This window comes from Aedes aegypti, chromosome 3, assembly GCF_002204515.2.
Source record: "Aedes aegypti strain LVP_AGWG chromosome 3, AaegL5.0 Primary Assembly, whole genome shotgun sequence".
Lineage (NCBI taxonomy): Eukaryota > Metazoa > Arthropoda > Insecta > Diptera > Culicidae > Aedes > Aedes aegypti.
In genome coordinates, this window is record NC_035109.1 from 352,714,863 (window position 1) to 352,786,951 (window position 72,089).

The following is a 72,089-nucleotide window of genomic DNA, read 5'->3' on the forward strand; positions in this document are numbered from 1 at the left end:
TCAAAAATGTCATGTCACATTTAGATGAGGCTTCATATTGCGTATTATCTTAATGTGTCATTTACTTGGCAGAAAAACAAAGGAGCAAAGGCCCAGAAAAGCTTGATTTTGTGCAAATCGTACTGATCTTTGTGAAATTTCGTTTAGACATGTGGGCTCATTTATGGCAACACATCGTTGATTTATTGGAATTATAAAATATCCGAATTGTTTTCAGACGTGGAAGACAAAGTAACCCATCCAAACATTTTATTTGTGATTTTATTGAGAATATATGGATGACAGCTGCAGAACATAGCATGATTTAAATTTCCATAGGTTTTTACTTATTCTTCATTTATCATTTGCTCGTGTTCTGTTCTACAACCTTACAATAAAAAAAGGTTCAAAATTTCATTTAACTTTCTGTTTATGCAAAACTCAAACCTATCTGTTTTAATGGTATATTAAGAGATTCATTTCTAAAACATAGGGTAAATCGCCAAATTTTGAACGGTCTAATTTCTCGCCAAATTTTGAACAGACTGTACAGCAACTAGCGATGCTAGGTTGCATATATGAAATATTATAATAAAAATGTGTTATCAAAAATGCGTTAACTAAAAAAACTTCAGAAGTTGTTCTTAAACATTTAATCTCTGTAGTTTGGCTTTCCTTTGATAAAATGTTTTCATATTTTCAGAAAATTCACTCAGATGAGATTTCGATTTTCCAACTGTCAATCTTGTAGACAAAAATTTTCGTCGATTGAATTAAAATATGATTACATAGTCAATTCTCCATAATTCGATATTGAAGGGACCATCGAGTTAGGAAAGACTCGATACGAACACAAAACCAGTGCAAATGCAGTATCGAGATGAAAACCAACTTTCACTATGATTCTCTAACTCGTTATCCAGCTACGGAATATCAATTAACCTTCCAGTCGTCGCGTGGTTGACCAGCGTCAGAACCACCACGCTGATGTTGTGATCGAAAAGCGAGGTTTTTTCACCACTGTTGTACAAAATACAACAGCGCGACGACTGAAGTGTTAAGAAGAGATGACTGTACAATTTCACAAAGATGGTGCTGAGATATCACATCTGTCGAATGGTGAATATAGACCTGAAGATTATTTAAAATCTTCAAATTAGTATAACTCTCATCCCTCGATGAAACGTTTTCAAACTCACGGAGAAGATGCTAGTATATCCAACCTTTTGAATGATTGGTGCAGATTTGATGGTATTGTTTTCGTTAACAACGATACTAAAGACACCGTGTACAGTGGGAGCGTACGCGGAGTGCAAATGTGTTGTTTACTGTAAGTTTTTATTGCGTTATCAATCTGGTAGCACCAGTCAGCGAACATTGTTGTACGTGGTATGCCATGAACAATTAGGACAGTGGGATTTTAGTCCACCAGAAAATTGGCTTTTATTGCAGGATTTTGGGATACACTTTAAACTCTTTTTACGTACGTTATTTGCACGACGGCTCGTTTTACGACCATTTTTTATGACCGAAATTCAGATTAACTACTGTTTCAATGAACAATCCATACTATGACAAAAATTATGTCAAAATTAGTTACAAATAACTAATTTTGTTTTATTTTTGTTAGAAGCCCTCTGAGTTGGTTGAGGGAGTTTTTACACAATTGAAACAAAATCAGTTATAATAACAAAGGCTCTTCGAAATTTGTTTTAATTATAATCATAACTATAACACAAGTCGAAACAAAGTATCTGAGAGAGGTTGCTTGTACATGGTCAGTTTTATTGCATGATAGGAAAATAATAAATTTTGTTATAAATCAGTTCTGAATGATAACACAATGAGTTAAATCTTTGTTTATCTTATAACATAATGAGTTATATTTTTGTTTAAATTATAACATATTTTGTTTAATTTAGAGGAAATTTTGTTATAATTTTTGTTTTTTTAACTTCCCATCAGCCAAAATTACAGTACATACAGCACATTACAAAAAACATCCTGTCTAAGTAACAAACTCTGTAATAATTTAGTTGTAATCCACTGACCGGGCAGGAAGGTCGTACGAAGTGAAACAACGTATTTCATAGCTGGTAACACTATTCGCAAAATCATGAATTAATCGCAATAAAATGAGATGCCATGTCTGTAGGTTGAATGTCATGGTAAATTAAGCAAAATGCAGCAACACTTACCAAAAGAGGGAAGGGGATTATGACTAAACCTATAAAACGTGTGAATATGATGGATTTTTCAAGTCGAGTCTAGTACACGACACAGTTGTGGTCAAAATACGCATATCAGTCATAGGTACAAACTTCAAAATTGTGCCGCGATTCTAAACAGAGGATCCACGGACCCCCCACCCACTGAAAATCACGCTGAAACGACTACCTTACATCGAGTCGTTTTTCTGTGTGTACCAAGGTTGATAAAAACTGGAGCACTGTTTCTCAATCTTGCTACACACAGAAAAACCACTCGCTGTAAGGTAGTAGTTTCAGCAGGCTTTTCAGATGATCGGGGTCCCGCAGAACCCTGTTGAGAATCGCGGGTTTTAGGTATTCCACTAAACAGCTCAAATATTTATTATCACTAAGCTGAAAAGTTTTAATTTTCTAGGGGGTGTTGGTTTTCTGCAACTTTTTGTTGTTGACATTTTAAAGCAAGGATTCCCCGAGAAATTTCTGCAAGGAATAGTCCAGATACCTGTATGCCAGGAAACTAAAACGTTTTCAAGAATTTCTTCGAAAACTTCTTTAAAATGTCAACAACAAAAAGTTGTACCCACAACCTGCCACCCCTCATCAAAAAAATAAAATTGAGCTAAGCATTCATCAAGGTTAGGGAATTTAGCGATCGAATAGATCAAGTTACGCTTATTATGACTATGCCCATGATATCAATGTTATCCAAGAGTTAAATCAAGTTTTCAAAAGAAAGCTATTTTTCAGTGCAATATGAATTCTTTCTAATTACAGTCCAACGTAACTTACAAATATCATTCAAAACTTCTTTGTGCCTTTAGTAATAACAAATACTCATCATCTCATTATTCAAACCTCATTCGCTTCCATTGTTCCACTGTGTCAATTCAACAAGGAACAATCCTCGGTCTCCCACCACAGAACCATGTTGGTAAAGAAAATCGCTTGGGCATCGTAAATAGCCTCCAAAGTCCAAACCACCGTACATCCACCAGCGAATTCTCTTGGCTTCCGCATCACGAAATTTCCCGCCAATTCATTGGTTCCCTGATCATTGTTGTCGTCGGTAATGTCAGCGGCAGCTGAGTTTAATATTTATTCCCAACCACCGACGAAAAACGGTCACACAAGTAACCCATTCCTTGTTGTCCGTTGGAAAAATGAAATACCCAGAAGCGCAGGGCCATCCAGCTCCCATCTATTGTGAATTTATTTAACATACCATTAAAAAGAAAGGCCTTTCAGCAACAACGGTTAGCCAAATTTGGGTCATCACTAGGCATTGCATGCGAACTTCCTTGTTGTTGAGTGTAAAGTTGCCTTTTGTTTGTCTCACGCCTTTTTCCACTACGTGCTGGGCTTCGAATCTTCTGGGAACGCTTAGGATGGGCGTCAGAGAGTCATAAATTTTCTACATGCACACGATTTACGCCTCTACCAGGATACCCCCTGAAATGAGTTGCTATCAGCACTTCCTAATTGTGAAGAAACGATATCATTAGATAGCGTAACCTGAACTTCGAGCCGTATTACACCGCTTCTCGGATATACCACCAATGGATAACGGTATTTCAATTAAAGTAGAAATCAATGGAACTCTCGAAGTGTGCCGATTAAAATAATTTTTGACATACCGTTTTGACTCATATTTTAAATACATAAAGCCAATACTGACTTCAGATGCATCTGATAGGCATAAATTAGCTGATATTTGCGAAAACTTTAATTTCTTCGCAAAATCTAACTGTAAGCTGTTAGGTGTGTCGATAAAAATGTTAATTTAAACTTGTTTAATTTAATTTTTAAGTGAGAGTATGGAACAACATATTGATTTAAATGCCAAACACTGTGTTCAATCTGTCTCATATACCTAACACCTTGAGTCAAATTCCTAACAGCGCAAAAATTAGTATTAAATTGAATAGTTTCGTAAATAAATTTATCAGAGCTAGTTTTACTGACCTCGAGCTAGAGTATCATCATGAAAGTTTAATTTAAGCAAAAGATCCATCACTCTTAATCTAGTTTGTTTGCCGTCACAATAGATAAAAATGCGTAAAACACATCGCACAACCGCTGACAAATAGAGTTGATAAACCACACAGATTTAGCAGCCAATATTTTATTTCTACGTTGTTCGTTCATAATTCATACAATCTCGCTCGGCACCCGGCTCACGTGGTAATCCTCGGACTACTGCTTCGGGAAAAATATGACCCAAAATCATCCACGGTTGACCTTTTTTGCGCGCTGCCTTTCCTTATTTTTTTAGCTCCAGCAACGCAACAGCGCCAACAGCTTTTTACCGAATTTCGCGTCCTACTGGAAACAGTAGAATGTATAGGGACTGTTGGCCGTAATCCAGTCTAAAAAATCAGTCATTCTGGTGTTAACACTGGGATTTGACGTTGCACAGGCGAACCCATAGCTCACAATGCCAACCTCGTACACTAAGCGGTTGTGGGGATCGGTGTAGAAAAGCGGTCCCCCGGAATCGGACTAAAATCAAACACAGAAAAAAAGACATGCATGAACAATGGGCACAAAAGTCAACCACCAAACCATTAAAAACGATAATGCCAATCCCACAATCGCACAGTATTTCGATTGGTCGAAAATGTGATCTTAATTCTGTAGCACATTTGGAACTCACATTTTTTTGAAATGGTGTTTTCGGACAAAAATTTTCTATAAATATAGTGCATGTATTGACGGTATTTTTTTTTTTGCTTTATGCGGCTCATGCTTTTGGAATGACGAATTCAAATACTTTATCAAAGATACCTAGAGTAAACCTACAGACAAAAAAAATCCGTCACGTATTTTTAGCTCCAATCATGTAAAGCCATTTGTGATGTGTTATCATATGATAAATCAAACAAACACAACTATTATATCCAATATTGCTAACAAAATCCTAAACATTGAATAAGAAACGTCTTCAATCAAAGAATATTGCAAGCGAAACCGCTCGCTTTTCATGATTCTACGCTGAAAAAATCAATCAAAAATAGGGTGGTCCCAATAATAGTTGTAGTGCTGTTTCTAGCGTTTTTTAGGCAATTTTTATGTGTATTTTTCTTACATAGCTTTCGTTAAAATGATATGAATGTGTATAAGAAATCTTGGAAATTAGTAAGGAAATAGTAGAAAACAATCAAAAACTTTAACTTTTTTGCTCCTTTGTATCAATAATAGTGGAGCGTTCATATAATAGTGAGTTTCAATGGGAAATCAATGCAAACAACTATTATAGGAACAGCAGTTAGCAAAAACCACTATTACTGGAACATGTTCCAGTAATGGAGATTTCCTTTTTTAAACGATTAAATGATTTTATCATTCTAAGATTATTTCTTCGTGAAATAGAATAGAAAAGCTATCGAATGACGTATTCAGATATGAAAGACGAGCAGTGCTGTAAACATTCAACATTTTGCGCGACGTTCGTTTCGTTGCCATGGTCAGCAGTCACAGCACGAGCTTTAGAATGAACGTCGACAAACACAAAAAAGTGTCAATTGAGTATCGTCTGATACGATGACATTTGCATAAATCATAAGTTTTGCATAGAATTCAGACATTGGATCATAAACCACACGAATAGTTTGATCTTGCCTGTTATGTCGAATGTAACACACCCAGTGAAAGCAGAACAGAAACAAACAAAACCGTAATGTTCCCTAGCGAAGCTATCGTAGTCAGTGGCATTCAATTGACATTTTTCTTTTCGACATTCGTTTGATCACTCGTGTTGTGCATGTTTAAGGGAAGTGCTGCCGCATATCAGCGAAAACGTGTCGACTACCGTGATTGCTTACAACACTGATGACAAGCTTCCGTTATTTTCTGGCGATGTTCTATTCCACAATCCGTTACAATTGCCTCTATCACTGGTACAGACGCCCTAATGCACATTAAATTACCGGGCCGTCGATCCATTCATCCATGTATACCGAGCATTCTTGTTTGCAATTTCACATTCAAGATGCAAAAAAGCATACAATATTGACGAATGAGGGATGCAAGAACATATTATGTTTCAGTCGTTATATACAATTAGGGTAAGTGTACCAGTTATGGACATAGTGGTTCCCTATTTCGCCATACGTAATTATTTCAATGTCTTCAAATTTTGAAAATTTTTGTGTGTTGTAGTAGTTAGATTTAAGATTTATCTTGATGTTAGAACATTCAAAAACATTTAAAATGTGAAAGCTATCAAAATTTCACATATGACCAAATAGGGAACCACTATGGCCATAACTGGTACACTTTCCCTATAACTCGTTTTACATGATTATCATAAAAAGTTCACGTGTCATGTAAATTTTAGATTGTTTTGCTGTGTAACCACATTTCCAAAATGTGAAAGCATTTTATGAACGACCTCCTGAAAGTAGTTTTTGACAAGTGTTTTTAAAACGCTGTGTTCGGTAGCAACATTGTTCAGGAAAATCGTTTATACTTCCTAGAAGACACTATATTTCTGAGAAGTAAAGGAAATCATTTATGCCAAAAACTAGTTATTCTTGGGATCAGTATACACACAGCAAATAGTACATAAATTTAAATACGTAATCTTTTATGATTGACATGTATAACGAGTTATAACTGAATATTCAATTATGGATAATGTAAACTGCCTCATTGCATTCACTGAAACATTTCAAGATCATGCATCCAACATTAGCCAATATTGAATGCTATCTTGCATCTTGAAAGTGAAACGAGAATGCTCGGTTTATACGATTATATGCTGAATATTCTGTCAAAAATAATGCACATGAATGACGCTACGGCTCGGTCATTTGAAAAGCATTATATATGATTTAATTTTTAGCGCAAAATCATGTAAACCAAGCCGGTTTGCTTGCAACATTCTTTGAGAATATTAAGGATTTTTCTAACAATGTTGCTAGCTCCTGTCAAGTAAGTAAAGAAACTGCATTCGGTTGGTCAAATTGATGGACCCCTTGGTAGTTATGATTGAAACAGTTTTTGAGGACCCCTCGATTTTTGACAATTCTTGGCTCACTCAAACTGCCAGACCTCAGTAATTTTTTCAACAACTTCTACACAATAGCATGGCTTTGGAAAGATCAAACATACACGGAGAAATATTTTTACCAAATTTTTGAGTTTACTTTACCCAAAATTAAATATATCGATTATAGTTTCAACCCAAAATCTCTCGGTTTTCTCCTTCTCCCACACGAATGTTGTCAAAAATAGAGAGAGCTACATCTACCCAATGGGGGTACTTTAGCCCAAAAGCCAAATTTGGGTAAATGCAACTTTTCTTATGTTTGGGTCGAAAGCACTCAATTTTGCGTTAAATCAACCCAAAATTGAGTATATTTTTCTAATGGAATTAAAGCCAAACTACCTAGTGGGGACCTTGGAAATTTAGCCAAAATTGAGTTATTGGGCTCAACTACGGAATTGCGTTAAAACAACCCAAAATTGAGTTGAATTCCGTCTCCGTGTAGGAGCTTTATTTGCAAAAATAAAAATATTTGGTGGCCATATTGGATTTCATCGGAAAAACTGAATTTTCATGGTGTTCGCAACCACCGAACCAAAAATCACAAAAGTTTTTGCATCATTGGAGAGCTGAGCTAGTTTTGCACAAAATATGAAAAAATCCGAGTTATTTGTATTTTTAATAAAAAGAAAAATATGTGCGACTTTGTAAAATATTTCTTATCGCGCTGGTACAATTTGTGGTCAAATTATGGTGCTTTAGCAATTTACGCTCGCTTTGATGAATTTGAATTGTAAAAAATATCTCTTTGATATTTTACATGAGACATTATAAACATTGATGCTAGGGGTCATCCAAAAATGACCTCAATTATTTGAGGTAGTGTGACAGTGCATTTATCAGGTATCGGAGAAAGCGTGAGAGAAGGGGGAGCGTATTCTAGAAATTCTGAAAAACAATGGACGTGATATTTGAATCTTCCCTTAGAAAGGTTGTGTACAAATAGAGGGAGGGTAACAATATAGGAAACCCAACCCCCCCAGAAATGAAAATATAGTTTTCTCTCGGTATCGACTACACATACTTTGTTGTTCTCAGTCTCGATACTTCATAGGGGTCACTCGCAAATTATGTCACGCTTCAAGGAGTGGTGGAGGTTGGGTAAAGCGTGACAAGCGTTAGAAATCTTAAATAAAATCTTAAATGGTATGTGGCTTTTGTCAACTCAGTTGAAGAAGAGATAAAATTCGTCCATGGCAATTAGCATTCGATAATAATTGAACGAGCGATGATCTCTGGGGCGTGAATCATAACGTGTGACCCCTATGCAGTACACATACTTTGTTGGTCTCAGTCTAGATACTGCATACAGAAAAGAGTGATCATTGTAATCATTGCGAAGATTCAAATATGGTGTCCATCATTTTTCGGAATTTCTAGACCCTCGAACCCCTCTCTCACGACTAATTCTACTACCTGATACATGCACTGTCAAACTTTCATTGAAAACAACCCCCCTCTCCCCTTAATTATGGACGTAATTTTTGGATGACAACTACAGCCAATGTTTATAATATCTCATGTAGAATATTGTAGAGATTACTTTTTACAATTCAAATACAACACAGTGAGCGTAAACCGCAAACACACCATTATTTGATCGCAAATTGCACCACCGCGATAAGAAATGTATTACAAAATCGCACGTAAATTTTGATCAAAAATACATACACCCCTGGTTTCTTCATATCTTGTGTAAAACTAGCTTAGTTTTCCAATGATGCAAAAACTTTTAAAATTGGTTGTTGCAAACACAATGAAAAATTAGTTTTTTTTTTTGATAAAATCCTATATGGTGGCCAAATTTATTATGGCCGCCAATTTTTTTTTTTTATTTTTACAATTTTAGCTCCTATGTGTTCTTTTTCCAAAACCATGATATTATGAAGGGGTTGTTGAATAAAATTCTGAGTTATAGCAGTTTGAGTAAGCCAAGAAATCAAAAATTGAAGGGTCCTCAAACACTGTTTTAAACATAACTACCAAGTGGTCCTACAATTTGATCAACCGAAATCAGTTTTTTTACTTACTCGACAGAAGCTTTCGAATGAGCATAAATTTGAACATTTTGAAAGACCAAGTGTTAATAGTGGGCCGGTCTAAGCGAAAATTACTCGTTAGCAAAATCAAACGATCCAAATTCTCCACGCTCCGACGTTTCGGGTCCAGATTGGGACCTTTTTCAGGAATTATAATCGCTTTTGTTCTAAACTGTCGTGTTGTCGGTATTGTATATAACTTATGAAATTTACTTGCAAATTGGACCTCCGTTTTTGGCATCAAAGTCAAAATTTTCAGTTGTCAATAACGCAACCGCACCATAATCAGAACCATTTCTTTCCTACAGCTTCGTTCGACAATTTAAATGTCAAAATTGCGTTTCTAAAAAAGTACTTGAACAAAAGTTGTTGCAAATAAACTTAATTAAACTTATTTATGATTGATTTCAATAGTTAGTTGATTGTTTGTCAATAGTTTGGCAAACTATATGTTCGTGTTGTACACCTTTAATTGTTTGAATGTCTTCAAAGATGATTATATAAGCTTTATGTATACCAGGGAAGCCTAACGTTCGGTCCGCGAAAGGTTTGAAGAGCTTTCTCAATTTTGGGCTGGTTATAATTCTACCAACTTGAAGTTAGAACATACCAAGGTTAACACAGTTCAGTTTTCAATTTAATTTCAAGCTAAATTCATCAAAGTTTGATTTCAATCCTTATTTCAATTTGAATTTTGGTAGCAAGATTTTAGGCACTATCGATTGGAAGTTTATAAAATCCTGTTCGGATAAACAACATTTTTTCCATTAGCGTAACTTGAACTTAAATCTAGAGGGGCATGACCCTTCTGATCGAAAAATCCCTTAAGTAAAAAGTGTATACTTAGCATGAGAGTTAAAATTTTCTAGGGGGAGGGGGGGGTCTTGAACTTTTCTAGGGGTCTGCAAAAAGGCAGTGTTGCTCTGAATGTAATTGAATGATCATCTCAGCATGATTTAGACTTTGTTATCAATAATAACAAATTTTCCTTACATAGGACGTAAAATGTGATCTTCGGCAAAGTTGTAGCAAAGTTTTCACATGAGATGAGTGTGTTCACTTTTCCATAGATTATTATGACGAGCAGATAGAGGACTGAACACAAAAGGTTTGCCTTTCCAATAGTAATTTCCATATAAACTTTAAATAGCGTGTGCACAACCAAATTTCTTCCGAATTGCTTCAAATTTTGGGAGGATCATTTTCATCATAAATGACATCGTTTAAGCATAGGGGAGCAAAAACTTCAATTTGCATCAGTCTAATGTGCAATTAGAAAATGTTCGTGCGAAGACACCATTTCAAAAACAACTTTTAAAGGTGTAACTGAATTAAGTTCACGATTTCGGCCATCCGAAATACTGTGAATCGTTCGCATAGATACCTGGCATGTGTCCTTCGACGGTGTGTAGGTGCACATCTTCTGGCGCGTGATGGTCGAGTTGAGCCGAGTAGAACACTCTTGATTGCTGATAACGGTAAGGTTCACCTTGTTGAGAACGTCCGACTTCGGTCCACCAAAGTCCAAATCACCCCAGCCGCAGGCTTCCACTGTTGCGCCAACAAAGCTTTCGCTGCGATATTTCCACGGCAAACAAACGGGACTAACGCCTTCATTGAACTGCATCGTCTGATACGTCCGGATCAGCGCAATGTCATTCGATACGGGCTTCGTTGTAAACCCGGGGTGGGACAAAAATTGAGCTATGACGTAGGCCTGGGCGTAACTCGTATCGGACCCGGTGGTTAGATTGTGATCGCCAACCAACAGTGCGGTGTCATCAACTGTCCTCAATAGCAAGCAATGGGCTGCTGATAGGGCGTGATAGTTGGAAACTGAAAGTGCATTGAGTTAATTTTGATTTTCAAGCCTAGGACGAAATTAATTGTCAATCTCACTGATGGTAGCACCACACACGACCGTTCGCGATTTAATATCTACCAGGGCTGCCATCATGGGAAATTCGTTAACCTTTGTCTGAACGCCATTCACAATGCGTGTCTGGGAAAAACAAATTCATCAATTGATAAAAGGTTGTCTTCATGTCACTCGCTTAAAAAAACTTACTTGTTTCTTCTTTCCACAGGAACAACTCTCGGGGATGATTGACATCGTGCAAAGGAAGCGACCTCCTCGACTGGTCGGTGCGGCCTGGATTCTCATGTAAAGGCTATTGCCAACGGATTTTTCCCGGATGACGCCTGCTCCGCAGTAGGTATAGGCATCTCGGAGATCTTCCCGGCCAGTTAACGAAACGTAGAATGTGTCTAGCTTGCAGGAAGTGCTCTGTGAAAAAATAAAGTAAATTCAAATAATCCGAACATCTGTAGTAGATTGCAAAACAAGTTTGAATATTTTGTCTTCATACTTGCAAAAATGGAAGATTTCTTTTAATGCTTCCAAAACTCAACTAATAATATTCCCACATAAACCAAAAGCTCTTTATTTGAAACCTTCAAGTAGAAATGTCACGTTGAGAGTGGTTCCAATGAGTTGGTCAGATGAAGTTAAGTATCTAGGGTTCATGCTAGATAAAAATTTAACTTTCAAAAATCATATTGAGAGCATTTAAGCCAAATGTAATAAATATATAAAATGTCTGTATCCACTCATTAACAGAAAATCAAAACTTTGTCCTAAGAATAAGCATTTGATCTTCAAACAAATTTTCAGGCCATTGATTCACTACCTGGTATAGCACTAATGAGTAACATCGAATATTCAATGTTAAAACATGGGAACAAAAGTCGAAAAAAATTGTTAATAATTTTCAACAAAAATCGTTACAATCTTCTAGTGCCACGATAAATGCGTTACTTATCTTATCAGGTGAAATCAACTCACCTGTAAAAATTCTAAAGTGCTACGGCAAATGAAATATGTTGTTAACAAAATACTAAGCTTCATTTAGTTTATTAAAATTAGGATGTCTTTTTTCTAATAGGGAACACCTAGATATAAGAAATGGCACACGAATTAAATTGAATAAAATGTAATGTAAAATAGAGGAATTTAAGATGAAATTTAAAAAGGAAATATCTGATACATTTATTTTTTGTTAATTGCTGGAGGTGCAATTCGGAAGACTCTTTATACGAATACATAAAATAATACATGGAATCTTACTTTGCTTCAGCTTATAAGTAATTCTCTGTATTTTTAAAAGCAATACGTTGACGAATTTCTGGTAGCAAGTATCTGAGAGGATTTTTAGACGAACCTTTACCAAGCTTCACTCCAGATGGGTTTCACCAGAGACTAATAGGTTATACTCACTTGAACAGGTTTATGCTGAAAAAGTGGTTTTGGTGGCGCATGTGGTCTTTTCTGTGGCAAACCAAAAATAGCACGTTATTTTCATTATTTACTCTATAATATTTCCTTAAAACTACACCAAACACCACACTACTTAAGAATATTATAAAGTCAAATTCTACATAAGAAAAACTAACTACCATGCATTCTAAATAAAATTAAAATCATAGATAGTGTTGTATAAAAAATGACCCGAAAAAGGTTACTAGCAACTTTACGATAATCCACCATAGACAAGAAAGGTTCTATCATACTCAATAAAGAAAATTTGTCATTAACTATAGAACTTCTTACACTAGGAATCCGGAAATCTTCACATGTAAGGTTGATTCGATAGCCATACGGTGCTTTGACTTCGTACATGCAATCCGTGCTGGGAGAGTACAACGAAGGATATGACGGAGATGTAAAGTAGTAATCCGATCCAAATTTCATATCCAACGAATAAAAACACTGTCCGTTGATCGACGTTGGCATCCAAATGCCAATTGTCAATAACACTAGAGCCGCGACGATATCCATTTCGAGCCACTAATTGCCAACGATTAGCTCCCACTAACTAAACTCTTCCACAGGCTTCGAACTTCTTTAAATAGTCAAACATTCGATGCCGAGGGGTTAATCTTCTGGATGTCAAATACTATTTTATGTTCCGATAAAACATAGCTCCACAGAACCATAAGTTCGTTCTCGATTCGAATGCACAAGTGAACGCGGCAACAGGTTATTCTTCGCCACCAATCTACCAAACGGGTTGCAATACAAAAACCCTTGTAAGGCAATAAATCTACACAACGGTACGCGATATCCAGTTGCTTTCATGGTTTTGATTAGAATTTGATTGGCAGCACAAATGGGCTTCGTATTTCGAAAGCCTCGCTTCGCTTCACAGCGAAACACCGTTAACTACACTCGCGTTTTTCGGAAAAGCTCAATTTCGAACATTTGGAAATTGCCATATTCCTACATACTGCATAGCGCTTGCACCCTGCGGCAGTGATTAGGCTTTCCCGGAACCGCCACTTTCGTTGCAGTCGCACTTCTATGCTACGATCCTATGCAGTAGATAACCATCACCTCCAATAGGAATCACGTGGCGAATTGGTTTGTTTGTTTGTTTCTGCAATCATACTTCTGAGGGGGGGATTATTTCAAAATTGCTTGCTATTACTACCGTCCGATACGATACTGTGAAGGCAACTTTGAGTATCGGTTTCGTGTTTGATTTCGAAATAAATAATTGGCCCTCAATATTGAAGCCAATCGATGAAGTTGGTCTGTCTGTATTTCGTACATTGAATAATTAAATGTTGGCTATCAATCATATTAGAAAATATTCTGCGTGTGTTCACTTCGACCAATAACATTTTTTTTTGTGTGACCCCAAATCCGTTGCAAATTTTTTGAGATCAACTGTTTTACAACAAAAACTAACGTGTGATTTTTATAAATGTCAACTGCATTATTATTCATCGTATAATTGCAACACGATAGGCTTATTCAAGAATCCTTGGAGTTCACCAAAAACATAAGGTTTCTGTCAATAATCTGATCAGAAATTACTCCAATTGTGCATAAACAGTTCAAAATGAATCTAATGACAAATCTAATGACAAAAATATTTTGTCAGAAGGTTTCTCCAAATCAAAATTAATAAGGGCTCTTCGAAAGATACTTCTTTTTAATTACCATCATATTTTCCTCAGGATCTTTTTGGTATATTTCAGGGATTCATTCCAGGAAATGCTTCGAAGTTCTGCATTGAGTTCTCAAAGATATCTCTAGATATTTCTTCCAAGCATCGTTCCAAAAGTTTTACGTTGATTATACCGAGAATTTAGAAGACCCAGAGTTGCTACTATTTTATTCTATAACATCTGTTTAATAATCCTAAACATCACATATAGCTTACGATGTTTCTATTCACAGAGTATACTCTAACCTATAGGTTTCAAAATAATCACACTCCACACGCACTACAGAACGAAACCACAAATTCGTCTTTACGTGTAAACCGTTTCACGAATTCAATTACACACGCACCCGAAATGCACAACACCTATCGTGACTGCTCTATAATTTTGCATACGTAAATATACCATCACACCGTGGACCGTGTACCGTTGTTGCCTGTTTGCTCGTGTAATTTATTTCCGCATAGTGGTGACAGCAACAGCGAGCGGCGCTATCATTAAAATTGCCAACACCCGCTGAGCAAATAAGTGCGACGCTGCTGGCTTTGGTGCGCTCATGGGATAGCATCCGTCAAACACGTTACGCGTAATTGTACTATAAATTGAATCGTGCAATTCTGTTACTTTCGAGATTTTCCCGCATCGGAAACACTGACAAGCTTCTATGAATTACCCAGGATATTTCTCAAACAATCAGCTTCATCGATGAATCTTAATACAAAAGAATTTTTGGCGATAAACTGTTGTATGACTCTTTTAACTACCTTTTAACGTATTGTATCTGGCATTCAAATCTGTGCATAAACAACTTTTTTTTCGAAAAAGTTGTTAAAGTAGTGAACAACACTAAATTTTGTGATATACCAAGTTTTTGAGGATAAATATCATGAGCGTAGCAAGATGATGGCAAAGTGTTTCCGACAATCCAAAGAATATCCTTAGATGCTTCCGAATTTTCGTTGAGCTTGTTAGGGAAAGTTAGCGGTGGTAATCGTTCTTGGACACCGTCTTGGGAAAAAACCTGCTTCTTCTTTCGTTTATTCACTGAACATGGTTGCATCCACGAACAAAAGATGAATCTTTGAGTTCACAACTTTCTTCTAAAAAAATGGGTTTTAAAACTGTCACTAAACGTGGCAAGAATGGAAGAAAAGACGTTTCTCCAGAATGCGCGCTTTCTTCCAAGGGTGAAACGGTTGATGTTGAGACTGCATCGAAATGAGCAATCAGCTCGATGCTTTGGACAAATTTTCCGAACATTAAATCGAAGCAGCCTCTAGCCCAGGCTCTTTGATTCAAGTGAGGAAACAAAGAGTGCCACCAATCGTGGTCAGTTGTTCCGAATTTGGAGGATTTAGAAAGGAGATCTTAAACTCCATTAGAGAAATCAAGATTTCCTTCCAAATCGCATAGAAAGGAGACTGTCGCGTTTTGCCGGAGACACCGGAAGATCACAAACTTTTTCTCAACCTTGTTGGATTTTGTCCAGTCCAAGTAATCATTATGAAAAAGAGAACCCAATCTGGCATTCGTCGGAAAGGGCTGTCTCAATAATATTATTTAGTTGACTTTAATAAAATAGAAATTTTCAGAACCCCACTCAGTGCCATCAGTGCCAAAAGTGGGGTCATAGTACAAAACATTGCCGCATGGCTGCTAAATGCATGATTTGCGGAGGTTCTTCTCACGCTAAGGACATCTATCCTGTGAAGGACGATACCACAAAGATTGAATTGGCAAATTGCGTACTGGACAGAATACCGATAACGTTTTCGTTGCCGGAATTCCTCAGGCAGAATCTCCAACAAAGCTCATTTTTCAGTTAACGATCGCTTGCTTAAGAACTCTTCAGGTAAATTATAATTATGCTCATTCACAAGCTAATTTTCTTCGAATGTTCTTCGAATGGAAACTCATTATCCAATACTGTAACAGATAATGCTAGTTCCTCCCCTTCAAATTGTCTTCCTACGGATCATATGGAAAAACCTCTGCCACCACAGATAATCCTAACAAAAAATCATCGAAAGATGCATCTACTTCTAGTAATATGTCTCCTTCTGATTTTGGTTTAACTGAACAATTGAATCAAATGATCGATGTAATGTTCAAAACCACCACAATGGCTGACGCAGTCCAAGTTGGTATAAAATTTACTAATTAAATTATTATCAGATTACGTGTCTCTAATGGGTCCAAGACATTTTTTAAAATATATTAAATTGGAATGCTCTAACAGGTAATAACATACACATACGTGGCAGTTATTACTGAAACTCATTTGAAACCTGGATCCATACTCGAAAGAGATTCTAACTTGCATGTGGTGGAGTTGCAATCATCATTTATAGGCGTATAAAACATCTTTTTTTTTTCGTCATTTGAAACCAAGATTTGAAACACAGCTATGAAAAAATCCTTTCTTCTTCTTGACACTAACGTCCTCACTGGGTCAGAGCCTGCTTCTCAGCTTAGTGTTCTTATCAGCACTTCCACAGTTATTAACTGACAGCTTTCTTTGCCTAAGTTGCCATTTTCGCGTTCGTATATCGTGTGGCAGGTACGATTATACTCTATGCCCAGGGAAGTCAAGGAAATTTTCATTACGAAAAGATCCTGGACCGACCGGGAATCGAACCCAGACACCTTCAGCATGGCTTTGCTTTATAGCCGTGGACTCTAACCGTTCGGCTAAGGAAGGCTCCTTTCATAGCTGCCTATTTGCCTTTTCCATGCACTGGGCAGCAAGTTAATTTGCTTCAAAATGACTGTCGGAAATTGACTTGCAATAAAAAATGTTGTCATTGCTATCTTTAACCCAAAACTTTGCTAACGGAATAATTCACAACGAAATTCCACCGGCACACATTTATTTGATGAGTGCTCCTCAGGATATTTCACAATTCGATACCCTGATATTCCTACTTGTTTTTCATCTTCTAGAAACCATTCTACGATTGAGGTGAAGCCCAAGCAGGGCGGTTCATTTTTGCGTCACCGGAGAAGTTATTATTTTTCATTTTTCACGCGTTTAGCTGGGCAGTGCTTCATGAAGCCTAAGCAGGACAGTTCATTTTTGCGTCACCGAAGAAATTTTGTTTCCGTTTTCGCGCGTCTTGCTGGGCAGTGCTTCGTGAAGCCCAAGCAGGACGGTTCGTTTTTGCGTCGTCGAAAATGTTTCGTTCTCGGTTTCGCGCGTATTCTCCTCGCCGGAGAAGCTTTTTTTACTGTTCTCGCGCGTCTTGCTGGCAGTGCTTCGTGAAGCCCAAGCAAACTTGCCCGTATACTTCCAGCTTGTTGGTGACGGAATTTAAGTGATTTTGAGCTCCCCTGTCAGCGATGGATCATGAAGATGCGGAGGTATACTCGGTCTTTAGTAACAATGGTTGTCTAACTAACATTCCTTCCCTTCTCTGATGACCGTAAGGACGTGGCCGGCGCCGTTATTGACTTTATAATATTTCAAATTCTCGATATTATACACTGAAGATGGTAAGCTATTCTCAAGCTTCATTTGTTGGTTCCTTGTGCAATTTCGAATATTCTGGACAATCACGGAGTAGCAACTACGAATTGTAGGTCATCAATGCTCATGCTCATTCTAGAAACCCTTCTACGATTGACTTGGTCTTAATCAGTGATGCATTTTGAACTGAACGCGAGCCAAAAGTGAACGGAGCCCGAGCCAAATTTGCACGAGAACGCAGTAGACAATGAACTTCCGAGCAAGAGCCAGCCGCTGCTCAAGAACGGCCCGTTCAGTTCACAATTTAGATTGGAGCTCTTACGTGAGAAATGAATGAATTGATCGTCTCAAATTTTCATGAACAGAAAAATCATACTGCTCTTGCTGTTTCAAATTTTTGAACATAGCTTTGACATAGATTTTTGTCGTGTATCAGTCAAAGTCAATTGGGTTCAGTTTTTGGCTCGCACGGGTTCATATTTTTGAACTGCTCAATGTTCAAGCCTACTTGATCGCTGCGTTCAAAAAATTGAACTGGAACGCGAACTGAATGCGTTCAAATGCATCACTGGTCTTAATCGACTCTAGTCACCTTTGCAGCCAACTTGTTACTCACGCTGATTTTGATTCTGATCATGTCCCTGTTACATTTCAAATATCTTCTGAAACGATTCTCAATCCTATCGACTCCACTTTCAATTATTTTCGAGTCGACTGGATAATTTAGTAGTAGTTTAGTAGTAGTAATTTTAATGTTAAAATTTCTTTTCAACCAAAACTTTATATTGACAATGCTTTCGAAATTTTAATTAAAATTCCATAGTTGAAGCAATAAGCATTGCAACACCAAAATGTAAAGTACAATTCGAATCCGTGATTATAGACAATGATCTTTAACTCTTGATATGTCTTAACAACGTGAAGAGAAGGCAAATTCAACACACTCACGATCTATTTATATAAATAATATGGCAGGATGTGCAAAAAGAAATTAAAAAAACGTTTTTCTCTAGAAACAAAAATTTTGGCTCAAATCCTTTTTGGAAATTATCTAAAATTTAGAAATCAAAAATCCTCAGATGCCAATTCTGGCATTGAAAGAGAAAAACAAATTAATTACTAACAAATTGGAAAAAAGCTCAAAAACTTGTTAGGGTAAGTGTTCCCTTAGTTGAGGGTGTTCCTATAGTTGCGGTAGTGTCGTTTTCACTGATTTTATTACATTAGCCACAGAACCGACACTGCCAATCGACGTATTGGCTTGCTGATACGCGGAATAGTTGAAAAGAGCGTTCAAATTGCTTCAAAACTGATGAAATAACACTCAATTGATAAAACAGTTTTTACTTTTACCAATAGTTGCGGTAAAGTGTTCCTATAGTGGAGGATCCCATAAGAAATGAACGGATACCGCAACTATAGGAACACAAATTAAAAATATACCGCAACTAAAGGAACAGTGTACCAATAGTGGAGGTATTATTTTTCACTGACATGCCGCGGATTACTGCGATGAAATCATTTTTCTCATCAAGTCAATGGTCTTTACTTCCCGTTGAAACATTAACATGTACATTAATTGCACTTCTTGAATTAAGGCAATTAAATGAAGTTCTATTGTGCTTAGTACCTCCACTATTGGTACATCTACCCTATGCAGTTTGAAAGCGCACACAATTTTAATTTAGGATCAACTAATCCAATTGCAAATCAAGTTACTCTGGATTTCGAGAGCGTTCTCGATCAAGAGAATGTTTTTGAAAATTCGTGTGGGACTGATTTGGAAGAAGGTAGAACTATCATGAAAAATATGATGGCGATGATGGAATTTTGTACATCCTTATCCAACAATTAGTAGCTTATCATTGATGGTTGATAAATTTGATAAATGTTCTCAGTTTGCATATTTTCCTAACAGATGGAATAATGCCAAGGATTTACCAATTTTAAAACCGGACAAAAATCCTGCTGAAGTTCCTTTTCGTCCAATTTGCTTGCTTTTCTCCATCAGTAAACTTCTTGAAAAGAATGATGGTGCATATCAAAATTATTAGGGAAAGTGCATCTTGTTCTACCAAAATTGTCGTAAAAACACGTTTAATACTTTTCCGTATATATCTTTGTACTATATCTATAAACATGGCTTATCAAATCAGAAATAGTCATAGGTAACCAATAATTTTAAACTGACTGTGAAGGTCGAAACGTGTATACCGAATTGAATTAAAGTTGCGTTTTGTTTCTCTACCACCACCATTGAAAGTAGAAACTATATTGAGCCTATATTTTTGAATTACCTGTAATAAAAATTAATGACTTGTAAAGCCAGCGATTGTTGTAATTAAGCTTCAAAACGTTGGAACTGAAATGTCGGTCAAACATTCACAGTGGTATAGTTTCATAATTCAATTCACTTGTATGAGCACGCCGCGTTGGTGAACCACCATAAATCATATTTATTTGCAAAATAATTGTTGTTCTATCAACCTCGTATAACCAACTGATACAGTAGCTAATAAACACTTTTTTTTAATCAGTTAGTGGTGAGAGAATCAAAATCGGAACCATTTAGTCATCCTATGTATAGTAACGCATCCTTGCCTAATCGAAGTGGACGAACAACAAACATCAAATTTTACGTCCAATCTGCTTTCACAAAACGGTTCACCAAAACAGCGATATCTCATCCTTTACGTCTATCCAAGATGTTCGCAGAGCTAATAACTTATCCTTATCTCCCAAATTGAAATAAAAGAAACAATTTTAAACCACTTCAAACCAAATTCGACCGACTAACAACCGACTGACGCTGAATGACGCTAACTGATAGTGAAGGGAAACTGAAACCCACATCAAATCCCCCACTTTCCCGGAAGATAGCTACCCAGTAATCAGCCGCAGTATAGTAGGGTGATTTCACAGAACTTGGTTTATTTGATCGGAGACTTTATGGCGATCCGAGTGCTTTCGGGTGCGGTGGGTGGCAATTAATTTTTATCTTTTTATTCTCAGACGCTTCCTTGCGGCAGTCGCGAGTCGGTGGCGACGCGACCAGTTAGAAATGGCGCGAACAACTGAGGGGTTTAGAAGCAAAGAGGTGCAAGCGACAAAAATCTGGTTTGAAAAAATAGTTTGAAGTTTTAAACCAATTTGTCATTCTATACTAATTGAATGGGATTTAGAAAAACAAGCCTATCTTCTACGAATTCTGTTATTTTTTTTCTATTGAATGGCAAAATCACATAGAAATACGCTTGGAAAGCCTGATTACAGTTTATTTTACATGCTCAACTCATAACCGACCAACATGTCACTTACACCCCTTTGCATTTGAACCCCGCAGCTGTGAACAGGGCGATGAAAGCGCTGATATTGCCCACCGGTTTTGATCGCAATTTATCGCAAAACGTGTTCGTTCAAGAATAATTGTATGAAGTACTCAACAAAATGCAAAACATGTTATGAATGTTATGATTTTATATCAATTTTATCCATATTCTTTGAAGATAGTTTTTCATCACTTTTTCTCAAGCTCAGAAAAGATGATGTACGATAACCGAATAACAAAAAATATCATCATACTAGCATGAATCTTTCTTACTTACGATTAAAGAATCAAAAACTTGATAGGGTATATGTAGAAATGATAAATAAGACCATATATAATCATAATTATCATGACTGTAAATGTGATAGAAAGTCCTAATTGCAAAATTTTGACCAACTTGTTTATAATAATGTTTATTCCTATCACCTGTCCAGGATATAAAAACTCTCGAAATCTTATCTCCAGTTGTTCTGCTTTGACAAAAGCAAATATCTCCCCTCTTCCTAGTCCACCGTACAAACACCCCCTACATTTTCCGCCACAGATTGTGCTGAACAAACTGGTCATAAAGACAGATACAATTATAGTAGCGAGAAAAATAAGCTGTGGAGATATTTAGATCCAGGCGCTGACTTCGAACCATTATACCTTCCCAACCAGTCGTCAGTGGGCCAACCACCCGAAGCGAAAATATTAAGTTTTTGAAACGAAAGTGAATTTTTGTCCGCGACCAGCTGCAAACGTGCGACAGTGCTATCCCTACATTGAAGTTCTGTGACAACGCTCCATTCCAGGGCAGGGCTTGAAGGCACGATTTGCGTCCGATTTATGGGTGCGATTTTAAAAGCGAACCGCCAAAAGGAAGACGGAAGTGAAAATGAAATTAGGATTTTGTTTCGGTAATGACGGTTATTCCACCGACGCGAGATAATTGAATCTGTTGGTTAATTGGGGAAAATTCTTGCTTGATGAAGTCTCGTTTGATGATTAATGCTGTGAAATTTGGGGATCTTTTCAAACGGTTTTCTCAGTATTAGATGGGCACTTAAATGTTTGAATTGCTTTAAAGCTTATACGTGAAGTGCAATTAGTTCATCAATTGATGGTAATATTATAGTATTCACTAGCCCGAAGGCTATGAGGCAGATATTGCTTGTGTTCGTGTATAAGTTAATATTATTCATTGAGTTATGATGTTTACTTCATTATTTGTTGTAGTTTCATATATGTGTAGCATTGTAGGCAAAGTTATTCCAGAACATCTCTGGGTTATGTAAGGTAAAATTACATAAATTTGCTTGTGGTACTATTTTATTATCTGGAAACGAAATCTTTTATCATTAGCGTGAGCATGAGCATAGATGACCAGAACTATTGAAGTTGCACAGAGATTCAATGAATGGAGCTTGGGATTTTACTTACCATTTTCAATGAGCACAAATCGGAAGCTCAAATTTTAAAAGTCAACAGCACCGGCTAATTCCTTGCGGTCATCAAAGAAGGGAAGAGACAGATCAATCTTCTGCATCTCCACAATTGTCATGGGAAGGATTATGGGTAGATGGGATAAGGTAAGATCTGGAAGTCACCTTTGGTTGATGATGTAATTCATGAAGTGGCGTAACTAGGGTTTTTGAGGCCCGGTGTGCAATCAAATTTGGGGGCCTTTTCAAATAAAGGTATGTGCCAATTGACTAGTCAATTAATCGAAACAATAATATACTTTCAATAAAAAAAATAATTTTTGGGATTGAAAATAATGGACTTTGTGATCATGTATTGTTGAAGTCGTTTTTAATTTTTATTTGGCAATAAACATGTTAATCATTAAAGAGTAATATACCGGTGCTGATTGCCCATGGAACCTTAAAATAACTCCTCCAGGAGTCCATATGCCGTTTTTTCAGTAATTCTTCTAATCTCTTTCATAGGGACTTTCACAAGAAATTAAGCACGATTTATCCCACGAATTGTTTCAAAAATTTCTCTAGGAATTAATCCTGGAAATTAAGTATTAACTCATTCAAGAACTACTCAATAAATTCAACCAGGGGTTCTTTATGAAGCTCGTGCAAACATTTCTCTATGAATGACTCCAACATTTCATACAGAGAATACTTCACCAGTTTTTTTTTTATCAAATATGAATGGTAAAAATAAAGTTTTTTCTAGCAATTCCAAGGGCCATACCCACACACTGTTTATAGTCCGATGTTTTTCAGGGAATCCTCCGATACTTCTTCAAGAATCCAGAAGTTTTTTTCAGAAAACTTTGAAGTACATCATCGGTATTTTTTCAAAAGATTTCATCAGAAATTTCATTAGGAGTTCTTTCTAGCCACTTCTAGCTCTTGCAGAATTTACTCCAACAATTTCTGATTTTTTTTTTTATAATAATCCTCCCTGATGATAAGGGTGTTCCCTCCATGGAAGAATTCCTGATTTATTCTATTGAGGACTTTTTTGAAAAATTTCTCAAAGAATTTCTGGACGATATTCTGAAGGAATGTTAGGAGGAATCTTTAGAATTATTCATGAAAATAAACCTCTGGCTCATTCTTAAAGAAATCTTAAACAACAATTTTGAAGGATTTCCTAAATCTGGGAATAAACCGTTGGAAAAATCTTTCAAATGGAAATCTTGGACGAAATCCTTGGTAAATCTATTGAAGAACTACTAAAGATGAACATCTGGAAAACTTGCTTGATAAATTAGAAAAAAAAATCATGAATTTCCTGAGAAATACTCTGAAGTTATTTCTGAGATAAAACTATAAAATTCAGGTTATTTTTTGCAGATAACGTAAAACGTAAAGTTTGATAGTTTGTATTCAAAAAAAGAACTTGAATATTTATGCATGCTGTTTCAAAGAATTATAATTTACATATAAAAAACAAGTACTGATACCCTAACTATCGATTCCAGTTGATAAATTGCCAAAAGATTGATTCTGAATGGATATATATTTTTTTTCAAATAATCGATAGTCGGTTTTCTGTTTTGGGGTAAGTTTGACAATGGAGTATAAATCGAACAAAATTGGATGCATTATGGAACATTTATAGGGCGTTGCATACCTCTAGGCCAGTGCTTCCCGAACTTTTTCAACTTTCGCCCCCTTGAGACAAATAGTTATCTGAATTCAAATTCAATATTTTAATTCAATAAAATATGTACATTTTAAAATATTTTATCGATATTTAGATAACCCCCAATTATTAGTTATAATTTACTTGACTGCAATTTATAATATAAATTTTCACAATATTTTGCGTGCATTAAAGGCTACTGAATCAGTTTTCGAAACAAGTTCGGCTCAGTTTAGACAATTTTAATGTAATATTTTCAAATGTGTGGCGTAGTTGGGGGATGATTCGTTAACTGTGATTCCATACTGATTTATCCGCTATTTCTAAAATTACTGCAATAATGTTTGATATTTCTGGGAACGCTTTTTTATGTAATCAAAAAATATTAAAAAGTATATGGAAATCCAGAATGTTTTTCAACTCATTTTTTAATGATGCAATGATAGTATTTTTTGTAACACCAAGAAAAACTCAGATTTTTTTTGACATACTGAAGATTCAAAACCGACGCATATCTGATATTTCTTCAAATTTATATTTAAATAGAGTGTTATTCGTCTTCGGCAGCAAACGCTTTTGCCGATTTTTGTCTGCTAAACTTTTCAAAATTTGACTCTAAAATAATTTGTACCATAAGAAATGATAAGGATTAGTGCAACCAAAACTTCAAAATGGGTACTGTAGATTTTTTTCCGTAAAAAGCTGGATGCCATTAAAAGAAATATAAGTTTTCTAACCTCAAAGTTCTCACACAAGAAAAAACCTTATATAAATATTGGGCATTTGCAAAAAGTTCTAAAAATGCTCAGATACGTGTTTTGCACATCTAAAATTTGCTGTGTTTTAAATGTTAGCTGTGACCTATCATCCGACCTTGTGAAAATACCGACGATTTTGAAAATTCACATGATATTAAAAAACGTGGATGCATAACACAAACATTTTGTGTTTGATAATTATCAAGTGTTGCCTATCATAATTTTAAAATGATCATTATTAGAGATATATCGATCTAAGGTCAAATATTCCTGGAATTAGTTGAGTTTGGGATTGATTAATCTTCAGATGTGTGTCCTTCAAAGGTTATGCGTAATTATTTTCAAATGATCCAATGATAGCCTTTTCGCTCCCTTTCTAGATTTTTCGCCCCCCAAAATCTGTTTAACAAATTTTTGCACCCTTAAGCTTAAAAATCGAAGACTTGAGATCAAATTCGTATTCTACTACAACTAGACTGTCAAGGATAAGTGACAATCTCATTATGACTTCATCAAATAGTGATTGTAGAACAGATTGTTTGTAAGCGTTTCAAAAATGGTAACATCATATAAATTTTTAATATTTGCATATTAATCCTCAAATGTACTTGATTCAAACGAAAAAAGCTTTGACATGAAGTATCTTACTAATACTCTTTACATTTGCATTTGTTTTGCTTAACTGATCAACAGAAACTTTTTTATTTCGCTTAGTGTGTTGTGGGTCTCGCACTATCAAAGTTACCCGCATTATCAAAGTTACCGCGTTTTACAACATGCTGTTAAAAACTTCAGCAGAAAACTAGGAAATCCCAAGGCACCTTGCAAGACTCACAGCAGAGCATCCAGATTTCAAGCTAAAATTCAAAAATAAGTTGGACATAGGCGGTGACAAAGACGAAAATCAAAAAGCAGTTGTCAGTACTCTGCCACACGTGACGTATGTAGTAAAATCTCATATGCTAAAGAACTACAGTAATGGACAATACATTTGCCATGTTTTGCATCACAAGTTCAAACAAAATAACGATCTGACTAAAATGAACCTTTTGAAATTAGGAATGATATAAACTGTCTTTGCAAATCTACAATTTGGCTGAAGATATCATAAATTTATTTCTCGCTGAACTTTACTACCTTTACCCAATGAGAGATTCTCTCCTCTCTCAATCTTTTTCGATTATAATAAAGCAATACTGAAGCTCTTGGGAAGTTTTTAACTAAAAAATGATAAACAGTGTCCTTAGTTAGCGTTTTCAAAAAAAAAAAAGCATCAGAAGAATTTGATGTATGTGATACGACGAAATTGAAAGAGATATAAAGAGATTGATTAAAGAGAAAGTGAACAAAGAGAGCATCTCAATGTAAGATAGGTTCTTTTGAAAAATTACGCGAGATTTCTATAATTATATCTTATGTGATGTAGATCGGCCCATAAATAACTCAGACCGAAACCCAAATGTATTGTCCAATACCATACTACATGTTCGAGGGATTTTTGTTCACACCAACGATGTAGTGAACTCTGTGGATCAGACTATGCTACATGCAGTAAATGCGAGCGTTTTTTATTCATACCTATAGACTGATGCTCAAATATGAGCAATTTGAAATTTGAATGTCCTGTAGCCTTATGTTTTCAAGAACCAATTTAACATGTACCGTTATGCATCAATACCTGGACGTTTAAGTGGATACAAATCTTCAAATTCGAATATGAATCTATTGTTTTTGAAAAGCCCTAATGTAATATTGTTTGAAACATTATTTCAAATAAGATCTTCACGAAAGTGATGAACTTTTTAGTAAAAACAATGATTTTAATATGAAAATCATTGAAACATTAGAACATGTCTTGTCTATAAATCCGGACACTTGATGCAAACGATGTCTTTAAATCCGGACACTGCTGAATCGAAATCCGGACATCTGTATTGTAGCATGTAAAATTTGTTTAATTCTAATGAAAACCATATCAACACACAATCAAATATAAATCATAAATAAGCTTGAAGTTCGCGTTTGCCTTACAATGTCAAAAAGAATAGCACGTCTGAAATATTAGTGGTTTGATTACCTGAGCCGAAGTGCATGTGACTGGAACTGTAGTCGACGCGGCTCGAGCTGTTATTATTAAAATTATACAATATTTATTTCACAATCAATTGGAGTTTGATTACTCACTACGCTTCCTATAGTTATTTTTCAAGTTTTCTCTTGTTTTTTCTTGCTTAAAACTCACTCACACTAGTTAAACGTGGCTCTTTTAGACGATGTCCGGATCTTGAAACACTGCACTATGGTCCAGGAATCAGTTTTACGCGGAAAGATGCATTCTGAGCTTTAGAATGAAACATTAGACAAAAACGGTCTTCTACAAAGTTGTTTGTATTAGTTAAGCCCTTTGTTTGGTTTTATTGAAAATTAGGGTGGACCATATTTTCATATAAATGATTAAACTAACTTTCTTATTTATAGAAATTATATTATACATGCTTTAGCAAAGTTGTAGACCATTCAATTTCAAGCAACTTTGCCAAAAAAGTTTTTTTGTATCTCTTAAATTGACCGATTTAGAGCTTTTTTCCTACGGTGACATAGGGTGGTCCGAACAAAACTGGTTTTCTGGCTCTAGAGTTTTCAATTCAAGTTTCTCATCAAAGTAGCCTATGAAACACTTTTAGAGCTTTAAAAAATGCGTAATTTGGTGAGTGAAGAAACTCGCTATCTCCTTCCGTTTAGGAGTTATTGTTGTTTTTCTCTCAAAAACATGCCAATTTTGATTGTAAATATCTCTGATTGGGGCAAACATAAAAAATATCTTTTGACGGCATTCAAAAGACAAAATAAAATTGTATATTATATCAAAAAATTACAGATGTGTTATTTTTGTAACTCTAATAAAACGTCTTGAAAGTCAAACATTTTTTATCACAAAAACTTCAATAACTTTTGAACTAAAATAGATATCATCAATCTTTTTGCATGAAAATTTGCATTTTGTTAAGTTCTAAAAGTCGTCCATAGACGACTCTGACGAGAAAATAATATTAAAAAAACTAGAGTTAAAGAACTTATTTTTGTTGGACCACCCTGCGATGATTAGGAAAAAATGCTCTAGATTGGTCAAATTTTGAGCTACAGAAAAACTTTTTTCGGCAAAGTTGATCAAAATTTCAAGTTCTACCGCTTTGCCTAAGAGCATATACCAGTATTTTTGCAAATAAAAAAGTTGAATATAGGATATGTGTGATATTGTGGACCACCCTAGTTTCAAATGACACAGTATGAAAGCTTACATTTTTAGAAACAATTTTGTAGAAGATCATTTTTATCTAAAATTTCATTTTCATGCTCAAAATGTAAAATAATAAAGAAATATATACCATGAAAATCTTCAAAATAGTTTTAGAGCCCTATCTTTCTTATTTCAGATTTCTCGTCAAAGCAGTCAATGAACGACTTTAATAAATTAACAAAACGCAAATTTTCATGCAAAAATATTGATGATATCTATTTTAGTTCAAAAGTTATTAAAGTTTTTCTGCTTAAAAAACCTTTGTTTTTCAAGGCATTTTATTAGAGTTACAAAAATAACACATCTGTAATTTTTTGATATAATATACAATTTTATTTTGTCTTTTGAATGCCGTCAAAAGATATTTTTTATGTTTGCCCCAATCAGAGATATTCACAATCAAAGTAGGCATGTTTTTGAGAGAAAAACAACAATAACTCCTAAACGAAAAGAGATAGCGAGTTTCTTCACTCACCAAATTACGCATATTTTAAAGCTCTAAAAGTGTTTCATAGACTACTTTGATGAGAAATTTGAATTGAAATCTCTAGAGCCAGAAAACCAGTTTTGTTCGGACCACCCTATGTCACTGCAGGAAAAAAGCTCTAAATCGGTCAATTTAAGAGATACAAAAAATTTTTTTTTGGCAAAGTTGCTTGAAATTGAATGGTCTATAACTTTGCTGAAGCATGTATAATATAATTTCTACAAATAAGAAAGTTAGTTACACAATTTCTATGAAAATGTGGTCCACCCTAATTTTCAATAAAACCAAACAAAGGGCTTAACTAATACAAACAACTTTGTAGAAGACCGTTTTTGTCTAATGTTTCATTCTAAAGCTCAAAATGCATCTTTCCGCGTAAAACTGATTCCTGGACCACTGTGCACTGGCTCGTAATCCCGGACAGTCTTTTCACACACGAATAAATGCTTATTTCCAGATTATTCAACCACAGTGCACTCTCCAAACTTTTAAAATATATTTTCTCAAACACTTATGATTAAAACATGCTCTAAAAATACACTTCACGAACTTTTTCTCCAATCAAACGATGCTCGCGCGTTCATCGATAGTCAAACTTGAGTTAGAGTTGGGCCGCGACGAAAAGACGTCCAACTCGAACACATTATTTGTTTTTATTTTTATTAATTATTTGACGATGGTTACTAGATTAAAATTATATGTAAAATGATTAATATGGTTAAATAATAAAGGGAGGGAATAAAAACCAAACATATTGTCACTTAATTCTCTTTAATTTACTAATATATCAGAGTGTCCGGATATTGGTACCGTCTGGATTTTGATTCACCACGGTATTCGGTAGCAGGCATTTGTGATCAATATGGAACGAAATCGAAATAATAGTTGGATATGAATGGGTTCTATAAGAGTATCCAAGCTACAACACTTTTCCCTGAAAATAACGGAGACGCATGGTAGCTTACCGGTTCAAAATTCACTCCAAACAGGCATAACATTCCTTGCGGCTCTCGGCCATTCCGCATTGGCACAATCGGCCGGCTGCGATTACTATAGGCAAATTGATTCTGGTCAAACTTACACCATTTACTCGCCAAACTACAGCGGCCTCTACCCGGCGAATACCGACTGCCGATGGGTGCTGACGACGACACCCGGCTCCAGGATAGCGCTGACCTGTTCGGACGTTTACATACCACAGGTAGGTAGATTCCTGCATGGGAACATCCATAAAAGACGTAGCATTTTTTCACTGGTTTTCTACATATCCCTCTCGACATTTTTTTCAATGATTCAACATTGGATATGTAACTCATTAGTACTATACCAGAGATGGAGCTTCAGAATAATTTTGAACATTCTTTTTTTAAACTTTCTTCCTGTTATTACAACATTAAATTCATATTGATAGAGTATACAATATTGCCAGCCTGAAAATTTGTTTAAAGATCAAAAGCTTGTTCTTGCGACAAAGTTTTGATTTTCGATTAATAAATGGAAACAGATATTTTATATACAGTCGAAGCTTGTTATAATGACATCGCAAGGGACCGTCTTAATAGAGAAATGACACTATAGAGAATAGTGTTAACATTAAAATATTTTTCAAGGGATCGAAAAATGTCGCTATAGAGAGCTATTGTCGCTATAACGAGCTTCGACTGTATTTATAACATTTAGTGGATTAACCTAGCACGAGCCCTAGATACTTGACTTTATCTGACCAATTTATGGGAACCACTCTCATCATGAAAACATGTCTACTTGAAGGTTTCAAAGAACGAGTTATTGGTTTATGTGGGAATATGAAATGTTGAATTTGGCTAGCATTAGGAGAATTCTTCCATTTTTACAAGTATGAAGAAAATATATTGAACTTTCTCGGGGATACGACTGTGATAATTATGTTTTAGGTTATGGCCTTCAGTCTATTATGCTCAAAAACGGATTTTAAGTTTTCATCTGACGTTCCGGACACATTTATTGTGCCTTTCTGTGTCCGAAACGTCGGATGAAAATATAAAATCAATTTTTGAGCATAATAGACTGAAGGCCATAACCTAGAACGAAGAAAATAAATCCAAACTTTTTTGCAATGCTTCTTCCGCTAGATGAGAACCTATCCCTCCCCCGAAAATTGAAATTTGTTAAGTTCCGCTTCCCCGTAAAATGCTACGTCACTTATGGACGACCCCCCATAAGGCTTCACTCGGCCAGAACCCCTCCAAGCTAGCTGACAAATATTGAACCATGCGCTTTGTGCTCGTCAAACAAACAGAGCACATCCTGCTACTACGATAAGCTGGTGATTTCGACCGGTGGGAAAATGGATCTTTCCGATGCCAAAGCATATTGCGGCACTGGGACGATTGCGGCCGAGTCTACCGGAAGCTCGATGGTGGTGGCACTGCAGGTTCCATCGACGACCTACGGAGGGCGGGTGTACTGCACCGCTACCAAGATCAACTGCCAGTGCGGATTGAGGCGTAAGGTAAGCCAGATTTCGAACAGCAGAGAATCAAGTGTGTCAGCTGCAAATTTTAATAACGTAATCAATTTCCACAGAAAAAGATAGTCGGAGGTACGGAGACGCTTGTTAACGAGTTCCCGATGATGGCTGGGGTGGTGGATGTTGCAAGTGGGGCCGGAATTTTCTGCGGAGCAACCATTAGTAAGTACACCTATCTGATATCACTTTAATTGAGATTGGGTAAAACTATCTCTGAAATCATACATAAATGACGAAAATCACTAAAACATTGTTCTGCTCATCAACATGCAATGTCCAGTGACTCAGTCGGAAAAAAATACTCACAAAACAATTTTCCGGACTAAGTTTGAAATCGACGGCACAATTCTTTACGCAAGTCGTTTAAGTGCCTTATGATACTCGTCGCGTGGCTATGAAGCTCACCAAATCAATTAAAGTCCGATTTAGAAATATGCATTCCATATTTTTAGTCCACACATGTCTGACTTCGATATGGACTGAAAATCATGGAAAAGGCAGGAAAAAGAAAGAAAAGACAAATATATCAACCAGATCCGAAGCAAACACTATCATTGCAAGGTTACTGCTCAGCATTCTTGCAACATGTTCTGCCCATTGAATCCTTCCAACTTTTGCCATCTTCTGAATACTGGGTTCGTCGTATAGTTGGGCGAGCTCGCGATTCATCCCTCGACGCCACACACCGTTGTCCTGCGAAGATCGTCCGAAGCGTCTGGCATTCGAAAACCACAAGAGCTTACATGTCCTTTTCGGGCATAGAAGATGCTTCATGCCCGTAGAATACTACCGGCCTAATAAGATTTTGTACATAGTTCAAAAACAATTTTTTTTCGACTGGAAGATCTAAGGTAGACGGACTCATCGAGCATCGGACGACCATGACGTATCCCGATTTATTGTCACACTGCTTCCTAGGTAAACCCTGTCGAGCTCAGCTCCGTCTATTAGTATGTACTTTGTCTTTGGTGCATTTACCATCACTTTCGACTTTTGCTGTCTCACGTTCCAAGCGAGTGAAAAGGTCTGCCAAATGTTCAACCGATAATGTCCACGAAGCAATTAAAGTGAATGGATCTGTTGACAATCGTTTCTCGACACCTGAGTCCATTGCTTAGACATAGACTCCGATGGGTCTAAAATTTTCACACATTTTTGCACACCAGCTTTCAGAGGGAACTGTCCTCGTCCTTTATTCTCCAGATCTCTTCGCGGACGATGCTTGAAATTGATAGAAAGGTTATACATTGATTTCCCGTACTGGAAAGATCTGGTCCGTTGTCAATCGACTGTCCACGAAGCCGGCTTGATAACTTCTCACGAATTCGTTTACTGCAGGTGACAGAAGACGGAATATGATCTGGGATAACACTTTGTAGATCGCAACTTGTCGCCTTTTTTTGTAAATGGGGCATATTACTTTTTCTTTTCAATCCTCCTGGGAACGGTGCCTACGAATGGCCAGCGCCACCGGGCCCATTTGTTTTAGTTCAGCTTACACTATCATCCTTATCAGCAACGTTATTGTTCTTGAGCTGCAGAATGGCATCCTGAGCCTTCCTCGAAGTCTTGAAACTTCACATAACTGACGCTTACATTCCCTCCGTTGTCTTGACCCTCATTGCCAGTTTTCTCAGCACCATTCAGATACCTTGTCCCTTTTAATTCCGCAATAGGGTCCTAAAGCCCTGTCCTAATTTTAGTACCAAACGATAAAGTTTAGGCCAGAAACAATGTTTATTCAGTGCCAAACGATAAAGTTTATAAGTGTAGAACTAGCCCTCGTGCGTTAAAATACACTCAAATAAAGATTTAAAAAAAAAAAAGATAAAGTTTAGGCCAGAAACAATGTTTACTCCATTTTTAAATGATTGTCGTTGGTTTACGGCCAAAAAACATTTTTTATGATTTTTGAGATTTCGTCACACCCTTTGGTTTAAACTCAAATTTTGGGTGCATTTTGTTTTCCGCGTCCCTTCCGAAATGTCAAATAGCAACAACCCCAGTGCTAAAAAGATGAGCCCATGTGGCTTTTTTGCTGACTCAGTGAATGTCAAACATGATCTAAAGTGTCAAGGTTCAAATTTGAACCTATTTTTAAAATTATATTTTAAATTTGATTTAACCGTTATTTGACCAGGAAAAAATGCTAAAGTGGTTGCAAAAACATGCTCTTTCGTCATTTTAGCGTTACATAATAAATGGATGCTGCCTTACTTACTTACTTACTTATTTGGCTTTTGGATGCTGCCTTAGAATCTTTTATTTGAGGAAATTTTTGGTTGTGTTATTTAGCACACTTTTATAAAATGTTGTTATGAACAACTTTGCTGAATGCATAACTTTTAACTTGAACTGAGTAAAATTTTATGTTTAAAGTAATTAACGATTTATTGCACATATTTGTGTGATCAGAAGAGGAAGTGACATTCATAGATATAATAAATACTGGGAACGCGACTGAATAAAGAACACTGCAATTTTTGTACGATGTTTCACAAAACTCTTCGTTTAAAGGAATAAATGTTCCCAATTCGATGCCTACACACATCAAACGTGCTGGAGCTCTATCATAGTTTAAGAGATTATGTATTTCACACGTGAAAGCTGCCTTCTGAACAGCTACATGTTAACTTTTTTGTACTTGACTAATATTGTATCTTGATGAAGTTTGACTAACGGATATTTTGCATTAACTACACTAAGGTTTTTTTTTACACTGTAGATATGTGCCGTGTGAAAAAAAAATCCGCGCAAAAACGTGCTTATTCCGGAATCAATGTAAAAGAAACCGTGTTAATTATGAAATCAGTATAAATACAGTGACTCAATTTCATTTTCGTACGGGGCACTGCTTTCATATAAAGTTGGTAAAAAACCAATAAATGGTGCATGGACTTCGATATACTTTATCAATAAAAAAGATCATAGGTGTCATCTATTGATTGGCAATGACAAACTGTATTCTGTATTTTCTTAAATCTATATAAATGTCTATAATTGACCCAATTCTATATTCGTATACCTAACAAGAAATAAATATACAACTATCAAAACTAATTTTTAATGGACTAGATGATTGCTTAAGCTCTTCGTTGTGTTGTTAAGATGCAATAGAGTACATTTGGAAAATCGATAAGCGGACATATTCGAAACTTAAGTAAATTTAAGAAAAATACCCCTTTTTCCATGTTTTTTTTGCTACAATATTCGGTAAGTCGAACAATAAATTAAATTTTTTTCAACATCACTTCCTTAAGAATGATTACTGTGAATATTGCACAAGTTTCAAAAAATTATAATCAGTTTTAGAATAGCTAGGAGTGGATATCGATAACTTATACTTTTGGATCTTAGGTAATACAACATTTATAACAAATCCGAAATCAAAAATTTTAGTCAACATCTCTCAATTTTACTCCTAAATGGATATACATAATCCATAGTTCATGTTCCTATCAAAACATTGCGTAATTATTATTTTTAATTTACATTTTACTACCAATCATGAATATAAAGATTTATAGAATAAATATTATTGCCGTAACCGCGACACAAACGTTTTTTTTTAAATGATGAAAACAACAGGATATATTCTAGTAAAAAGCATATCAATGCTCTCTGCTCATTCAAGATATTTTATATTTTTCTTATAAAATCAATAAACTGCAAAATAGGGTGCTATTTTCAATATAATTTGAATATTAATTCATAGATAGTTGAACATTGCGATGACATCAATTATGTGGAGGTATGTACAGTGTAGTTTAGGGTACTTTATTGTAAAACGAAATACGCACTTCAAATTATTTTCACAGAAAAGTTCAAAATTAACCTTTACCTGTTGTGTAGAATGAAAATTAGGTTGACATTGATCAAAAATAAAATTTTAGAAGGGTGTTGAAGCTATGGCACAATAATTTTCGGAACTCAAAAGGGATAAAAACTGATTATGATTTCTGTAAACTGTATACATTTCAACTAAATTTCTATCAGAGCTAACGAATATAATTAATAGATTGGCTCCAATGACAAAAACATCTTTCTTTTATACTTGTACTTTTTTTTGTATTAAAACAAAACTTTGAATGGATCGACACTCTAAGTGTAGACTTGCAAAAGGTTTACTTTATTTAACAAACTTTGCATGGTTCGTCACATTATTTTCTTCTACTTTAATTTTTTCCATATCAATTAAAAATATTATATTTATATCTCACAAATAATTGTTTATCATGGTCTAATCCAGGCCAGCCCAACGTACGGCATTTTATTCGGCCCGCTATGAGCCTTCAAAAATACTTTGCATCCGGCCCGCGAGCTGATTCGGCCCCTCAAGGTTGATAAAATATATGCCCATTTCTTGAATGGATAAAATGTTAAAATTGACGACAATTTAAAATTTTGTACCAATTCTCACCGTCCATCTAACTGTGTCTTACTTTTAAATAATTTTGGCATCACTATTTCTAAGTTGGTTATGCTCAATGTTATGAATTTTATTCAAGTGGCACAGATGATGCGTGCCACTAGTTCTCCCTTTTATTCTCCCGCTTTTCATATGCAGTGCAAATTGTGACGTACTTTTTTGCGCTGCATAAGAACAGCGGGAAAGTAAAAGAGAGAACTAGTGGCACTTACCAATGGTCTGCGCCACCTTAGTAAATTCAGAACCTTGGGCTATGCTTAGGCAAAAATCTAATTGGAATGAATTTGTAAACATCATCAAAACGTGTCAAACAGAAGTTTTATTTACACTTTGACGGTTTTGCTCGTTTGCGAGTATCGGTTTAAGTGAGATTTGAATTGGTTTGAAAGAAACCCATGTTTTACGCATCGAGATACTCTGAAATGGCAGCTATAAGTAATCCTAAAACACGAAAATTTAAAGTGAACACCGTGTGTGAGGAATGGCAAGAGAAGTATTTTTTCATTTTGACGAAAGGGAAGCCGGTTTGCCTGGTTTGTTCGGAAAGTGTTTCTGTTCTTAAAGAATATAAACTCAAAAGGCACTATGAAACCAAGCATGCTACAAGTTATGATGCTTTTACTGGACCAAAAAGAAAGCAAAAGTTAAATGAGCTTCAAAGGTAAGATGTTCTATTTATTTTTATTTCCTGACATTAATCGATGTATATTTTTTTCAAAAGAGGATTGTCAAAACAACAAACTCTTTTTTCCCGGGAAAACACGGAATCGGAAAATGTAGCGCATTCTAGTTTTGCTATTAGCGAAATTTTGGCAAAACGTTTGAAACCGTTTCAGGACGGAGATTTGGTTAAGGAATGATTTCGGCTGTCGTTGAAATCATGTGCCCAAAGGAAAAATCTGCCTTCAGTAACATTAGTCACGAAATACAGTGACAAGAAGGGTTCAGGTTCTCGCCGATGATTTCAAAATGGCGTTACGCGAAAAAGCCTCACGCTTCAGATTTGACTCTCTAGCTATCGATGAGAGCACTGACGTAACAACACGGCTCAGCTAGCTATTTTCGTAAGAGAAGTTGACGATCATTTCCAAATCACGGAAGAATTGGCAGCTTTGGTTCCTATGAAAAGAACAACAACCGGAAAAAAAATCAGGGGGGGTTGTATACAAGACACGACCGCATGACGTTAACTACGCCAAGTGATTTTCTGCATTTGAATTTTAGTCGATTGTCATGCAACTATGGCCTTCCTTTAGTTCAAACTCTAACATAATATCGTAACGGTCGCAACATTATAGATTTTCAATCGACACCCAGTATATTGCCGTAAGACGTAGTTAACGTCAAAATATTGCATTTCTATGGCACAGCAGCAGCGTCCTCGGAAACATCCTCAAATTGCCGTATTGTCAATTATTCGTAATAAATCAATTATTGTATGATGCTATGAGATGAATTAAGAGATTATAGCAAGTATGTGGTAAACACATGAGGGAATATTACATAAATAACTCTTTAAAACACATTTGTTGGCTCTGAAAAGGGCCGATTGAATTGTTGAATTTACATAACACGGACACATTTTGGCGGCTTTGATCGATTTTCTTCAGCCATCTCGAACAAATTAAAGAATATTACACAATCAACTCTTTAAAACACATTTGTTGGCTCTGAAAAGTGCCGATTGAATTGGTGAATTTGCGTAACACGGACACATTTTGACGGCGCACTGCTTGCAATCCTCCTCGCCTCGAGATTTTCGGTGCTGATGACGATGTGCGCTTCAACAAGCGGCTTTGGTCGATTTTCTTCAGCCATCTCGTACAAACAGCTTGCCTCTGGTAGCGAGGAGCTGAGCAGGTTTGGAGGAACTCTTACCAGCTCGAAAGCGAAAACAGAATGAAACCGAATTCAACGAAGAATGGATGCTTTATACCCTTAGAATAGCAGGTGATGCTCCTCCTTTCAAATTCTTCGTTTTCTTATCTGGGAAATAGGCTATATGAAACTGATGTCTGGGAAAGGGATGTACAAGATTAGCATTATGCTGTTATTGCATCCCGACGGCACTGCAGCAGCGTCCTCGGAAACATCCTCAAATTGCCGTATTGTCAATTATTCGTAATAAATCAATTATTGTATGCTGCTATGAGATGAATTAAGAAATTATAGCAAGTATGTGGTAAACACATTAGGGAATATTACACAATTAACTCTTTAAAACACATTTGTTGGCTCTGGAAAGGGCCGATTGAATTTGCGTAACACATTTTGGCGGCTTTGGTCGATTTTCTTCAGCCATCTCGAACAAATTAAAGAATATTACACAATCAACTCTTTAAAACACATTTGTTGGCTCTGAAAAAGGCCGATTGAATTGTTGAATTTGCGTAACACGGACACATTTTGACGGCGCACTGGTTGCAATCCTACTCGCCCGATGAGATTTGCGGTGCGGATGACGATGTGCGCTTCAACAAGCGGCTTTGGTCGATTTTCTTCAGCCACTTCGTACAAACTTACCTTTGCGCCCCGATTCCTGCAGCGCCAATTCTGAAAGCGCGAGTCCATTGAGAAATCTTGAGCGATTTCACAATCCGGACGCTGGTGTTTTGCCGCCGCTTGATGATCAAGAGCTTGCCTCTGGTAGCTAGGTGCTGATGGCGCACTGTTAGAAATCCTCCTCGCCCGATGAGGTTTGCGGTGGCGATGACGATGGGCGCTTTAACAAGCGGCTTCAGTCGCGGCGGCGGGTTGTTGTTCCATTCGCGTTCCATTGAAAACTGAGCTGAGAATGCGAAAGGCACTCGAGACTTGCTCGCCGACCATGTTCACAGTCTGACGGCAAAAAGAAGAATGAGCGAAGAAGCAGGAATCGGTCTGCTTTTATAGTGCGAAGCGGAACGCAAAAGAAGCGTGGAAAACTGCTTGCACGTGATTGGTTGCGTAAGAAAGGGGTCGACATTTTCCCAATTTTCAATAGTTTATTGTCAATAATCAATAGTTTTCTCCATTCGAGGAAATTGTTGTATACATTTCCGATCGATTGGTGGGAAAATATTGAAAATCTATCGATAAATGACTGAGTTATTAACGTTCAAAATCTTAGATAATTTCGTGACGGTCGCAAAATTTTAGATTTTTAATTGACACCCAGTATATTGCCGTAAGACGTAGTTAACATCAAAAAAACTGATGGAAGCAGTTATGAGCTGTATGAAGGATCTTTGAAAACTTAAGTAGCATCACAACTGATGGGGCACCAGCGATGATAGGAAAAATCTCCGGCGTGGTGTCACTTATGAGGAAGGAGAAGCACCTGCAAGGGTAGGGTGTTAGAATTCCAGCCCATTGCATAATCCACCAAGAAAATCTGTGTGCTAAAACACTCAACATTTCTGAAGTCATGTCTTTCGTCGTGAAGACAATAATTTTCATAAAGGCCAGGGGACTTAATTATTGCCAATTCCAAATGATGTTAACGGAGATGGAAGCAGAGTACGGCGATTTGCTGTATTATAGTTAAGTTCGCTGGCTGAGTCGTGGTATTAGATTTTATTCTCTTCGAAAGGAAATTGCACTATTTTTGCAAAAGAAAGATAAGCCTTTTTCTGAACTCAATGATCCTGAGTGAGTGAGTGATTTAGCGTTCATAGTTGATATTGCCAAACATCTCAACGATTTTTGTTTTCCAACATTAAAGCTTTCGAAACGAAATTGACACTTTGGCATAACCAAATGGTTGCTGGTAACTTGGTCCACTTTGCTCACCTTGCAGAAAATATTCCAAGCAAATCGGTAAAATATTCCGGTTAAATAAAAGCCCTTCAACAGGAATTTGCAAGTCGATTCGCGGATTTCCAAGAGCACAGTGATGAAATCGCCATTTTTACCACCCCCTTCACTCTTGATGTGAGCAAAACATCTGAGAAATTTCAAATGGAAATCATAGACCTCCAATGCAACGATGAGCTCAAATCAAAATTCCAAGAAGAAACGTCACTCATCAATTTCTACCACGATCATGTGCATGAAGAAAACTTTCCTGTCCGCCAACATGCAATGAAGATGTTATCTCTCTTCGGGAGTACTTATCTTAATGATCTTTTTCGCAGACATCTTTTTTCGAGAATGAAAATGATGAGAACTTGGAATCTAGTCTGCGAATTTCAGTGACAGACTCTGAAATCAACATGCCTCGAATGTTGGAGAAAAGACTCCAATTCCAAGTTTCTCATTGAATGTACAATTTGTTAAACGATAGCAAATAAAAGGATTAATACAAAAATACTAAAATAATCTGCTTGTTTTTATTTAATGGTTAGCTTAGCAGCAGCAAGGCATATAAAATGGGAACATTCGAATCGACGAAAGCTCATCAATATTATTACACATATTTAATCTGGCCCGCCAGCTTATATGAAATCTGAGATTTGGCCCGCGGTTTGAAAAGGTTGGGCAGGCCTGCGCTTATCAAAGTGAATCCTGTGACCCAACACTCCTCTCCACTAACAACCACCCTCCTAGTAATCTTTGTGGAGACGCAGAGGCATATACGGTCTCCAAATAGCAAAGTTTACACACTAATATTCCTTCCCCCAATCCAACCTGACTGCAAGGGCGTGGCCGGCGCTGTTATTGATCATGTATAAATAGAGGAACTGAATTATGCACACTGAAGAACCCAATCGCAGCAGAACTTCTAGTTGATTCTTTACTTTGGTCAATCGCGCAATAGCAACCATTGATATGTGTAGTCAGTCCAAGCTAAGCTAAATGTGGTCATCAGAAGAGGTATAGAGGAATTACATATTTTTGCTGAACATTGCAACTTTGAAATTTTTTGTCATTTTGAAGTTGAAGCCAAGCTCTTGTTCTGTTCAAAAAGCATCTCTGTTTTAAACCTTGTACAGTGGTTTTGGTTTTATCACGTTCTGTACAAATAAATGTACAAATAAATTCAACACATTTTTCTTATTATTCTGTAAAATAATTTTCCTTGATTTTTTTTTCAATTTTACTGCACAAAATAACATTAAAATAACAGGAAATCATTTTTCGAAAAATGTTCAGCAAATTTCCTGAAAAAAATAAATCAGTTAGAACTCCTGCACTGCCGTGAATCGCAAGTCAGTCCCATCTGCATTTTCGTCAAAATTAAGTTGAGTTCAGTTTTCAACATCTCTTCCAATGCTTTTTCAGCTGCCCTAATGAAATACGTCCCAACTGGAAGATACCCTGACTCTTAGCTTAGTGTTCTTATGAGCACTTCCACAGTTATTTACTGAAAACTGATTGACAATTTTTGAATGTGTATATCGTGTAGCAGATACGAAGATATTCTATGCCTTGGGAAGTCGAGAAAATATACAACATGAAAAAATCCTGGAACGGTCGTATTCGAACACACGACCTCAGTTTGGTCTTGCTGAAAGAAGCTATAAAAAAAACCACTGTTGAAGTGAATCAAAAGTGCTAAGAATAGGATCCGGCTCCCTATATGGGCCCCATTAGACCTTTTATCCAAACAAAATCTACAAGTATTATACCATCGAGTATTTCTATGGACTGCATTAGAAACTACTCCAAATTTTTCCATGAATACCAAAGGATTTCAAAAAAACAACTTCTGATACTAATTCAAACTATCTCTGCTGTACCTTCTGTTCGATTGAGCCAATGCGAGTATTATTTTGATCTATTGTCGCATTACTCTAATTCCGTTGATAGGTAATGCGGTATCGATTTCTGTACAGTTTTGGTTTTAATTCCTCATAGTTTGACGGAAAATTCGAATGTGATGAAAAGGTCCCGCTGCCGTCATGATGCCTTACATCTCAACGAAGGCGCGCTCCTTATCATACATAGTCGATTCTATTTCTGATGAATCTTCAATTACATTTTTACATGAGAAAAATTAAACCGCAAAAATCTTAAGTTAGGCCCTTTCATCTTGTTTATTTGCACCTCATGAAGATTCGTGCATAATCCGTCAATGAAAAAGTTATACACAGGGAAACTTTAACTCGGTTTTCTACATGCCTTACCTCAAAACTACAAGAGTACAACTTAAAGAACTATATAGTAGTTCGATCTGAAAACTTGGTCGATTGGTCACTTACTGGTGGAGACTAATCGAAACAGTTCGCAGCCCGAACCGATGTCAGGATCTCAAGATTTGTGCTTTTGAAGATTCGAGGTATGACTTTTCATGATTCATATTCACCTTAAGATCACAAGCCACCGAAGCAAAGCAAAAATCTACGTTAGCCATAAATTCGACACTAACACTATGTATTATCTGTATTCTAGTAACAAACTACCATGCGCTAACAGCAGCTCACTGTCCAACCGGACACAGCATATCTAATCTGGCACTACTCGTCGGTGATCACAACATTTCCACTGGAGCAGAATCGACATACGCAGCCCTGTACCGAGTGGCCTTGATAAAAATTCACGAGTCCTACAGCAAGCTCACCAACCTAAACGACATAGCCCTAATGAGGACCACCACGGAGATGGTCTTCTCGAACGGTGTCAGCCCGGTATGTCTCCCGTTCAAGTACTACGGGGCATCCTTCGTGGGAATCGAACTCGAAGCCGCCGGTTGGGGTTCCACGGATTTCGGTGATCCCAAATCGAACGTTCTGCTCAAAGTTGGCCTGCCGGTGATTGATCCCAGTCAGTGCGCCAAGACTTACGCCAACTTCGCTGCGACGCAGATTTGTACCTTTGCCTCGGGGAAAGACACGTGCCAAAGTGACTCTGGTGGACCGCTGTTCTACACGGATTACTATAATGGACTCGTTTATCTGGTCGGTATCGTTAGCTACGGGATGGCATGTGCTACCAATGACCCAAGCGTGAGTACCAGGGTAACAGAGTATATCTCTTGGATAATGCAAAACACCGCTGAATGGAATTATTGTTATCAATAAAGTGGAAGGGGGTTCTGCGAGGAAGCTCCGAGTTTTCAATGTTACAGAGAAATGTTTATCCAGGTGTTGTTCAAGGAGAATCTAGTTGAAATTCGTATTTTTATCGTGTGGAACCTAATCTGCAACTTTCAGTAGCGATGATGATCCCGTTACGATCATTAGTATTAGTCGTGCTATTACCAACGTTGATAAACGGTTGGTTTGAATTATGCGATCAACAATTCCAGTTAGGCGGAAATGCAGACGTACAGCTTTTGTCACCCTTGTATCCGAATCGGAAATATCCTTCGGGAAGTTCATGCCGTTATACACTAATCGCCCCTCCCGGGAACAGCATTCAAATGACCTGCGATATTAACATCGATACAGCGCAGAGCACGGCCTGTTCAACCGAGTTATTCTATATCTCAACGGAAGGATTCTCATCCCTTGTAGGGAGTGAATACTTTTGCGGTAAGGGAAGTATAAGCCGAAACTCTCTGTTCAACAAAATGATGATTGCGTATACTTCTTCGAGCAACACCAACGGAGGGACGTTCAACTGTCGGATCAAGGTCGTAAAACAGGACTGTGACTGTGGGTGGTCTCGATGGCAGAAGATCGTGGGTGGAACCGAGGCCGGAATCAACGAATACACATCGATTGTTGGATTGCTTGACAAATTAACCGCAAGTGTATTCTGCTCTGGTGTTATTAGTAAGTATTGGTCCAATGTAAAATCACATTTCCTTAATTTTCCAAAATCTTTAGTAAGTTATAGATACATTTTGACGGCCGCTCACTGTGTTCAAAATATCCCGAATTCTCAACGCCTGCAAGCTTTGGTCGGAGATCATGATTACAAAACAGGTCTTGAGACACCCTACTCGCAAATCTATGATATTGAGAGCATCGTGATGCATGAAAATTACAACCAAGACTCACGTGACAATGATATTGCGGTGTTGAAAACCACCGCCGACATACAATGGACTCGAGGCGTTGGACCAGTATGCCTTCCATTCAATTATTGGTACTACGACTTCAACAAGCTGCAAGTGGATGTAGCTGGGTGGGGCACTACAAGCTACGGAGGGCAAATCAGTACGACCTTGAGACGCGTAACGCTGGATGTGATAGCAAATGCTGACTGTGGCAAGGCCCAATACGTCAACAATCAGAAGTTATGCACTTTCACACCCGGTAAGGATACCTGCCAGTATGATTCGGGTGGTCCTTTGTATCTGCGAGGGGTACAACGTATGTATACGATTGGTGTCGTAAGCTATGGAGGAGCTTGTGCAGCGTCTACGCCATCAGTTAATACCAGAATCACAGCCTACCTGTCGTGGATCCAGAATAAAACAACGGATGCGACGTATTGTGTGAAGTAGATATTGAAGGCACAACTATTTAATGAATACTGAACGTAAATTAAGGTAATATTGCTAGTTTTCACAGTTGCTACGTTTTCCTCAATTTTCACTAACAGAATACGGAAAAATACGGAACCTCATCTGCACACGTTCAGAAATTTGTTATCATAAGTGATTTCGAAGCTATACATATAAATCTATCTCATTTCAAGGTGGTATTGATCACTTTTTTTAGCGATGTTTTATTTAAAATAAAATTACTTTTTTATCGTTAGCTCCCTAAGTTTAAATACGCTCGTTCAATTCCTACCAATAAATACCTTCGCATGAGAGTAACTTTCATTTCAATTTCGATATTACCGCATAAAAAGCATAAAGGCAAGTGAAATGACCAAACTCTTGACGATTTACATATTTCTGACAAATATTGATGAAATAATCTGTTTCAACGAGGACATGCGCATATCTTTGTTAGAACTAAACTTTTATGCATATTTCTTCATCATTCCAATCCAAACATGGTTAAATACATAACTTTACATACTTCAAATCTATTAAATAAAGAATGTAGATTTTCAAAACTTTAATGATTTGATTTACAGAGTTAGGTGCTCCATTTGTAAGAATTGACATCGTATGAAATATCAATGATCAATCTTACCCATATTCACGAAGCATTTGTTGGGTTTGTTCACAAATTTCATAACTCCGAAAATGGTCATTTTTGACACCCACCAGGGGGTAGGTGTAACACTTTTTGTATGAATATTTTGAAAATTTTGTATGAGCTGTAACATTTTGTGGATACCCACCCATCCCCTTCAGCGTTATGAAATTTGTGAACAGGCCCTGTTAGGTTTACAGTCAGTTTACAGTCGTTCTTCTTCGTCGTATCTTTTATATCCTGCAAATAAAGAATAAAAAAATATGTTAATCAGTCCACAGTCCGGGAAGTCTCCCTTCTGCGCCTACGGTAGCCAGTATTTATAGCTCAGAAATCCCGTAGGTACGAACAAGTAAAAGGTACCAGAGTCATAAGAAATATCACTTGAGATAGGTAGACATAACAGTCCTTTCCCCTTTAGAAACTTTCTATCAACTCTTTAAAATGCCGCCTTTAAGTTACAACAACGAACAATCGAAAATATACCCAACAAATTCCACAGCTGTAACTTCAAAGTATTTATTTCATAACTACAACAAGACATTTAAATCATTGGATTCATACTGCTTTGCTCAACATTACATTTGACAACTTCGTCAACACTAAAGAACAATTTCGTTCATCTCAATATAGCAATCGCTTCACAAAAGAACAACTATGTTCACAATATACGACAATTTCGTCAGCTCTGAAGAACAATTTAGTTCAACTCAAATTGGTAATTTCACCACACTCAAATAAATAAAATTGGCAAACTCGCCACCTCAAAGAAAAACGATAATCGCCAACACACATTTCCATGATCCTCGTCGCCACTTTTATATCCTGCAAATAAAGAATAAAAAAATATATTAATCAGTCCACAGTCCGGGAAGTCTCCCTTCTGCGCCTACGGTAGCCAGTATTTATAGCTCAGAAATCCCGTAGGTACGAACAAAAGGTACCAGAGTCATAAGAAATATCACTTGAGATAGGTAGACATGACAGTATCAAAGTTAAAATGTTCCACTACGGCGGATATTCAAACTTACCTGCAACGTAGATTTATTTTCCAAGTGTAATTTTGTCAAAGCTGTTATGGTTCGTACACTTGTACACCAAAAATGCAATAAAACTGCTGTATTTCGTTAAATAACTTCAGTTCAATTATCAAATTTGCACTTTTTCATCAAAATCTCATGGACGAACACGATTTGAGAGAAATGCTTAGCGATCGACACCAGTCACACCACTTTATGATAGGTACAAGTTTCTTCCCGCCCCCTGTGTGACTTACTTCGCCGGGCACTTATTTTCACTATGGAAAACCTTCGTACATCTTCACTGAAGGATTTTATTCCAATCACACGCCATAAAAGTTCTAGAATTCACGAAATTTTATGGAATTTCCTCAACGAATGTAAACAAAGTCCAATCCGTCGTACTGAAAAATAAGCTTTTTTTTATTTCTTTATTAGTATCATTCCAAACATTACATTCATTTCTTATATCTAGGTGTTCTGTGTTAGACAACACTATCATCCTAATTTGGTAAATGAAAATTTAAGATTTTATTAACATTTTGTCAACAACATATTACATTTCATTTTCCGTAGCAGTTCAGATTTTTTACAGGTGAGTTGATTTCACCTGCTTATAAGAGAAAATTGACTGAAAAAAAAGCTTGTGCGCATCAACGTGTGCGCGATGTTCGGCTTAAAAACGATTCCTTTGATTGTGTTGTTTTCGTTGTGAGCAAATTTCATGATTGTTCGATCAAAAGGAATTGTGTTTATATGTTTGAGCTGAATTTTGATGGCGAACAATGGATTTTATAGGAAATTAATATATTTCAACATGCTTAAGGAATGGAGGGAGATGCCTGTAGATCTATATATTCCAATAAAACATTTTATATTAGCGTTAATGTGTTGTATTTTGACCACTTACTATATCACAGTGAGCCGTAAGTTGTGAGACGAATTTGGAAACTGATTGCGACAGAAATGAAAACGATACGACGAATTTAAAATACGGCAAGATGCATTTTCATTGCATTATTTCCAAAAAGACGATCAAGCTTTATCAAAATCTTATTGTACAATACGAAAGCCGTTTTGTGAAAGATTTGTTTGGCATCGGTTTGTATCAGCATCGTTCACTGCAATACTGGGAAAATGGCAAGTTCTCGCTGATTAAAGCTTAATACAATGCATTCTAGCACATCACCCTACTCCAAATTTACAGTAAGTTTGGAACTCCAATTGTAACATTTCGTTTTTTTGTTTATAGTTTCTTTAGTTCTAAGCACCTTTCGTTTGATCACTCCAAATGCTTTCGGGTTATCTTAAAAAAAGTGCAGATGCATGCTTTATGTCCATAGAGAACTACCGGTATTATGACAATTCCACTACATAATATAGTTGCCCGAAGTATGACCAACAAAGCCATGATTTTTAATAACTCCAGAGGGATCACAATCTGGTCAGAGTAGGGGTCTGTCATAAAAACAAGATTTCATTAAAAATTTTAGGACCCAATTGTTAAAGTGAGACAAACGATAGGTGTAGTGGCGCACCCCTCGTGCAACGAGCGTAATGTAGAGTTCATATGTAGAGATATAGAAAATGGAGAGTAGAAAGGAAAAGAGAGGAGGGAAGAGGATTTTGACTGTGACTATCAGGGTGAACGGTTGTAAGCGGGAAAAGTAAGTTGTGAAAATATATATTTAAAACGCGAATAAAACGAGTGGATTTGCTGCTATTCATCCGAAACCTCTACATCTGGCGACGAGGATAATGGAAAAACTTGTAAGTACAGCGAAAACTGAAATTGGAAGCATATTTTATCACATTGTTTTATAAGGCCACGCGGGTCAACTTTGACGGGGCGTAGTCCCGGACGAGAAAAAAAAAGAAAGAAAAATGAAGGTTAGGTTACAAAACAGGTGTCGAATCAGTTACAACTCACAAGGACTGTTTTGTATCTTGAATCTGGAATCTTGGACACGCACAAATAGAATGAAGATTTAATATATTGTCTCTGAGGAGAATACAAGAAATGGAGTTATGGGTACAATTTTATGAAACTTTGAGGAGTTAAAGAAAAAAAGTTCTGAGGAACTGCTGTTGAGATTACTATACTTAAACGATTGGTTTCGAACTCTGAGGAGATGACGTTGATTCTGAGGAACTTCTGTCGAGAAAGTTAAATCAAAGAATATAAGAAATAATTATGCTGGAGAGCAAAAGTATAACTCTGAGGAGTTTTGGAGGTTATCACTTTGAGAAGTGTGTGAGATTAGGCTCTGAGGAGTTTTGGAGGTTATAACTTTGAGAAGTATGTGAGATTAGGCTCTGAGGAGTTTCTTGTTAACTTTCTTGTGCGTGTTCCGTTAGATGAAAACATTGCCGTATATCAGAGCAGGCAGTGATATTGTCACTGTTAACTGCAATACATGTAACACCACAACGAGATAATAATTTGGTTTTTGTGAAAAAAAAAAACTAAATTGATCAAAATTATAAATTTACAGATCGACGAGTCTCGTCCGATTCCTCCATTCCGATGTGAGGAGATTGGAAAGAACCAATTGGCCAAAGAGTGGAAGTGTTGGAGATCGGCTCTCGAGATCTATTTCGAGGCTTATGACGTTTCGGACCAGAAGAAGATGAGAGCGAAGTTGCTTCATTTCGGTGGCAAGCAACTGCAACGTGTTTACGAGAATCTACCCGACGCTGATAAGCTACCTCTGGTATCGACCAAATCGAATTGGTACGACCATGCGATTGCCAAGCTAGATGAATACTTCGAGCCAGGGCGCCAGTATATTCTCGAACGTTGTCGATTGCGCAAAATGCGTCAAGAAAAAAACGAACGATTCGCTCATTTTGTCTTACGCATCAGACAACAGCTCGGAGACTGCGGTTTAGAAAAGTACGCAGCTGATGTTCGCGAAGTACTAACTGAAATCTACGTAATTGACGTGATCGTAGAAGGATGTGCTTCGGAAGAGCTTCGTCGTCGAATTCTGCAGAAGGACATCACGTTGGCGGAAGTCGAAAGCATGGGTGCCATGATGGAAGGAGTGGAACAGCAGGTCAACGACTTTACATGTCTCAACGGTAACGAGCAGTCAAGAGAACAACAGGCAGAAAAGGTGTTCAGAGTTCAAAAGCGAGGACCCATGAAACAGCCACCAGTAGTTCCTAACCGATGGCCCAATCGTCGAATGCCTCAAAGCCGAGAAATTAAATGCTTTAACTGTGGCACGCAAGGGCACATCGCTATGTCTGTGGAATGCAAAGCTCGAAACCAAACTTGTCGCCGGTGCAAGCGTGTCGGACATTTTGAGGCTGTGTGCAGAAAACGCTTTGCACCTGCGGACGTGCCATTGCATCAGAAGACGAAGAAGGTACGTCTAGTTGAGAAAATCGATCAAAAGTCGAACGACCTCTCAAGCACCGATAGCAAACTGGACTCTAAATCGGATACAAGCGGAAAATCTTACTACTGTTTCCATTTCGGAAACGACACCAACATTCTGGAATGCAAAATCGGTGGTGTTCTGTTAGATGTGCTCGTGGACTCAGGATCCGACGTTAATTTAATCCACTCGACGGCGTGGGAAACCTTAAAGCATCAACGAGTAGTGGTTTACGAAATGCAAAAAGGAGGCGACGAAGTTATCAAAGGGTTTGGAAGCAAAACACCTTTGAATATTTTGGGATCATTCAAAGCTAAGATCGAAATCGGAAATAAAAGTGAATGCGCCAAGTTTTTCGTCGTAAAGGAAGGTCAACGTTGTATCTTAGGTGATACAACCGCAAAAGCTCTTGGAGTTTTGAAAATTGGTGTCGAAGTTAATCAAGTGAATAATGTTCCATTTGGCAAAATAAAGGATGTACAGGTACAAATTCACATGGATCCGACGTTCAAACCTGTATTTCAGCCGGTGCGACGTGTCCCACTTCCCTACGAGTCTGCTGTGAACCAAAAATTGGATCAACTTCTGGATCGAGACATCATTGAGGTGAAATAATTTCGTCAAATGATATTCTTTTGTTACCATATCAGTCTGAATAATACATGATATTTACTCACCTATTTTTGAATAAATAATTATTGATTCGAATAGGGTAACACTGAAATATACAATAAGCTAAATGTTGTTCAGTAGTAGCACACATCCTTACGTTGAATTTGTTGGAAACACTATTTTAGGTCAAAACAGGACCTACAAGTTGGGTATCGCCGCTAGTCGTGGTAGGCAAGTCGAACGGTGAGCCACGTGTATGCTTAGACCTTAGACGCGTGAACGAGGCAGTTTTACGAGAACGATATCCCATGCCGGTAGTCGACGAGTTACTAGCACGCATCGGTAAGGGCGCAATAAGAAGTAGACTTGATATTCGTGATGCATTTTTACAAACGGAGCTTGCCCCTGAGTCACGTGACGTGACGACATTCATCACCAGCCGAGGTCTCTTTAGATTCAAGAGACTTCCATTTGGGCTGGTTTCGGCTCCTGAGATTTTCCAGAAGGTGATGGAAGAAATCTTGGTTGGATGTGAGGGTAAGTCATGTTGAGTTGTTACTTATTAAAAAAAAATAAAATAAAATAAACATTGATTAATAGGGACGGTATGCTACCTGGACGATATATACGTTGAAGGCGAAAACTTAGAGCAACATAATGTTCGCTTAAACGCAGTATACGAACGACTGCGAGATCGTGGGGTGGTTTTGAATCAAGAGAAGTGCGTGATCGGTGTTCCAGAAGTTCAATTCATTGGTCATGTAATTTCCCCCAATGGTATACGTCCTTCACCATCCAAAGTCGAAGCCCTCGTATCCTTTAGGCGTCCGGAAAATGCGTCCGAAGTGAAAAGCTTCCTAGGGCTTGCAAATTATATGAATAAATTTATCAATAATTTAGCAACCCTAGACGAACCATTGCGAAGACTAACAGAACAATCTGTAAAATTCGAATGGACAAGCGAACACCAGGCATCTTTTGAAGCCATCAAAAATGCACTTTCACACTCCGTCAGTCTTGGATATTTTAATGTGGAACATGCAACGTCTGTCATCGTAGACGCCAGTCCTAATGCATTAGGAGCGGTGCTAGTGCAGACTGATAATGTTGGGGAACACCGTGTCATATGCTATGCATCTAAATCGCTGACCAAAACTGAGAAACGGTACTGCCAAACGGAGAAAGAGGCGTTGGCGGCCGTTTGGGGCATCGAAAGATTCCAGATGTACCTTCTCGGAAAAAAGTTTGATTTAATTACCGACTGCAAAGCGTTGCTATATCTATTCACCTCACGCTCAAAACCATGCGCTAGAATAGAAAGGTGGGTGCTTCGCCTGCAAGCCTTTGATTATTCGATCAGACATATCGCTGGAGAAAAGAACGTAGCCGACGTTCTGTCACGTCTGGCGACTCTGGTACCAACCCCGTTCGATTATTCCGAAGAGCTTTTCGTTAACGAGATTGCCAATGCAGCCGCTACCAACGCGGCTATTAGATGGGAAGAGCTCGATGCCATTTGTAATGAAGACGATGAAATTCAGGAACTGCTACGAAAACTAGAAGAGGGTCGTTTGTTTGAGCTTCCAGCAGAGTATCGTCTTATTGCACAGGAGCTTTGCCAGGTTGGAAACGTTTTGATGCGGGGCGACAGAATTGTTGTTCCAAAATGCTTGCGTGAAAAGGTACTAGTTTTGGCACACGATGGCCATCCTGGAACACGCATGATGAAATGCCATCTTCGTGCTTCCGTTTGGTGGCCCAAAATCGACACTGATGTTGACACATTTGTTAAGAAATGTCGGGGATGCATGCTGGTTTCCACCCCCGATCCACCCGAACCAATGAGCCGCCGAGACTTACCAACTGGACCTTGGCAGGATGTTGCGATAGACTTTTTAGGTCCACTCCCAGAAGGACAGTTTCTACTGGTAGTCGTGGACTACTACAGTCGATACTTTGAAATATGTGAGATGACTAGTATCACAGCGGAAAGTACGATTGACGAGTTGAGAACAATATTTTCTCGTTTCGGCGTGCCAACAACACTAACGGCAGATAATGCACCACAACTGAGCGAAGACTGCGAACAATTTGCAGAATTTTGCCGCAGCTACGGAATCAAGCTTATCAACACCATTCCGTACTGGCCTCAAATGAACGGGGAAGTTGAGCGTCAAAACAGAACCATCCTCAAACGATTACAAATAGCACAAGAGCTGGGACAAGATTGGCGGATTGAACTCCAGAAATTCCTGCTCACATATCGCGCTTCAAACCACTCCACAACTGGTCGCTCGCCTGCTGAAATGTTGTTTGGAAGGAAGATTCGAACAAAACTTCCGCAGCTGTCAAACTCCCGTTATGATGATGAAGACGTTCGAGACCGTGATGCGATGCAAAAGGAAAAAGGGAAAGAATACAGTGACAACAAAAGGCGGGCTAAGGTGAGGGACCTTGTTGTTGGGGATAGGGTGCTTCTTAAAAGGATGAAAAAAGATAATAAACTGAGTACAGAGTATATGAACGAGGAGTTCATTATATTGCGAAAATGTGGATCGGATTTGATAGTTAAGTCGCTAGTTACGGGAAAAGAATTCAGAAGAAACACAGCACATGTCAAGAAGTGTGAGATATTAAATGATGCTGAATCTTCGACTGGCGCTATGGATACAGAGCAAGATGCATCAGAAACAAATACTACATCTCCGAATGGTGGTTCTTCATCAAATCGGGATGCACAGCAATCACTGGCGGACCAAGGAGGAAAGCGGAAGCGTAAAGAACCAATGTGGTTTGAAGATTATATGCCACATTTTATTAAGAAGTGTTAAGGGGGATGTAGTGGCGCACCCCTCGTGCAACGAGCGTAATGTAGAGTTCATATGTAGAGATATAGAAAATGGAGAGTAGAAAGGAAAAGAGAGGAGGGAAGAGGATTTTGACTGTGACTATCAGGGTGAACGGTTGTAAGCGGGAAAAGTAAGTTGTGAAAATATATATTTAAAACGCGAATAAAACGAGTGGATTTGCTGCTATTCATCCGAAACCTCTACAATAGGGAAAATAACACGGTCTCCCGTGTCACCTTAAGGGTGTGTGCTCTTGTTTCGTGTTTTTTTTTTTCTTTCGTGATCTATTCAACTTCCATACTCCACTGCACTGTGACGTCACGCATCAATTTTGACAGGTACTGGTCCTGTTGTTTACAGTTTGGACTTAGTACTTTTTTCGAATCATTCTTAATTTCGTGAAAGTTTGCTGCGAGGAGAGGTCAAATCCACTGCAGATACTCACGGATCGTATTATTCTATCTTCCTACCATGGAAAATCGTCACCATCAGCATGCTGGTGATAGAAATGCGAAGATGAAAATATGATGGAAAAAACGAGTCCGAAACGTAAACAACAGGACCAGCAGCTGTCAAAAAAGTGAGGTTAGGCTCGTAATATGCAGCGCTCTATTGAGCTCTCACCGACCGGTGTCACGTACACATCCGCAAATTTGCTGGTGGAAAATACTGCCGTTTGATTTTGCTGGGAACAGCTGATCTTTGTTTATATTTTCCACCAGCACTCTTGAAATAGTGTTGGTGACATGTAACGTGAATGTACACGAGCGCAGAAACCATTATTGAGTCATGCGTGTTGCGTCGTTGAAATTTGTACACCTTATTGTATAAAAAAATATGTGTAGTCGTTGATGATTGTTGCCAAGTTGGTTTTACACAGACGTAGCTGAAAAAAATATCAGCATATTTATTTATGAAAATTTCATTTAATGTTTGCAAACTAGTTTTTCACCCATAAAAAGGTTTTGTAATATTTATCGGTGGCCGTCTTGCCCTATTAGGGTGGCACACTTGCTCCATAGTGTTGAAAATCAGGTTATTTTAGATGCTATTTGAGAAGCTCCAAAACTAACACTTTTTGATTTTTTTTTTAATGGCACAGTGTTTATGAGAAGACGTGAAACTAACATCATGAGGCTGTATTGGTGGTTTTCTAACTTTAGACAAAGTTAGAGAACAATTTGCTTAAGGTGGCACACTTGCCCCAAATTCCACTACCGAGTCCATTCATTGTCCTTATTTCGTTATTAGGTCGGTTGCCGGAAATAACGTTCGCATCTTCTTCTTACTCCATTTTTCGTGGTGGTAAATGAGAGTAAAGTACAGATAATAACTGAGGGATAAAAGTTGTGGTTGTGTTTGATCCATCGACCTTGACACCGATGAGGGTAGGATCAAACATGTCGCGCGTCGGTCAAATAAAGTGAAAAAGTGCCACGTTCGATTAGTCCTTTTTGATCTTTCGACGTTGACGCATGCTCCTGGGCAGTGCGTCAAGAAAGCCCGAGCAGTCGTCAGTTGTTATCCCTCTCGGGTCACGCGCCTATTTTCTCTGAGTGCTATTATATAGCCGGGCAAACGAGTGAAGCTGAAAGTGGATTGTTGCTGCTGAAGGATGACGGATCAATTGGTGAGCTCGTTTCATACTATTTCTAATCTAAAAAATATGTATGACTGCACCTTTAATCATTACAACGGTGAGACGTAAATATGATTTTTCAACAAACTATGGTTCGTCACTGTGAGTGTCGACATAAACTCTTATTCATAAATTATTTATGTCTAAATTGTTCTTTTCAAAACACCTTCTAACAACTAACAATTTTAGCGCTATAAGCCAAGATTATTTGCTTTGTGCTGTATAACACTTGAATTTAAGCAGCGAACGCAGCAAAAAATGAAAGCTGTCAAAAATAGAACGATTAGCGTTAATACAGCTGTAACGCAAACGTTTTGCAGCTACAAATCTTAGCTGAATAAATTTAGTCAGTTATCGCTTTTGCTGCTTTCACTCAACACCGTAAAAGATAGCAACCTAATGATGTGGAATAAAACTCGCCATCATCAATCCGGCTGCTTCTATACAATATGATTTGTTATGCTGCTCAATATATATTTAGCGCTTTGTCGTTAGTTATACAGCGAGCATACAGCAGTATGCTGTAAAACAACAACTTGTGGCGCATCTACTCAGCTTGTTGGATGTAAACATTTCGCACCCTTTTACAGCCTGATGAAGTGGTGTAAGCGCGGCTATGGCATCTTTTACGATCATTATAAAATATTGTGTGAACCGTTTTCGATGTAGAACAAAACGGTGTGTTTTCTTTGCCTTTCGATATAGACTGTGGTGGCAACAAGAACAGCGTCGATACTTGTGGATGCAGAGATCGTGAGTTCGATTCCAAGCGGTGGCAGGTAACGTTGGGAACATTAAATTCAGTTACTTATGATATGAATTCCGGAAGCTGTGAAACAGCTTTAAAATAATATTTAATCGATAATACAGCGAAGCTGTATAATAATTATTCAACAGTTGCGAAATGATTGAGAAAGCGCCTTCCGAAGATGTTACACAGCTACTTGTCATAGAACTGTCGAGATAGAGCAATGATCGGTTTGAATAAGAGCTGCCAACACAGCTTAAAAGTAGCTGAGTAGATTCGCCAGATTTGTTGGTAAAAAGGATCGCATAGAAGCTTTCGTTCGTATGTACAGCACATTTACCCAGCATAAAGCCGTATAACGAGGGCCTAGAGAATGTTTACATTTGCACTAAATGTTAGTTGGGATGTTTATATCTCACAAATAATTGGGTCCTAAAATTTTTAATGAAATCTTGTTTTTATTTAATATCACGAAAAAGCATGTTACTGTAACTAATTTAGCAATTTTTCCCGCTCAAATAATGACTATATCTTGTTTAAACTTTAATTTAAAAATTTGGTCCATAAATGAACCTTGACACTTTTGATCATGTTTGACGTTCGCTTAGTCGACAAAAACACCACAGGGGTTTTAGTTCGACCACTGGGGTTGTTCCTATCTGACATTTCGAAAGGGACACGGAAAACAAAATACACCCAAACTTTGAGTTTAAGCCAAGGGGTGTGAGAAAATCTAAAAAAAAAAATGTTTTTTGGGCTTAAACCAACGAAAACAATAGAAAATTGAGTAAACAAGTGTTTTTGGCCTAAACTTAAGCGTTTGGCACTAAAATTGGGACAGGGCTTTAGGACCCTATTATTTATCATGGTCTAATCGCTTATCAAAGTGAATCCTGTGACCCAACGATCCTCCCCATTGACAAACATCCCTCCCAGTAACCTTTGTGGAGATGCAGAGGCAAACACGGTCTCCAAATAGCAAAGGTTACACACTAACATTCTTTCCCCCAATCCCACCTGACTGCAAGGACGTGGCCGGCGCCGTTATTGACCATGTATAAATAGAGGCACTGAATTATGCACACTGAAGAAGATTATGGCCAATCCCAGCCGAACTTCTAGTTGATTCTTTGTGCATTTTCACTGACTTCGGTCAATCACGGAATAGCAACCATTGATATGTGTAGTCAGTCTAAGCTAAGCTTAAAAGGTTTTGTAATATTTATTTTAATTTTTTATTGTTGTGGATGTACAGAGAGCGAGTAAAGGCGCTTAAGCCAAGGCTCTAGAGCCAGGGCATAAGGAAGAAATACCTGTGTACCATCCCAGGAGAACATACAAGCATGGAGTGCGCATTAACTTTCTTAGCAACGCCACTCCCAACGATCTTACCTATAACCCTAAATCGAAACGGTTGGAACGGTTGTCCCCGTTCCTTCTTTTTAAAACTTTTTAAAAATTTTCGCCTATCATGTTATTTATTCGTGAATTACCTGATCGTCGTTATTTTTCAGTTGTCTCCAATCCCAAAGTCTGCACAGGGGGAACCCGATCCGAACCCGGACCCGACGGGTTTGAAAATTTTAAATTTTTCGTGTTCGGGTCGGGTTTAGAGGCTACAGAAATATCGGGTACGGGTCGGGTTAGGGTTTGAAAAAAGTCGGGTTTGGATCGGGTTTGGTGAGAATTGTAAACAAAGTAACAACATGAAAGATTCATTATACATCAGGGATGGTACACAAATTATGTCACGCTAAATTTCAACTTTTTTGACCCCCCCTCCCCTACCTTTGTCATTGTTTCGAGTTTGGAAAATGTGAAACCCGACCATCTCTATTATTTAAGCGAAGTATGCACTTCAACAGAAAAGTAATCGCCTATCTCGATGCGTGAGAAATTTCTTGCAAGAAATGCTCAAGAAAAGCATTTTTCTTTGATCGCAGTATGCAGTTGAAAAGAAATGTCAATTCAAATGGAGCTCACTGTAGGAAATTTCTTGACCATTTCTTGGACAGGAATTTTTACTTTTCTTGAGCGGAACAGCATACCCAGCTTTACCCATGTGAAATGAATAGTTTTCTATTCAGGACAGGATCCGTCATTGATTTTGGAATTTTCAAGAGCAGTTCTTTCGTTCAAAATCAAGAAAATTTACAGGAAAATGTGTTCACTGTATTATATTCTCCAACCGAAAAACAGTGTACACATTTTCATCGAATAATTTTCAGTTTTGAACAGAAAAACCAAAGACATCAAAGACAAAACTGCTTTTGAAGTTTCGATGATGACGATGATTACGATGACGGAGCGTTGAACGTTAAAGGGTTTTCACAAGCGACCTTTTGATGAGAAATCTCTGAGAGTGTGTGATCTAGATAGGTTTTCTGCTCTGCTTTATCGACCATTTCATTCAGGTGAATCTTTTTAAAATATCCTGTAATGGTACGCAGCTCATCCTTGAAATTTCAACTTACATTCTTCGATGAAATTATTCCGCAGCTTAAAAAATAATTATTCATATTATTATACTAAAAATAGAATATTTTTATGCAACCTTTAACTTATAATTGATGCGAATCGTTACACGGTTTCAAAACATGGAAAAATGATTAGGACATTTTGTAAATGTTCGCTAGGAAAATGTCACGACGACTAAATGTCAAACATTTTTTATTTACACCCGTGCTTTGACTTTTGCTTCGTTTCGGGCGGTTCGGTTTGTGTTTTCCGCAAAGTAGAAACCAAATTTTCATTTTACCCAGGAACTATTGAAACAATCCATCATCATGGGTGATCGGTACAACATCCACAGCCAGCTGGAACATTTGCAGAGTAAGTACATCGGAACGGGACACGCCGACACCAACAAATACGAGTGGCTTACGAACCAACACCGGGACTCGCTTGCCAGCTACCTTGGCCATTACGATATGCTGAGCTACTTTGCCGTGGCGGAGAACGAATCCAAAGCTCGGATCCGGTTCAACATCATGGAAAAGATGCTGCAACCGTGCGGGCCACCGCCGGAGAAACCAGAGGACTAATCTTAAGGGTAATACAGATTTGAAAAATATATTCTATCAAAATGAATGGTAATCGCCTCATAGTACAGTAATGCTAAGATTTTTATCACCCTCCTATAAATTTGACTTTCATATTATTTATTGCAGTGTATAGGTAATTTGAGTAAAATCAAATCTCTTGCAATGTTTTGAGCACGTACCAGCTAAAGTAAAGATATTTTTGGGAGCCAAAGAATGCCACGTCTTCATACTCAATACTTGGAAAATTTTTCCTGTAGCTACTGTCAGCTCGATGAAAAATCACTTTCGAATAAATTCATTATCGACGATTTTCTGCAATAATATTTTGGATGGGGATATGTTTCGTGCAGCGTATTAACAAATTCCATGTTTTACTTCATAGTGCGCCTTAAAAACAGAAAATCATTCGATTCAGCTCGTGAAATACTTATTTGGAAAACTGTTATCCTTATCCCGCCTGTGTCCATAATAGGAATGTTTGCAAATTTGACGTTTCCTACTATTCCTCCGTTTGATACCCATGTAATCCGGCTCGCCGCTTACGTGCTTATTATGGACCCACTTGGAAATGCTAATTATGGACCCTCTTGTGTGATTTCATATACAAACCAATATTTTGCCTGAAACAGCTGACTAGCAATGCAATCGAAGTTTCCCACGTTGGTTTTTATAGGAATAAGGTTGCTTTGAGTGTTAATTTTATGTTCTTCTGCGGGGGTCCATAATACGCAAAGGGTCCATAACCGGCATCGACTCCCTAGTTTCTACTTCTCGCGGAACTGGTCATCTGGTAATGATAAAACCAAAGAGCCGATGTTTGTCTATTAAATTTATTCAAGCATCCGCCGCAACCGAAACCTGTCTTGTACTAGTTGCATCCAAATCTTCCTTGTCTTCTTCTGCATTGTCGTCCTCTTCCTCTAGATCGATTTCCGCCATGTGCTTCTGGACCTTACCAACCAGCATCTGTTGAACCACAGGAGCGATTTCATTGTTCGCCTCATTAAGCCGTTGGCAAGCTTCCTTAAGTTTTTCCAACGATATATCTCCAGCTTGTCGTATCTCCGACGTTTGATCCAAGGTGTGCAACTTAGCCAGAGTAATCACTCCATGGTTCCCACTTTTCCCGCCTTCCAGACAGAGGCGTTCCTCTGCCAAGGTCGGATCCAGATAGATCTTATCCTCGATAACTGCTACCGTGGATGCCGTCACGATATCGAACATAGAAATCGTGGCATCGCTCAATGCCAATCCGGCAGCCGTAATCACAGCGGCCAGCACAGAGCCATCGTCTTCCAAAACGTTGGCAAAGATGTCGATCTGGAAGTTGGGGAACAGATGCCGGCAAACGACCGGCTGGAGGGCCTTGGTCATGGCCGCTGCCAGTGACCGCTCCTCGGCATCTGTCTGCGGGTTTTTCCGATGAATGCAAGCGAATGGAGAAAACTTGAAATCGCAATACAGTTCCCCCAAAGCACGGAATTTGTTCTGCTTCGGGATTTCACGGGGATCGAACACCGAAACTATGACCTTGGTGTTTCCCAGTTCCAGATAGGCCGATCCCTTGGCCGTCGATACAACGCCGAGTTTCATAACTGAAAAGTTTGAAAAACAAAAATTAAATCCAAGCCCAAGCAGAACCGTATTCAACTTACAATATTTCCTGCTTTCGTTATCCTTCCGACCGCACTTCCGTTTGCCACTGGGTTCGAATACGTCCGCCACACGGTCCTCGAATGTTTTGTCCCGGTTTTTGCCGAATATCTGATAGGGGAGCGAGCCCTCTGGACCGTTGATGCGTTTCTGATCCACGGGCATGATTAGTAGACGTAAAATATTCTACGGAAAGTAACGACTACGCGGATTCTTCGGATTTCACGTGCGTTTTGCTTGGTTTGGTTGTTTGACTTGACATTTGCTTCGATTCGTTTACTTTTCTGCTTCTGTTTTCGTCACCTTCTTCGACAGTGGGGGTGTTCAAAATTGATTCTTCTGAAATCCTGAACGTCATGGAAATCAAGCATACATTTTCAAAATGACGCAACTTAAGCTATCAGTACACACTTTGCAATGTTGACAAAGTTAATGGTCAGTACACCCAAATAAATTTGCAAAAAACATTGGGTGATATGAATAAAAAACTTTGAACTTTACTACATGTAGCATCTACTCAAAAACAAAATCCACAAAGTTTACTACACTTTTGGTATGAATAAAAAACTTTTCGAACATGTAGTACTTACTACTTTCGAACATGAGCAGTGACTGAAGATACACGTTAAGAAATTTTCATTCAGAGTGCAGAGTGATTCTGCACGTAAAGAACAATCTATTCAGAGTGTCGCCTAAAATTAATACAATCATGCATATGAAGAAAATGCATGGAATCTAATCGATTACGCGACAATTTGCACAAATCATGAAGGTGCTGTTATTTGACAAAATTTGTAGTGTAATTTTGCGTTTAGTCTGGTATTCTCTTTATGTCTATGATTTTATGATGATGGTACATCAAAGAATTTTCTGGGTGGTTTTCGGCCTTCGCCAACGCCAGTGATTGATGATTTTTTAAATACTAGCTTAACATCTATGAAGAGATCTTGAGATTACAGCTATCAAATTTGGAACCACATATTTTCTAGCACCAGTACTGAGATTCTGGTGAAATTGAGGTAGAATTTTGATGCTCCCCGTGTGTTGAATTCCGGAAGTTCTAAGTGTTTCTGCGATATTCTCGTTATTTTGGTGGGGTTTCTGATAGTATCCTTGGAATGTCTAGAATTTTATGGGACTCAACTTTACTACATTTTATTCATACGGCCCAATGGGTTGAGTTTACTACATTCTCGGTAGTAAACGCTATATGTGGAACACGAGTGGAACATGTTTGTGTCATTTTCCTTTCTACACCTTTCGAACATACTACTAACAACGCATTGCTATGAATAAAGGTAGCATTTACTACAAAGCTACTGGTAGTTAGCTTCAGAGGTTGCTACACATGCTTTGAAATTGCAGAATTGAATGGAATAATTTACTTTTGAGTAAAAATCATGAGAAAACGATATGAGTTTTGATATTTCGGAAGGTATTTTGAGTTTTGTTTAGGAATTCTGAGGTTACGAAAACATTCGCCCCGCCAATGCTGAGATTCCGAAAAGATTACCAGCAGTAGCAATTTGTAATATCCGTGTGAATTCTGGCATTACGATAATTATGTTATTTTCTATGAATTTTAGGATGTCGGTAGGAATTCAGATATTTATAATGTAATTCTGAATTTTACGTGTAAATTCTGACATCTCAGATTTCCTTTGGAATTCCGAAATTCCTGTAGGAACTTTGGGATTCCGATTGGGATGTCGGATTTTTTATGGTAATTCTGAAAGTTTAAATACCATTCTAGGAATATTGCGGAAATATTAGGTATCTGGTAAAAACTCTAGAATTGGGGTGGGAATGGGATTCCGAATATTAATCTCATGGAATTCTGTGGGTATCTTTGAGACGGTATTGCTGTAAGAATCTATGAGATTGCGGTAGGATTCCTGCGAATTATTGTGTGAATATTTGTAATTCTGAAAATCAATCTTTGTAATTATTGTAAAAACCTTTAATAAGATTCCGTTGATCTCCAGTTCCGTTGGAATTTCAAAGCAAAGCTTTAATATAAACGTTTTGAATGTCGGTAAATATTTTATAGATTTCAATGGGATTTATCGTGAAATCGATAAGAAATTTAATAATTTCAAAGGGAACCCTGGTGTTTTAGGGGAGATCCTCATTGAATTCTAACGACTACCAATGGAATCACTACAATTCCCATAAAAATCTCGACATTCTAAGTTCTAGACATTCCAAGGATACTATCAGAAACCCCCCAAAATAACGAGAATATCACAGAAACACTTAGAACTTCCGGAATTCAACATGCTGTTAAGAAAACACACGGGGAGCATCAAAATTCTACCGCAATTTCCCCAGAATCTCAGTACCGGTACTAGAAAATATGTGATTCCAAATTTGATAGCTGTAATCTCAAGATCTCTTCAAAGATGTTAAGCTAATATTTAAAAAAAAATCATCAATCACTGGCGTTGTCGAAGACCGAAAACCACCCAGAAAATTATTTGATGTACCATCATCATAACATCATAAACATAAAGAGAATACCAGACTAAACGCAAAATTACACAACAAATCTTGTCAAATAACAGCACCTTCATGATTTGTGCAAATTGTCGCGTAATCGATTAGATTCCATGGATTTTCTTCATATGCATGATTGTATTAATTTTAAGCGTCACTCTGAAAAGATTGTTCTTTACGTGCAGTATAACTCTGCACTCTGAATGGAAATTTCTTAACGTGCAGCTTCACTCACTGCTCATGTTCGAAAGTAGTAAGTACTACATGTTCGAAAAGTTTTTTATTCATACCAAAAGTGTAGTAAACTTTGTGGATTTTGTGTTTGAGTAGATGATACATGTAGTAAAGTTCAAAGTTTTTTATTCATATCACCCATTGTTGTGCAAATATTTGTCTTACTTTCTAATATCCAATACTTGCAGATATAAAGGGGGACGGCACTGACGGATTTTGCAGAAAACCGTCTTCTAACCAGAGAAACTTAAGAGTAGATGTGCTTGGCTTGTTGTGTTGGGGCCCTTTCACAAATTTCATAACGCTAGAGGGGGTGGGTGGGTGTCCTAGCGATGTTACGGTCCATACAAAAATTTAATAACATTCATACAAAAAGCGTTACAAGGGGGTGGGTGGGTGTCCAAAATGGCCAATTTCAGCGTTATGAAATAAATGAATGAGCCCTTGTGCTTTTACATACACAATTCTTGTAATCTCACAATAATAAAAACAGTGAACAGAATCGGCAAAACGAAATTAAACGAAATTCTGTGAGTCCTAGATGTTTTGTGCCTTTTTTTGTCAATGCTTGTGCTTTGTTCAATCGAGCTGAGACTCGCGCAGCCCAGATTCCGCTGTCATGGAACGTCAAATGTAGCCCACCGTTTTTATGGCTGCAAAGGTGAAAAGTGTTGTATTCACAATAAACTGTTATTAAAAACCTCAGTCGGTGGAGCAGTTTTTTCCAAAGTTGCTGATAAATCTAAACACAAGATTGTTGAAACTCGTTACAACAATGGAACACCCGAACCAGGAATACTACGGGACTTTCACGTAACTGGAAGAAGACACCATAAATACGGACTAAAACTATGAATATCTTTATTGCGTTTAATAACTACATGGAGCACTTTACTTCGACTTGCTAGTCTCACAGCTAAACAATAACAAACGATTTGCGTGCCAACTCTGTCAACCAAGGGGCAACACACTTACATTTAACTCACTGGACTACAAGGGGTCGGACACTACCTTTCTCACAACAAAAATTAGTTATTTCTAATATCCGCAGCGTTTGCTGGCATGGAATTTCACTAGAAAGGTTATTTATGATTCGGTGTGATGCAAACGCAAACATTGTTTGCTGAGAGGTTCATGTGAGAGTTTGAACCACTTGCGCATGATTGGTATAAACACAAAGTGGAATAAGAAAAACTCAGCAATCACAGAAAAAGAAGACCGTCTTCGCGAGTCTTGTCTCAGATCTAGACCATCTAGAATTGAAGAAGCGCGTGTGGAACCTCTATCAGTCGGTGCGATTTGGAGGAATATCGACGAAAATTGAACTCTGGAATGCGGTAAGCATGAAGTTAGCAAGCTTTTCAGATGACTAAAATGTTGCAAAATGTTAATCGTTGTTGCTATGATCGCACGATAAAGAACAACCGCGATGCATCATGGATTTTGTCATGATCACTAGATTTCCATCCTTGACCGAGAACCCAGTAAAAACACTTAAAGTCGGTACCGTACACCCCCGTAAATTTGAACGGTACCTCATGCAAACTATCGGAGTTCATTTTTAATTTGAACATCTAGTCACCCTAGAAACGTGTTTCTGGTTACCCCTTTCACAGTTTTGTTTTGATTCTGCGTTTTGTTCCACAGCATTCCATTCCACTATACTCCGTTCCATGAGCTAAATGACGTTTGAACCATTTATAATCTGAACGATGTGCAAATTAGCGGGGTAAGAATTAAAAAGTGTGCAGATTAAATGTGGTCAAACCAACGGGGGCCCCCGGTAATAACTTTTTTGCAATTTCTCATCGTAATAGGCTGTTTTTCATCACGCCAATCTGTCATGAAACGGCCTACTTTACTGCACTGAAGTATGTAGTGCGGGAATAGTCATTACCTAACTGAAACCAGTGCTGTAATGATTCATTACGCAACGCATTCTCATTACGCAACTGTTTTGGGTTGCGTAATGAATCATAACACAACAATTTTTCAGAAATTGTGAAACGTGTTGGCAGATTCCAACTTGCGGCAGTGGAATACCCTAAAGGAGTTTCGGATATTTGGTGGAGAAATCACACGCGAAGTTACTAACTAAAGAACGTGGTTTTAATGATCGGAAAAATTAGAGTGAAAAAGTACAGTACTACACTTGGTAACAATCGAATGCGGAATGATTTCCCTGTTGGCGCGCAAACACAAGGCTCGAGGTGTGTGCGCGTACGGTTGTATGTGTGATAGGGTTGTCAAAAGGAACAAGGTGTACATACTTACTAAGAGGTGAGCATTGTACCCTTCAACACTCCCCCTCAATGCGAAGACTCATTACCTGGTGGGCTCTTGTCAAGTCTGAACAGCTTACGTAATCCCTCGAACTTCATTAAACAAAACCGGTTCATCGATTGCGTCGTACCACACGACTTCCTCCTGGAATGACACATTCATCGACGGAGAACTGCTCTCCAACTTCACTTTCACGGTTGATTCTTCCTTCGGAACACGTTTAGTTTCAATCCGGTAACGGGGATTTAACTGCCTTCGGTGCTGATGCCGGCCATCCAAGGCGGTCGGCGGCTTTATCGTGTTCAGATAGTACAACCCGCCATGTTGGTGTCCTGTAGCAACAACTGCTCCACCAGCGCTCACAATGTCACATCCTTCACCGGTGAATAGTACTTTGTAGCTCTTCTGTGCCAACTGTTCGACGGAAATAAGGTTTGCTGAAAGTTCTGGCACGTATTTCACTTTGTTCATTTCAATCTTCATGACTTCACCTGAACCATCTATGCCATACAGTACACCACTTCCTTCACCTTGGATCGGAATATTCTTCCCATCCGCCAAAACGACGTGATCACTGTAGTGAACTGTCTTTTTCTCAGGCCAATTTTTCACACGGTTTCGGTAATACTTTTTATATTTCAAACACCAATGTTCACTCGTTTTACAGAAACACGTTTATTTTCCCCAAAACAAACCAACAAACTGACATCTGCTTTTCATACTCGGAAACAACTGCCTACTATGATCTGAATCAGTATATTTTCTTCAACATCGAGCAAATCCTTATTAAATTTGAATTATTTTATTCCTTGCCTTTCACTATCCCTACATTCATCTCTTCCTCTACTCTTAGTTATATACTGTGATTCTAATCTGTTTAGTTAGATGTTACAATTTTTTTCTTCCTGTTCAATTGCTTCCATTTTCAGTTGAATCTTCGATTTCAAGCTTCTTCATACTTGTGCAACCAACATCTGTTCTAATGTTTTTCAAAGATTCTTCATTGGATTCTGAAAAGATAAAAGCATATTTAATTTTATTTTCGCTTCCCATTTAATAGTTAATCGAGTTTTTTCACTTATTTTCACCACGCTTATAGATGAAGATGTCATCAACAAATGAATTTGTCTTCTCCTTGGCAAATAGAGCGACCACTCCATTAAGTTGCAACGTTTCCTATAGATAAAATTAGAGCGTTTTCATTCCTCATTTGGTTTTTATGCGGCTAAAAGACATTGATAAAATGGTTATTATATAGAAATACGGCAACTTTACGTTTTCGAGCTTTTATTGTTAACCACTAGCAATTTACGCTATGTTTCCTCAGTTTAGTGCTCCTTTTAGGAAGCTAATCATAACTGGAATATTGTTCTGAAACCTAAATTTATATTAATGAGCATTCTTTAGTGTAGAACTATATCAGATATCGACCTGTTTAAAATTGAAATAAAAATTATGAACATATTTGTATATTTAACTCCAGATAATTCTTATTAATTTCTGCATATTATTTCTACATAGATCATTGGTTTTATAATGCTGAATGGTATTAATTTTAAATATTAATGTATCGAAATCTTTTGAAGTTTCTAAATTTTAAATTTCTTTACTTTGTAATACTACTATGAAAAAATATCAATGTGAACATAAGAGATTAGAATTTTAAAAGGTTCATCATAGCTACCAATGGCTATGTGTTGTTACCAGCAAAATTGATGGTAGGGTAAGCTTCAGATTTTTGGCAGCAGCATTGCACACTTTAATTCATTGTGTTACATCATCTGTCCCTATGTTCAAAGTTTGTTCTTTAACTTTTCTCTTAAATGCATTGATTGGAGTATTAAAAAAAATAAAATCTTCAAAACTTCAATGGAAACGAATAGATGCACAAGACCAGCATAAGCATGAGAATTCCAAATCATTCTAAGATAAAATTACACCGACATCTTACACCTTCTAGATGATTTCTGTCCTCAATGCGTTGCTTTGATTAGAGCTTTTCAGACTCAATATCAAAATTATATTAAAAGATTAACGCTTATATATTGTCAGAAAACTTAACCCTTAATATTTTCTTAGAATAAATAAAAAATGTACGATTTTGCAAGGCTCTATACATCTAGTGATTTCGTAATGAGAACTGTAGACTTAAAATACTATCAAAGACAAAATAAAGACCTCCACGTTCCTAACAGTTGCCAAAATTTTATGGAACATAAGGTAATAGAGCAAAATCTAGAATGCCATGAAAACTGTACTGTGATCTGTCAAACATGGGTACCTTTTGCAGTATCAAGGGACCAGATGCAGTATTAGAAGTGGTACCCAATTTGAACACGAGTAGGACGAACAGCTATAGTTGAATTTTTTAGATTTTTTGAATGAAATAATACACTTAATATGTTCTACCTCTAGACTTATGCTACTTCTAATGTTCTCAAAACGCTACATTGGATAGAGCTTTCCTGGTTTAGAATATCAAAATGGGCATAATAGATCATTTTCATACTTATACTTTATAATTGCTATATACATGTTATAACTAAACTCCATTGTATACCTGAGATCTCAAAATGCTACTTCGGATAGAGTTTTACAGGCTAAGAACATCAAAGACAATATAAGAGATCAATATTAAATATCACACAACATCAAAGATCTTTTTTTTTAATTTCTAACGCTTTACATGTTTACCTTATTGATCATGTTTTTTCTTCAAACTGCAACTTCGAACAGAGTTTTTCAGGCTCTGAACATCAAGAGATCATAAGAGATAAAAATTATTTCAATTTCTATAAAGCTAAATACTCTTACCATGTTCTAACACTACTTCATCGTTTATCTTTGTTCTCAAAATGCTACTTCGGATAGTTTTCCAAGCTCACAGCATTAAAAAAAGCTTAAAAGTTCAAAATTATTTTTAAATGGCCTAATATACTTATATGTTCTAAGCCTACATCATCGTAGATCTTTGTACTCAAAATGCTAGTTCATATATATACATTTTTAAATGGCTAAATACACTTTCCATGTTCTAACTCTACTTCATCTTCTATATTTTTTTATCAAAATGCTACTTCGAATAGTTTTGCAAGCTCAAAACTTCAAAAAAAACGTAAAAGATCAAAATTATTAGTTTTTTTATAATTTCTAAATACACTTTACTTGTTCTAACTCTACTGCATCGTCTATCTTTGTTTTAAAAATCCTAATTCGAATAGTTTTTCAGGTTAAGAACACCAAAGAGAACATCAGAGATAAAAACCAATTAAAATTTTAAATGGTTAAACACATGTACATGTTTCTACTTCATTGTTTATATTTGTTTTCAAAATGCATCATTGGATAAAGTTTTTCAGGCTCAGGACATCAATGAGAATAGAAAAGATAAAAAAAATACTTTAAATGTTCTAATTCTGCTGCATCGTCTATCTTTGGAAAGAGTTTTGTAGGATCAGAACGTCACATTGAGCATAAGAGATCAAAATTACTTGGAACGGCTATACTTTTCACGTGTTCTAACTCTACTTTATCGTCTACCTTTGTTCTCAGCTTCTTCGAATATTCTTTTCCAAGCTTAGATTACGAAAAAATATTTCAATTTTCAAATGACTAAATACATTTAATATGATCTAATCCTTTTTCATTGTTCCTTTGCGGAGAGTTAGCTATGCTAAGAATATCAAAGTGAGCGAAAATTAAAATTATTTAAATTTTCAAACGAACCAAACAGTTTTACAAATTCTTTCTCTGTTTTCTTGTCCACCTTAGTTCTCAAAGTGCTGCTTCAATTAGCTTTTTCCAGATGTTCTAATCAAAGCGTAAGATAAAAATTATTTGATTATTTAAAATGGCTCAATACACTTTACTCTATTGTTTATCATTTCGTTTGGTTTTGTTCAGGTACTCTATTCGGCGATAATTTTTCTATTAGTTGCCCTCTCATGTAACCCTTTCCGGTTCCTTTTGTGATTACCCTTGCTATTTTGATTACAAATTTTCATTGCTTTTCATTGACAACCCTCTCATGGGACGCACTTTTTTTTTATTACCCACTCACTCAGAAGACTAGATGTTGTTATTAGTAAGCCTCGCTGGTTTTGCTTAGTTACCCTCTCAGGGGACTAACGTTTTGAAGACTACCCTCTCAGGGGACTCACTGTTTTATTAGATACCCTCTCAGGGGACTCACTTTATGAAGACTACCCTCTCAGGGGACTTGCTTTTTGTAGACTACCCTCTCTGGGGACTCACTTTTTATTGGATACCCTCACAGGGGACTCACTTCTTGTAGACTACCCTCTCAGGGGACTTGTTTTTATTCTACCCTCTCAGGGGACTCACTTTTTGAAAACTATCCTCTCAGGGGACTTGCTTTTATTTACCTACCCTCTCAGGGGACTCACTTTTTATTGGATACCCTCTCAGGGGACTCGTTTCTATTACCTACTTTCTCAGGGGACTCACTTTATAAAGACTACCCTCTCAGGGGACTCACTTTTTATTGGATACCCTCTCAGGGACTCGCTTCTATTACCTACCCTCTCAGGGGACTCATTTTATGAAGACTACTCTCTCAGGGGACTCACTTTTTTATTACCTACCCTCTCAGGGGACTCACTTTTTATTGGATACCCTATCAGAGGACTCGTTTCTATTACCTACCCTCTCAGGGGACTCACTTTATGAAGACTACCCTCTCAGGGTACTATTACCTACCCTCTCAGGGGACTCACTTTATGAAGACTACCCTCTCAGGATACTCACTTTTTATTGGGTACCCTCTCAGGGCACTCGTTTCTATTACCTACCCTCTCAGGGGACTTGCTTTATGAAGACTACTCTCTCAGGGGACTCACTTTTTTATTACCTACCCTCTCAGGGGACTCACTTATTGTAGAGAACCCTCTCAGGGGACTCACTTTTTATTGGATACCCTCTCAGGGGACTCGTTTTTATTACCTACCCTCTCAAGGGACTCACTTTATGAAGACTACCTTCTCAGGGGACTCGTTTTTATTACCTACCCTCTCAAGGGACTCGCTTTATAAAGACTACCCTCTCATGGGACTCACTTTTTATTACCTACCCTCAGGGGACTCACTTTTTATTGGATGCCCTCTCAGGGGACTCTTTTTATGAAGACTACCCTCTAAGGGGACTCACTTTATGAAGACTACCCTCTCAAGGGACTCACTTTTTATTACCTACTTTCTCAGGGGACTCGCTTTTCATCCTATTCTCTCAGGGGACTCACTTTCTGCAGACTACCCTCTCAGGGGACTCACTTCTTTATTAGATACCCTCTCAGGGAACTCGTTTTTATTACCTACCCTCTCAGGGGACTCACTTCTTGTAGCCTACTCTCTTAGGTGACTCGCTTTTTTATTAGCCACCCCTTTCAGGGGACTTGCTTTTTATTAGGAACCCTCAAAAGGGATTCGGGTTTTTTATTAGTTACCCTAGCTGTTTTCATTAGTTACCCTCTCAAGGGACTTGGTTCTTTGAGTAATCACTCTCTCAAATGACTCGTTTTTCTTGTTAGGTAATCTATCAGGGAACTCACTTACTAGTCAACTACTTGGGCTCACTTTATCTACTAATCTACCATCTCAGGGGACTCGTTTTTTTACCCTATCAGGTGACTTGTTTTTTTAGCTATGCTCTCAGGGCAGTCCCTTTTTGATGCACTGTCTACATACTCAGGAGATGCACATTTTATGAGCTACCATCTCAAGGTTTTTATATTCTACATTCTCAGGGGACATGTTCTGAAACAGTTTCAACTTTTACAATATTTAGATTTCTTGAGACTTTTTTTTTTAGTTTATAATCTCCTCTTCTTGGCATTACGTCTTCACTGGGACAGAGCCTGCTTCTCAACATAGAGTTCTTATGAGCACTTCCACAGTTATTAACTGAGAGCTTTCTTTGCCAAAGTTGTAATTTTTCGCATTCGTATATCGTGTGGCAGGTACGATGATACTCTATGCCCAGGGAAGTCAAGGAAATTTCCATTACGAAAAGATCCTGGACCGACTGGGAATCGAACCCAGGCACCTTTAACATGACTTTGTTTTGTAGCCGCGGACTGTAACCACTCGGCTAAGGAACCTACTTTTACAGATGTTATGATTTTGGCCTTTACTTTGACTGTTTTCATATTTTTAGATGCATTCTTTGATACCACATTGGCCAAATAAGTGCTCAAAATTTCTTATTCACCAATTAGTAAATATATAAAGAGCATAATTGTTTATTTTTAAATATATTTTTTGACGTTCACTATAATTACTACTTTCATATATAACTCGTATCCAAAGGTATTGATATCTTATAAATGCTTCATATTGATGAACTATATTATTAAAACCAAGAATACATACATTTTCTGCTTTCTTTTTTTCCTACTTCTTTTTCAACTTCATGTTATACTCACATTCCAATATAAAAGGATGCATAACATTGCATAAACACTGCTTGAACCAGTTTTGCTTCATAATGTATGTATTTCATCTTTATTTTTATTATTATCATTATATTTATATAAATCATTACGGCGTAAAAGTCACTTTTGCAGTTACGAGTAAAAAGTGACATATTTGCATAAAAATTCTTACGTCAGTAAATTAGGTACAATTCGTATTTTTCCATGGAAAATAATCAAATTGGCGCATGATGCAGTTTTGCGATTATGTGTACAACATATGTCATTTATGCAAATTATAGATCCTTTGACCAAGAACAACTGTTCCTTACATACCGAGGTGCTGATGTGGCTAGATCTTCCAGTTTTGATTTTTGACCCGCGTCTCCATACATTCAACGCTCTGTGTGTCACCTACCTTAGAATTATTATGCAACAATGGTTGCTATGCAACGATCACCTTTTTGTCGTTTCGTTACCGACGTTGGAACTCCATAAAAATCCACGCGTTTCTGCACTTGCAAATGAAAGATTGTTGAAGTATTTCTGTCCAAACTCATAACTCACTTCCAGTTCGGAAAAAGAAGCAGCATAAATTGTCTGATAAGGCGATTCGGAACACTTGTTGATGTAATTCACACCAATTAAGGAAAACTATACCAATAAACGATTTAGCCACCCGCTCTTCTTGATACATTATTTGTTGTGGGAGCAGCTGCGCCATGTAGTGAACTGTCTTTTTCTCAGGCCAATTTTTCACACGGTTTCGGTAATACTTTTTATATTTCAAACACCAATGTTCACTCGTTTTACAGAAACACGTTTATTTTCCCCAAAACAAACCAACAAACTGACATCTGCTTTTCATACTCGGAAACAACTGCCTACTATGATCTGAATCAGTATATTTTCTTCAACATCGAGCAAATCCTTATTAAATTTGAATTATTTTATTCCTTGCCTTTCACTATCCCTACAATCACCAGCAAATTCCTCCAAGAACGTGAAAAAAGACTTGTCCCTATACATATGGGCACATGCGCCACTGTCGATCACCCAGGAAATCGATTTTCCTTCACCGACGGCAAA

At 37.4% G+C, this 72,089-nt stretch overlaps 5 protein-coding genes across 6 annotated transcripts; 3 read left to right on the forward strand and 2 right to left on the reverse strand.

Moving 5' to 3' along the window:
• Positions 1-4,295: 4,295 nt before the first annotated feature.
• LOC5568269 (venom serine protease) lies at positions 4,296-14,523 on the reverse strand. 2 transcript variants are annotated; one of them, XM_001657916.2, is made up of 6 exons: positions 12,886-14,523; positions 12,553-12,603; positions 11,344-11,562; positions 11,175-11,277; positions 10,660-11,111; positions 4,296-4,688 (listed from the first exon to the last, which is right to left on the reverse strand). In XM_001657916.2, the coding sequence occupies exons 1-6, from the start codon at positions 13,111-13,113 to the stop codon at positions 4,509-4,511; spliced, it is 1,233 nt and encodes a 410-aa protein (XP_001657966.2). In that variant the 5' UTR covers positions 13,114-14,523; the 3' UTR covers positions 4,296-4,508. The 2 variants fall into 2 exon arrangements, with proteins under 2 accessions (XP_001657966.2, XP_021711077.1); XM_021855385.1 differs by lacking the exon at positions 12,553-12,603.
• Positions 14,524-21,691: 7,168 nt separating this feature from the next.
• LOC5568268 (venom serine protease 34) lies at positions 21,692-42,615 on the forward strand. The gene is made up of 5 exons (XM_001657915.2): positions 21,692-21,978; positions 29,702-29,913; positions 30,991-31,203; positions 31,278-31,383; positions 41,963-42,615. Exons 1-5 carry the CDS (start codon positions 21,957-21,959, stop codon positions 42,589-42,591), a joined length of 1,182 nt encoding a protein of 393 aa, XP_001657965.2. The 5' UTR covers positions 21,692-21,956; the 3' UTR covers positions 42,592-42,615.
• An 89-nt stretch (positions 42,616-42,704) lies between these two features.
• Positions 42,705-44,275, forward strand: LOC5568267 (venom serine protease). Its single transcript, XM_001657914.2, has 2 exons — positions 42,705-43,287; positions 43,342-44,275. Exons 1-2 carry the CDS (start codon positions 42,729-42,731, stop codon positions 43,962-43,964), a joined length of 1,182 nt encoding a protein of 393 aa, XP_001657964.2. The 5' UTR covers positions 42,705-42,728; the 3' UTR covers positions 43,965-44,275.
• A 13,245-nt stretch (positions 44,276-57,520) lies between these two features.
• Positions 57,521-57,959, forward strand: LOC5568266 (probable splicing factor 3B subunit 5). The gene has a single exon (XM_001657913.2). It carries the CDS (start codon positions 57,650-57,652, stop codon positions 57,905-57,907), a length of 258 nt encoding a protein of 85 aa, XP_001657963.1. The 5' UTR covers positions 57,521-57,649; the 3' UTR covers positions 57,908-57,959.
• Positions 57,960-58,718: 759 nt separating this feature from the next.
• On the reverse strand, positions 58,719-59,854 carry LOC5568265 (exosome complex component MTR3). The gene is made up of 2 exons (XM_001657912.2): positions 59,563-59,854; positions 58,719-59,502 (listed from the first exon to the last, which is right to left on the reverse strand). The coding sequence occupies exons 1-2, from the start codon at positions 59,723-59,725 to the stop codon at positions 58,742-58,744; spliced, it is 924 nt and encodes a 307-aa protein (XP_001657962.2). The 5' UTR covers positions 59,726-59,854; the 3' UTR covers positions 58,719-58,741.
• Between the last annotated feature and the right edge of the window lie 12,235 nt (positions 59,855-72,089).

What these genes read in the sequence shown, in the direction of transcription:
- LOC5568269 (XM_001657916.2), bottom strand. Translation starts at nt 13,113, where the DNA reads ATGGATATCGTCGCGGCTCTAGTGTTATTGACAATTGGCATTTGGATG. An exon ending in TTCAGCATAAACCTGTTCAA is followed by an intron (nt 11,563 to 12,552) that starts GTGAGTATAACC and finishes ATTTTTTCACAG; the next exon opens with AGCACTTCCTGCAAGCTAGA. An exon ending in CCTGTGGAAAGAAGAAACAA is followed by an intron (nt 11,278 to 11,343) that starts GTAAGTTTTTTT and finishes TGTTTTTCCCAG; the next exon opens with ACACGCATTGTGAATGGCGT.
- LOC5568268 (XM_001657915.2), top strand. Translation starts at nt 21,957, where the DNA reads ATGAAATTAGGATTTTGTTTCG. An exon ending in GAAATTAGGATTTTGTTTCG is followed by an intron (nt 21,979 to 29,701) that starts GTAATGACGGTT and finishes CACTCCAAACAG; the next exon opens with GCATAACATTCCTTGCGGCT. An exon ending in CGGACGTTTACATACCACAG is followed by an intron (nt 29,914 to 30,990) that starts GTAGGTAGATTC and finishes TCAAACAAACAG; the next exon opens with AGCACATCCTGCTACTACGA.
- LOC5568267 (XM_001657914.2), top strand. Translation starts at nt 42,729, where the DNA reads ATGATGATCCCGTTACGATCATTAGTATTAGTCGTGCTATTACCAACG. An exon ending in ATTCTGCTCTGGTGTTATTA is followed by an intron (nt 43,288 to 43,341) that starts GTAAGTATTGGT and finishes CAAAATCTTTAG; the next exon opens with TAAGTTATAGATACATTTTG.
- LOC5568266 (XM_001657913.2), top strand. Translation starts at nt 57,650, where the DNA reads ATGGGTGATCGGTACAACATCCACAGCCAGCTGGAACATTTGCAGAGT.
- LOC5568265 (XM_001657912.2), bottom strand. Translation starts at nt 59,725, where the DNA reads ATGCCCGTGGATCAGAAACGCATCAACGGTCCAGAGGGCTCGCTCCCC. An exon ending in TAACGAAAGCAGGAAATATT is followed by an intron (nt 59,503 to 59,562) that starts GTAAGTTGAATA and finishes CAAACTTTTCAG; the next exon opens with TTATGAAACTCGGCGTTGTA.